We start from the raw sequence: 72089 nt of genomic DNA, 5'->3' as shown, positions 1-72089 counted from the left end.
GAGAGTGGCAGACACAGAATCAGAAGCAGGCTCCAGGCTCTGAGCTGTCAGCACAGAGCCCAATGGGGGGCCTGAACTCACGAACCTCGAGATCATGACCTGAGCCGAAGTCGGATGCTCAACCTGCTGAGCCACCCAGGCGCCCCTAGAGCCTTTGGTCTTGAACACACTTCTCCTTCAGACTTTCATACAATTCCAGCCTCCAAAACTAGCTTGTGATCTCAAAGGCAGAGCGGTCTCTGTCTGCAGGACCTACTCCCTCTCCAGGTGGTTGATGATGATGGTGGTGATCATGGCCAAGGGGGTAAGGGAGGCTGGTCCAGCCAGTGTGACTCATCACAGTGCAACCACAGGAGAGAGATAAACAGAGAAAGCCCAGGAGACTCTCAGTGTGTTTCCTGTCCAGTGTCTGAAGGCAAGGGGAGTGTAGAACAAACACTAAGCAAGTTCTCAATTCAATGGCAGCATCTTTAACTTGATGAATTCCAAATGACCAGTGTTAGCATCTGTTTGAGTACTATCCTCTTCCCTTTTGGTGTCTCTCCTAGACAGGTTACTATTATTTCGGTGAGACAAGACATCAACGACTGCCCTGAGAACTATAGGCGTGGGGCATCCCGGATTGCTGACACCAAATGTTGCTTGTTCCCCCACCCCTCTACCTTCTCCACCACCCTTCCCCATTTCCCACCCTCCCTTTCCTGTTGCTGTGGCAACCAAAAATACCCTCACACTTTTCTAAATGTCCCCTAAGAAGAACCTTCCCTGGGTCAAGAACCAACGTAGCTAAGAGGTGGTTTTACTCTAGATGGAGTATAATTTCCCTGAATCAGGCATTCACAATGTTTCTGGAATTTTGATATTCTAACACCCTTGCTTGTCAGTTACCTGTCATGGTAAGCTCCTTTCAGCCTGGCACCATGTTCCATCTGTTTTCCTTTATGAAATTAAAAAACAACAACAACAAAATTCGCTTAATTTTGCACTACCTTCTGGGACTTTCAGTAGCACAGTTGATACGATGTGTATGTATTTGTATACATATATTATATGTATACATATATATGTATATATGTAATATAAACAAACATATACAACACAAAAACAATTCAATGACTCTTTTAAAAATTGAGAACTTAGAGGCACCTGGGTGTCTCAGTCAGTTAAGCATCCAACTTCGGCTCAGGTCATAATCTCACAGTTTATGGGTTCAAGCCCCACGTGGGGTTCTGTGCTGACAGCTCAGAGCCTGGAGCCCACTTCAGATTCTGTGTCTCTCTCTGCCCCTCTCCTGCTTGTTCTCTCTCTCTCTCAAAAATAAACATAAAAAATTTTTGAGAGCTTCATAACACCTTTTTTTTAATGTTTATTCATTTTTGAGAGAGAAAGAGCATGATTGGGGGGGGGGAGGGGCAGAGAGAGAGGGAGACACAGATTTCGACCTCCAGGAAACCTCTCAGATGGTAGTGAACTGAAACTACCCAGCAATAGTATTGTCACCATGGGTCTGCCCAGGATAGGGATGGAGGGTGAGGTGAGGAGGAGGAACCCAGAGAAAAGAAAATGTTACTTACATGGCCAGGGCAAGCATGAGATAGTATCCTTCTTTTTTTACTAGACCTACTCTGTGAAGACAATAAAAACCTCTTTCTGCTTTTCCATTATCCATGGTTAACATCAAATATACAAGCAGTAGACATCAGGTCGGTGTCAGAGCAAATGGCCAGCCTGAAGAGGAAAGCCTTATGTGCTTTGAAGATGGTGCTGGGATTTAGGAGACTTAAAAGTTGTGTTGAATATTCAACATTGCTCATACCCAGTTGGATTGAAAAAGCAAAAATCCTTAAGCGATTAGTGGCCTCAGTTTCCTCCTCTGCAAATGAGGATTTTGTGGGGGGGAATGCCTCTCACTAACTGGATAGAGCATGGAGGAACCTCAAAAAGTTTCCTTAATGAATGGGCCATTCATCTTTCTATTTTGAAGGATAATCATGGCTTAACTCAGGACTTGTGTTTTAGAAATCAGTGTCAGCACATGAAAGAGTTATGTAAAAGGCTTGTAAAACTCTACTATTGTTTATTTTATACTTATAGGCCCTGATCATTTTAATCAGCTATAAGACACCTTGTTGAAAACAATTAGCTTTGGCAATACATGGATATACAGAACGTTACATTCTAAACGTGTTCATTTTCTTCTTCCCTGCCACAAGTGGTAGATAATCCAGATAAGAAAAGCAGGTGGAAGATGATGCTAAGTAATCTGAGGGCATTATTACAGACTGAGGCTGGGGAGATTTTTGTCCTTCTGACAAATTGAAAGAAGCCAACAGAACAAATCTTGTTTCCGGAGTGCATTTTCACTTAGCTGTCCTCTAAGTGGAAATGCATTACCCCTAGAAAGAAAAATCAAAGCTCTGCAACGGACGAAGATAAAATGGCCAATTTGGCTCCCAGCAATACATGCTTGATAGCTACTAGAGTTCCAGGAAAAGAAAACAAAAAAATTAAATTTGACAGAAATGAAGAGGAGGAAAAAAGAAAGAATTTTTTTCCAGTTAGTGTCTCAATGCCTTTGAAGAGACTTTAGGGCAATTCAGTAAGAGGTCACTCAGACATCTCCCCCATTTTATCCTATAGACAAGAGCGTTAGTTTCATGGAGCTGCCACCCTACATACCACAGGTGGTGTCTACACGTGTAGACCATGGATTGATTGCATGATAACTTACTTGAGACAACCTAAGAACAAGCGTGAGCAATGACTTGCCTGGAAATGAATTGTACAGTTTTCCATCGGCTCTCATTTCTCTACTCAAGAATGCACTTCTGGGGCGCCTGGGTAGCTCAGTCACTTAGTGTCCGACTTCAGTTCAGGTCATGATCTCACGGTTCGTGCGTTCGAGCCCCGCGTCAGGCCCTGTGCTGGCAGCTCAGAGCCTGGAGCCTGCTTCCGATTCTGTGTCTCCCTCTCTCGGTGCCCTTCCCCCACTCACTGTCTGTCTGTCTCTCTCTCTCAAAAATAAATAAACATTAAAAAAGTTAAAGTAACTGGGAAGGATATATCAAAAGCCTCAAAAATGCCCATAGCCATTGACTCAGTAATTCCTCTGCTAGAAATCTTTTTCAGGGAAATCATCAGTAAATGGTCAAAGATGAGAAGCATAAAGTGGTGGTTATAGAACATGGAGTCTAGGTTCAAATGCTGGCCACTCTACTTACCAGTAATATAGCCTTGTGCAAACTCCTGAACGTCACTTGCCACATTTGAAGATAGGGATAATAGTATTATCCATAAGATTCCTGTGAGGCTTAAATGAACTAATATGTGAAACACTTGACACTTGGTAAACACAAAAATGTTAAGGAGTTATCATTAAAGCAAAAGAAAATGCAAAAACCTCTAGCAACAGCATTGTGGTGTCTAGAAGCAGTATGTGGCCACACGAAGGGTGGCAGAAACTGCTAGTCGACCCTCAGTGTCAGTCTTTTCCTTCTACAGAAGGAGAACCTAAAGAAGTAGAAACACTGGTTTTTAGCAGGGCAGAGAATCACCTAGAATAAATACATTTCCCGTCCTACCTTGCAGCTAGTTAGAGCCAAATGACCAGTCCCGTCAATGGGATGTGAGCAGGAGTGATAGGCCTACATTCTGGGTTGTGTCCTTAAAGATTAGGGGTGTGTCTTCCCTATGTGCTGTCCCTTCCTTCTTGTGTTCACATAAACGGGGTGGTGAGACAGCTTGGATCATGCAGATGAGGGCCACCCCAGGGGATGGCAGAGCTATACAATAAAGGAGCTGAGCCTCGGAGCCACTGGCTTGGAGGGCCACCACAGAGACACAAATTTCTACCCTGGTGAGCCCACTCTTATTCTGTGTCTCTTTCACAAGAGCCAAACCTGTTTGCTATTAGCACACAGAAATATTATGCAACTATTTTAAATGATGCTTTGAGGAGCGATCTGAATGTCACAAAAGAATGTTTATGATACAGTAAATGGGAAAACACTGGATACTAAATTGTATATATAATATGATCTCAGCAATTCTTTAACAAATTCATGGTTAAACACACCAGAAAGAACTATGCCAAAATAGATTTATGTTTGAATATTTTCCTTCTACTTGTCTATACTTTTTCAAATTTTCTGCGGTATGCATCCAATATGGTGATAATCAAGAGAAGATAAGGTATAAAAATTCTAGCCACCTGTATTTCAAGACAAAGCTGCCCCAGTTGCCAGAAATACCCCCTCCTCTTCCGCACTCATGGGTCATTTCATTCCTGGCCCTGTTATACTGTAAGCAAGCACCCTGTCTTTTGTAACTTTGTGCTGCTCGGAATGTCACCTCTGATAGACAACAGGTATTTGATGGATGAATCACAATTAGAAGAGCTGCGATGTTTATAAATACAGCCAACTTAAAGCAATAACTTGGCTGCTTTATTTGTACTTTACTTGTCTTACCAGCAAATTAGTCACAATCCACTGTATCTAGTTTATCTTCCAATATTAAACTTAAGAACAACACAAAATTAATGTAGCTGCATTCAAGTTTTGCACATTTTTTTTCTTAACATTTACCACCACCCTATTAAGCACGTATTATTATCCCCATTTTATAGATTTTGAAACTGAAGCTCAGAGAGCTTATTTGCCCCAGATCATGGAACTACCAAGTGATAGGGCTGAGATTGTAATATCGACCTTTCTGACTTTACCACATTATCCTACATAACATCTTTTTCTCCAAACACTTATTTGAGTGTATGCTTTTAACGTTTTACCTCATAAAATAGCAGTTCCGGTAATACATAATACCCATGCAGTATAGACTAAATGCTAAATAATGTCCTAAACAATATTTGTATCTGCATACACATATGTACTCTTTTAATACTGACAATAATCTACACAAGTATTTTTATTGTACTAATAATATATTCCCTTTTCTATTAACTAGTTTTTAATTGAAAAAGGAAAACATGCCACAATCTAATCATGAGAAAAACATCATAAATCCCAATTCAGAGATATTATACTGACTAGTAGCCACTACTGACTAGTACTTACTGAAACTGTCAAGGTCATCAAAAACAAGGAAAGTCTGAGAAACTATCACAGCAAAGAGGAGCCTAAGGAGGCAGGACAACTAAATGTAATGTGAAATCTTAGATGGGATCTTGGAACAGAAAAAGTACATTAGGTAAAAATGAAGGAAATTCAAATAAAGTATGTAAATACTGTATCAATATTGGTTCATTGTGACAAATTGTGAAAAATGTATCATATTAATAATATAAGATGCTAGTAATAGGAGGATGTGGATGTAGGTATATGGAACCTCTGAGCCATATTTGTAATTTTTCTGTAAATCTAAAACTATCCTAAATTTAAAAGGTTTTTTTTAATATTTTATTTAGTTATTTACTTATTTATTTATAATTCCAGTATAGTTAACATACAGTGTTATATTAGTTTCAGGTTTGCAATATAGTGATTCAACAGTTCTGTACATCACTCAGTGCTCATCATAAGTTTACTCTTCATCCCCTTCACCTATACGCCCGTCCCCCACCCACCACCCCCCTGGTAACCATCTGTTTGTTCTCTGTGGCTAAGAGACTGGGTTTTGGTTTGTCTCTTTTTTTCCAGTTGTTTGTTTTGTTTCTTAAATTTCACATGTGAGTGAAATCATATTGGTGTTTGTCTTTCTCTGACTGACTTATTTCACCTACCATTATATTCCCTAGATCCAACCACGCTGTTGCAAATGGCAAGATTTCATTCATTTTTATGGCTGAGTAATATTTCATTGTGTATATATACCACATCTTTATCCATTCATCTACTGATGGACACTCAGGCTGCTTCCATAATTTGGCTATCATAAATAATGCTGCAATAAATATAGGGGTGCATATATCCTTTTGAATTACTGTTTTCATATTCTCTGGGTAAATACCGAGTAGTGCCGTTTCCTAGATCATACGGTAATTCTATTTTTAACTTTTTGAGGAAGCTCCATACTGTTTTACACAGTGGCTGCACTGGTTTGCATTCCCACCAACAGAGCAATAGGGTTCCTTTTTCTCCACTTCCTCACCAACACTTGTTGTTTCTTGTGTTTTTGGTTTTAGCCATTCTGACAGGTGTGAGGTGATATCTCATTGTGGTTTTGATTTGCATTTCCCTGATGAGTGATGTTGAGCATTTTTTCACGTATCTGTTGGCCATCTGGATGTCTTCTTTAGAGAAGTGCCTATTCATGTCTTCTGCCTGGTTTTTCTAGTTGGATTATTTGTTTTTCTGGTGTTGAGTTGTAGAAGTTATTTGTGTATTTTGGATACTAACCCTTTATTGGATATGTCATTTACAGACATATTTAGTAGGTTATCTTTTAGTTTTATTGATTGTTTCCTTTGCTGTGCAGAAGCTTTTTGTTTTGATGTAGTCGTCCCAATAGTTTTGTTTTGGGGGTTATTTATTTGTTTTTGGCTGTTTGTTTTTGTTTTTGTTTTGCTTTTGTTTGCCTAATCTCAGGAAGCATATCTAGAAAAATGCTGCTGTAGCCAATGTTAGAGCAATTATTGCCTGGGCTCTCTTCTAGGATTTTTATGGTTTCGGCCTCACATTTGGGTCCTTAATCCATCTTGAGTTTACTTTTCTGTGTGATGTAAGAAAGTGGTCCGGTTTCATCATTTTGCGTGTAGCTGTACAGTTGACTCAACACCATTTGTTGAAAAGACTGTCTTTTTCCCATTGCATATTCCTGCCTCCTTTGTGGAAGATTAATTGACCATAAGACCATGGGTTTATTTCTGGGCTCTCTGTTCTGTTCCATTGATCTATATGTCTATAAAAAGTTGATGTTTTAAAAAAAGGAATACATGCATTTGAAAAAAGTCTCAAACAGAACCAGAATATATAAAATGTAACAGTAAGTCTGCCTCTTATTTTAGATTCTATTCTCTTGGTTCTCCTTCTCAGAAGCAACCATGGCTGCCAATTTCTCGTATCTCCTTCTCTACAAGCACATGCAGGTTCTGACATATTTTTCAGTAGAGAGAACTATATTTATGACTTACGACTCTAACTCACGAGGTTCAAGGTAGGTAAGTGTATTAGGTTCCTATGACTGCTATAATAAATGACCACAAACTTGGTGGCTTAAAACAACAAAACTTATTCCCTCACAGTTCTGGAGGCAAGAGATCTGAAACCACTGTCATCACTGGGTCACGTCAATGTGTCAACAGGGCTGAGCTCCCTCCATAGGCTCAAGGGTAGACTCTGCTCCTCACCTCTTCCAGCTTCTGGTGGCCACCAGCAATCCATGGCTTGTGGCCACATCCCTCCAATCTCTGCCTTCATAGTTACCTCACTTTCTCCTCTTCTGTGTATGTCAAACCTCCCCTTGTGTCCTTCTTGAAAGGATTACAGTATGATTATGCAAGACTATCTTTCCTTCTCCGGATCCCTAACTGAATCACACTTGTGAAGACAATCTTCCAAAAATAAAGAAACAGTCTCAGGTTCCAAGTATTAGGACCAATCATCTTTGGGGGCTTTTGTTCAGACCGCTCCAGTAAGTTGTGGATCGGTTAACATTAAAGCTTCCTTTCACAAATTAATGACGATATCTAGAACCCAACTGTTGCCCAGAACTTATTCATGTTAACAAAACGAAGACAGGCTGATTTTCTGATGAATCTCTAACATCCCTATCACTTGCCCTGTGAGGGACTTAACTGTACCCCATTTAAGCTCATCTTAAAAGATGTGGGATGGTCACAGGTCGTATGCAGCCAGTAATTTAAGTTCAGTGCCTCAAGACATTGTTTTCAATTTCCCTTCCCACCTTCCCCCCTGCAAGGGCCACCTAACTCCCCATGCTACCAGCCCCTTCCGTCCTGTTGCATCAGTTTCCAGCTGTGGTTGTTCCAGCCTCATTGTCATTGTCAGAACAGCATGATGAAAGACCTACAGCGTCTGATGCAAGACAGTGCTCCCTCGGTGCCCTCTCACCCAACAAGCTGGCTCTGTCCCCTGTGTGAGAACCCGGCTGCCTGGCTGGGGAACATCTGCCAGTCCCCAGAGCTCCAGATTCTGACTTTGAAAGCAACCTTAGGTCTTTACATGCGAAGCAGAAGAACTCTGGAGAACTCTGCACACAGGTGGGTTCGCTATGACAGTCAGGAAGGTAAGAAGGTGATGTACACGCCAAGAAAAGGGAAAACAAACAAACACCCCAGCCTGGGGATCCACAGCATGGACCTGCCACACTTTCCTGATTCACTGCCTCCAACCTTCCAGAGACAGCTTGGAACACCTTGCCTATGAAATACCTAGCACAAAGACTTGGTACTTTTATTTTCTCTTAGGGTTAAGTACGGAAAATGTTGGTTACTATTGAGCCTACTAGGAAAGTCTAATTTAAAACTTAACACTTTCAGGGTGCCTGGGTGGCTCAGTCAGTTAAGCATCCGACTTGGGCTCAAGTCATGATCTCACAGTTTGTGGGTTCGAGCCCTGCATCGGGCTCTGTGCTGCCAGCTCAGAACCTGGAGCCTGCTTTGGATTCTGTGTCTCCCTCTCTCTCTGCCCCTCCCCAACTTGTACCCTGTCTCTCTCTCTCTCTCTCAAAAATAAACATTAAAAAAAAAAATTGTACAAAACTTAACACTTTCCTACCTTGTGGGCTCTGACACATTCCTACCAGTGTTAAAACCACTCCAGGGAAAGAAGCAATGCCATTTCAACATAAAACAACAGCTCCCAGGACTTTCATTTACCACCAGTGATTACTGCTCAGGGAAAGGATTAAAAGTATATACAAAGCATAACTCCAATTCCCCACAGTCCACCTGCTAGTTCCTTTCTCTAGCCAGCATCATATTTACCAATAAATTTTAAGCCAAGCATGAAAAAGTCAAGAATACCAATAACTGTTATTTGGAGTGCTGACGACGGGCATAATGCAGCTATTAACCAGCACGTCTGACTGGGCTCATTACACAAATATGCCCATCCTTCTGGAGGGCTGTGGGGAGGAGCGAGTGAGGTAATGTATCCGGGGTGCTTCGCACGACGCCTGCCAAGTGGTAAAGGCTTGATAAATAGCAGCTACCGCTATTATTAAGCACAGCAGTGGGGCCCGTGTGGAAACTCCATACGGTATTAGGCAAAGGGAGGAGGAAAAATGAGGAGAAATGCACAGTAAGAGGTGGGGCGGGGGAGAAAGAGGAGAGAAAAAGAGAGACCAAGAATCGGACAGATAAGTTTTGCGAGTTTTCCCCAGGATAACTTCTACCCTAGACGCACAGTCCAAAATGACATTTTTTAAAATCTGATTGTTAGATGCTGCCAATTGAGCTAAAATTGTATATTTTAAATTTATGCCAGATTGGAAATTCAGTTAGCTATATTTAGTTTCCTTCCTTTTTTTTTTTTTTTTTTTTTTTTTTAACAAAAATGAAAGACCCAGGTGATTTTTTTCTACCTACTCAGTCCTAAGACTAAATCCTGGTATGTGATCATTTCATGGGCCATTTGCCTATCTGGAATACTTAGAAAATGTGCCTGATAAGGTAAAGCTCCCCTCTCCTGACCCAGGCAACCAAGACCTCCCTTGATCAACACAGTGAAATGGGTGATATTTCATCATCCCCAAGGCTCTTTTGATGTACAGGAATAAAATACATAGATGACGTTCATCACCAGTCTCTCAATGGGGAGAGGGACATCAGTGTCACTGTTCTGAATATTTATTTGTGTCCTGTATTAGTCCTTGGGAAACTTGAAGAGCTTTTCAGCAAGAACCTGTACAATAATATTATGACATAATATAAATTAGAATAAGGAATCAACAGCAGGGATAAAATAAACAAAAATAGAAAATCAAGCCTAAGGAAAGCCCAAGGCAGCTAATAGAGAGGCTAGAGTGTGCCTCAAATTCAGCTACAGAGAGTAGTTTCCAGGAAACCAGAGAAGCAACCCAGGAGCCAGGGCCCATGAGGCCAACCTCAAGCCTTGAGAGGAGGAAACAGCAGGAGCCACTGGAATCAAAAATGGGATTGCAGGGCGAGGCTGAAGATCTTGCAAGTCTGGACTGGGGACAGCCAGTGGGCCAGAAATATCCAACTTTATTTCCATTATTTCAACCCAACCCCACCCACCTCTCCATCTAGTATGGCCCCAGGGAAACACAGATCACTAGTTTCCAAAGACCCAGTGTGTAAATAGTCCGACATGCTGGTTAAGGGTGCTTCCAGATGCTTTTAAGATCAGATGAATAAGTGGTAAAGTAAGCATCTGTTGAATACCTGCCACAAAGGCAGGAATTTTCTCAAGAGACATGGTCTACTCTAGCATGGCAACAAGTAAATGCTAAGGTTGTGGCATTCTATACCATGGATCTTGGCTCTGATGCTCTTGGCATGGACTCTAGTTAAAACAGGTGTTACCAATCATTCAGCAAGGTCAAAAAAAAAAAAAAATCTCAGAAATGCTGTCATGCGCAAAAGCTTCCCAGTGAACCTGCCTGGATAAATTAGCTGCACAACGTGCCCCTAGAGGAACTACACGAATTAGCCTGCAGCAGTCGTTACTAGATACAGAGCAATAAATTTTGGAGGACATCTGCCAAAAGAATAATTATCATTTTAGAATAGTTAATGTCAAATGGCTCTTAAAAAGAGAAAAACAATTAGCTAGCAGGACCACCTGTTTGTGGCAGACCCCCTCCTGGTTCCTTACAAGAGGGCACAGATCAGTAAACTGGAAGGTTTGCATGTTTGTATTATCCTATTATCTATAGCCAGGTATCCAGGTGATTGCACAAAAGTTTCAAATCATTGAAATATAATTTTGCACATAGGTGAAAAGTGACAAACTAAACAATCCCAAATTATTATCTAATTTCTTAACAATCCATTCTGGCTAACCCTGCTTCTTCCAGAAGTATGAATATACAGTGTACCAGGCTTCCCATCACATCCAAATTAATATTGTAATAGGTTTTTTTAAGATGGATAGCTCCCATATTGAGTTGCAATAAGTTTTGTGTTTTTTTTATCTTTTCTTTTCCTAAATTTTATTTAAATCCAAGTTCGTTAACATACAGTGTAATAATGGTTTCAGGAGTAGAATTTAGTGATTCATCACTTACCTATAACACCCAGTGCTCATCGCAACAAGTGCCCTCCTAGCGCCCATCACCCATGTAGCCCAACACCCCACCCACCTTCCCTCTAGCAACCCTCAGTTTGTTCTCTGTTTTTAAACTTTTTAAAAATGTTTTATTTAGTTTTTGAGAGAGAGAGAGAGAGAAAGAGAGAGTGCACATGGGGGAGAGACAGAGAGAGAGTGGAACAGAGGATCCAAAGGGGGTGGGGAGGCTCGGCACTGACAGGCTGATAGCAGCCTGATGCAGGGCTCAAACTCACAAACCATGAGAGCATGACCTAAACCAAAGTCGGACACTCAACCAACTGAGCTACCCAGGCGCCCCTGTTCTCCCTATTTAAGATCTCTTAAGGTTTGCCTCCCTCTCTGTTTTTGTCTTATTTTATTGTAATAGTTTTTGAGTGACTTGGCCCCTCCAATTACCTTTTCTGATTCAAAAGTATGAGGAAGGAATCCCATGGGTGTCTATTCTCCAGCGTCCTTGTCCATTATTTCCTATGATAAGCAGAATGGCTCCCCCAAAGACATCCACATCCTAACCTGCAGAACCTGTGAATATGTTAGGTTACACAGTAAGGAGGAATTAAGGTTGGAGTTGGAATTAAGTTGCTAATTAACTGACCTTGAGAGGGGAGGATGACCCTAGATTATTGTAGTGAGCCCAATGGAATCACAGGGTCTGTAAAAGTGGAAGAGGGAGACAGTCAGAACTAGGAAAATGGCATCATGAGAAAGATTCAACCAGCCTTTGCATGCTTTGAAGATAGAAGGGGGGCAAGAACCAAGGAATGCAGACAGTATCTAGAATCTGGAAAAAGCAAGAAAGCAGAGTCTCCCTTAGTGTCTTCAGGAAGGAACCCAGCCCTACAGTCACCTTAATTTTAGCCCAGTGAGACCCATTTTGGGTTTTTGACTGTGAGATGGTAAATTTGCTACTTTACTAGTATTTTATTTCTCCCCAGCTGCAACTCCTACACAACCCCAAAATTCACCTCTCTCTTTCTTCCCAGACTTAACTGATTCTTCAACCTTGAAAACACCAATTGGAATCATCTGGGGAGCTTTCAAAATACTGAATCCTGGGACTCACACCAGAAATTCTGATTTAATTGATCTGGGGACAGCCCAGGTCAGGAATTTTTTAAACTCCCCACATGATTCTAATGTGCAGGTGAGTTTGAGAACCATTGTCATAAAGGGTGTGACATATGTTCTCATTAACCTCTCTGTGTCTCTGCAGTTTTTGGTCTCATATTCTTCAGACCACACTGCTTCTTATTAGAATCAAAAGCAGATAAAAAACAATAAAAGATATAAACTAACATGTCATTTTTGACAGACTTCTCTCCAGAATAAGTAGGGAACATAACCAGCAGTAGTGGAGAAGCCACACCTGAACTTTGCTTGCTCCTCATGTAAAGTATGGGCATAGGAATAGTGGTCTCCTAAACCCGTATATATAGAGATCAGATTGTACGTGCAAAGAACAGAATCCATCGTAGCTGTGCTAAGTAGGAAAAATACTTATTACAGGCCACTGTAAAGGCTTACTGAATCATTGGGAAAGCTGAAGATATAGCCTCCAACTCAAGCTTTCAGGAACAAAAAGCCACAATGCAGAAACGAATCACCAGAGGAGTTTCTGCCTCTGCTGCAGGAAGCAGCTGGCTCCAGAGCCACGCTGCACTGCTGTGATCAGGAAGCTGCTACAATGGGAAGGCTGCCACATCAGAAAGTTGTATCATGCCTACATACATACCAGCATAAGGGAGGAGCCAACGCTCTGCCTCTTAGTACTCAAACCAGCTAGGTTACTAGACACTGGTACCTATCTTGAAGCTGCCACAGAAAAAAATAAATCCCCCCCGCTCCCCGCCCCATGACTCTGCTTTTCAGAAAAAAGCAAGAACAGCAGAGTATAGCCTCCACTCCACTTCCACCTTCCAAATCTTACCCAAGTGTGTTTGATTGGCCCAGCCTAAATGACACCCAAAATGTTAGCTGCAAGAGAGTCAACAAGTATTTTACTTTCTAACTTATGCAGATCATGAAAGTTCACAGAACAAATCCTGAACGGATACTGAGCACCGATCCACCATAAATGCCATAGACTGTTCCTCCGGCTCGTCAACATCCATCCATACTTACATTCTCTCCATATTTAAACTTCCAAACAATAATAACATAACTGTCCCTGTACTTAAAAAAACATGTACTCACCTCCCCTCAAAAGAAACTCAAAGTTCCATGAGTCTGCATCTATCTTTGAGTGATATTCATTCCTTCTCTAGTTCAGTTTCAATTCTACCAGGGTATTTATTATATATAAACTCACTTATAAAATTAACCACTATCAGTAGACCATATGTAAAGTTGTGATGAAAGGGATAAGGGAGGAAGAGAAATGGTTGATTATATAAAATATACATGTCAGAGCAAGGAAGAAATCGTTGGTGGTTATGATAGTTCCAGTTTCAGGTGCAAGTCTATAGTTGGTATTTTCAACTCTTGTCCTCCACAGCCCATTGTAGGTTACTTTTGTCCTCAGTCAGCATCACGGCTGGGCCAACTTATTTAGCTGATGGAGTCACCCGGATCTTTATTCCTAGTGAATCTGAACACTAGGGGATCCTGATTATATTCAATTTCTGTAGTCTTCCATTAAAGGTATATATTTAAGATACACATTAAAAATATAATTTAATATAACTTTTACCACTGGGCACAGCACTACTATGAAATGCCCCAGAGCATCCCCTCCATTCCAAAAATACTTCTCCCTGCTCCCACTGTATAATGGCAATCCTATTTCCTCTTGACAACGGGGCTCAATCACCCAGCTGACCTAATGATGACCCCTCTTCTGTCTGTTGGTTCATTTGCATGAGGTGCCCAAATGGTGACTGGCAATCTCAAATTTCAGTTTAATGGTATGAACTGATATCATGTGCCTCCTGGTATTTTCACTGAGGACCCGATATTAGTTACATGATATTCCTGCCAAAAAATGCATAACCTGAATCTAATTATGAGGAAACACTGTCAGATCGTGGAAAGAGGCTTACAGATATCCACAAAATAGGTCAATGTGTCCAAATTATTTCTTAGCAACTAATCCTCAAAACACACCCTATCCTGAACATGAAGATATGTGTGACCATCCTAACAGTTCCATTCACATACCTCTTCTTCAGTCCTTGACATCAGTCCCCCTTTGTTTTTCCCTCTGTATGTCTAACCATCTAGCTATTCCAGTGCCCATTAACCATCACCAGTGATTCAGCCTGGACCTCTGAACATCTTTACTTTCAGGTAATATTGACAAGTTCTTCCCACTAAGAGATTGTTCTTTCCCTACTGTCCTTCAAAATTACCACCGAGTGGGGCTATCATGCTACAGAAGCTGACTTCCAGCTGATACAAGTGTGTCATGTGTAACACATCTATAAACCAGGCTTGATTTTTTTTTTTTTTTACCCAGTTAACACATTCATTGGGCCCACACCCAAGGATCTATAGGTAATGATTAAGGGAGAGGACAATGCAACAATAGGCGATACCCTGGGAGTGTGAGCCCTTTGTTCAGGCAATGTACCTGTGCCTTCAAGACCACTTAATGATGAAGTGTTGAAGAATGAAGAATGAGAAGACCCATTCTTATAGCTTGATTAATCAGATAACACCAAGCCCATGGACAGCTCAGGTCACATGGTCACTTGGTATTCCATGAAAAACAAGCCAGGCCTATTTCCCAAAGGGAGTATTTTTGATTAGGTATGTCAAGTGGGATCCTGACAGACCAGTCATCTATTCCATTCCTGGAAACATCATGATCCTTAACTACTCATGATCAATCAACTACCCAATTAACTATTCCAGCTCTCTTACCAGAAGCAGCTTCCACCTTGAATCGTGCATTTAACTATTGCTACTTGTCTTCTGCCACTCCAGGATCTCAACAAGCCCACTGCAATCAAAATTCCCATTTCAATAGCAGCATCTCTCACCTTTACCCCTGCCCTGACCTAGAGAGGATTACACTGCAATATTTGCCAAGGATATATTTCTCACAATTTTGTTTCTCAGTGCATTGGTGAAAAGAGCATCCTCTGGACCTCTTTAGTTAGTTACTGGGTCATACGTCATATGTGAAATACCTACTTCAATAGTTCTTTCTCTCAGGATTCCTCCCCCTACATTATACCATGGATTTTTGACGCCTGAATTTCCTTCCATGTAGGCCACCTTTGAGTCCCATTTCCAGTCATTCAGCCAGGCCAAGAGTTACAACCATTACCGGTTGCACCAACTAGAACAATGAGTCCAGAATCTTTGGGAAATGCACCCACACCAACAAATTAAGCCAGATTTAAAATTAAGTTTCTTCCTCTCTGGCCTAGATTCTCATAATGCATTCCCACACCTGTTCCCTAGGTTTTTGCCTATATAAATGAGCAAAATCTTGCAATTCCTCAGTTGTGTAAACCTTTGCTTCATAAGATAGACATTGTACTTGTCTTTCTGGGGACATGCTGGTTTCTGACTCTGCTTACAGATCTGGAACAACGAGTGGTGGGAAATAGGGGCAGGAAGAAAACTGAAATCCCCTAGCAAGGAACTTATCTCAGTAAGGTCATTACAGAGTCCCTAAGCAAGCCCTGACCAGCCTTATCAAACAGAGAAGGAAAAGATGCTTTTATGGCAATGAGGTTCAATGGAGTTTTGGGGAACTTGGTACTCAGGTTCAACTGAACCCACTTCTCAGGGTCCCACTCTTTCCCAATCAATACCTAAAGTTTTACATAAAAGAACTAGTGGTTCTATGAGTTTAGATTATCTTTTAATCATCAGCCCACAGGATAAAATGGCATTTGATGTTAGAATGCATCAGCTCTGCAGCTACATGAAATAAATGGTTTTTCTAGAAAGTTGTGGAAGCTCCTTAGTCCTCTGATATGTCTCATGACAATAACCTTAAAATCCTGATCATATCATTTTCTTTCTTGAAGTTCTCCGATGTAATTATAAACAGCCACCCAACTCCACAGATCTTGTATTCCTTATTCTCACCATGGTGGTCAGCCGGCATTCTACCAAAGTCTTTGCTTTCACCGGGCGCTTCATTCTAAGTGACCAATATTTGAAGAAACTACTTCACCTCTACGTGTCACATACTGCTAGTATTCCATATTCTTTTTTTTTTTTTTTTTAATAAGGACTGCTATTTAAATTTTTTTTTTTTTTAACGTTTATTTATTTTTGAGACAGAGAGAGACAGAGCATGAACGGGGGAGGGTCAGAGAGAGGGAGGCACAGAATCTGAAACAGGCTCCAGGCTCTGAGCTGTCAGCACAGAGCCCGACGCGGGGCTTGAACTCACGGACCGCGAGATCATGACCTGAGCCGAAGTCGGACGCTTAACCGACTGAGCCACCCAGGCGCCCCACTAGTATTCCATATTCTAATGCTAACATAATCATTGCTACTTTCAAATCAAACCCAATCAAATGAAAAAAAATCCAAATTTCCAATTTTTTAAGAGTCTGTTGCCTATAACCCTCCTGGTACCAATCACAGTCATGGACAGGGTTCAATTCCAGGGAACATAAGCAATTCTAGCAAGAAAATGAAGAATGAAAAAACTTATTATAGGGCATTAGAAAGCTTACTGAATCAGGGCGCCTGGGTGGCTCAGTTGGTTAAGTGTCCAACTCTTGATTTTGGCTTAGGTCATGATCTTGGGATTTGTGAATTTGAGCCCTGCATTGGGCTCTGCATTGATAGTGAGGAGCCTGCTTGGGATTCTCTCTCTCCCTCTCTCTCTGCCCCTCCCCCACTCATATTCTCTCTCTCTCTCTCTCTCTCTCTCTCTCTCTCTCTCTCTCTCTCAGAATAAATACATAAGCTTTAAAAAGAAATAATTTTAAAAAAATTTTTAAAGCTTACTGCATCATTAGGAGAGTCAAGGATTTAGGTTGACATTTCAGAAATGGCTCCCCAAACTACATGGTAGATCTGGGTCACCAGGGGAGCTCTTGGTTCTCCCAAGATTAGGAAACTGCCACCTCTTAAACGTTACGACTACCAAAGTCTGGAAGCCATCACAGTGGAGCAGCCCTCATGGACAGGAAGCTGACACCACACCAAACCAGACATGCTTTAATCCTCACTTGCAAATGAGCTTTCTGTGACTGTCTCCTGAAATTCACACACTTCTGCTAATGCTGCTGCAGAAAATTCAAGTGCCTTAGGGCATCTGGTGGCTCAGTCTGTTAAGTGTCCGACTTCGGTTCAGGTCATGATCTCACGGTTCTTGAGTTCAAGCCCCACATTGGGCTCTGTGCTGACAACTCAGAGCCTGGAGCCTGCTTTGGATTCTGTGTCTCCCTCTCCCTCTGCCCCTCACCCACTCTCACTCTCTCTCTCCCTCTCAAAAACAAATAAACATTAAAAAAAAGAGAGAGGGAGAGAGAGGCGCCTGGGTGGTTCAGTCGGTTAAGTTTCCGACTTTGGCTCAGGTCATGATCTTACAACTGGAGGGTTCAAGCCCCACATCGGGCTCTGTGCTGACAGCTCAGAACCTGGAGCCTGCTTTGGATTCTGTGTCTCCCTCTCCCTCTGCCCCTCACCCACTCTCACTCTCTCTCTCCCTCTCAAAAACAAATAAACATTAAAAAAAAGAGAGAGGGAGAGAGAGGCGCCTGGGTGGTTCGGTCAGTTAAGTTTCCGACTTTGGCTCAGGTCATGATCTTACAACTGGAGGGTTCAAGCCCCACATCGGGCTCTGTGCTGACAGCTCAGAACCTGGAGCCTGCTTTGGATTCTGTGTCTCCCTCTCTCTCTGCCGCTCCCCTGCTCACACTCTCTCTCTCAAAAATAAATAAACAACTAAAAAATTTTTTTAAAAAAAGAAAATTCTAATGCCTTTATGACGAAACTTTTTTAAAGAAAACACAGAAGCAGTGAAAGCATGGCCTCTGCCTCATTTCTACCTTCTAAACATCCAGAGCCCTGAGGGTAGGGTAGTCTGGAAAATGTGGTGTTTGGCTCTTCAGCCACTACAGTACAAGAAGGCATATTAGAAGGCAGGTGGCGTAGACAGTAGGAGCAGATCTAGCAAACCCATCACAAACCCCAAATACTAAGTTCTAGTCTTAAGATCTGACAAAGAACTTTTGTAGCTGTAACTCTGTTTGCAACCAGTGGGTCCACTACTTACATTTCTTTATATTCCCCACATACCTATTTTTTAATTCCTCAACAGTTATAAATAAGTTGTAAGTTCCAATTGATTGAATGACTGGTTTAGAATATGTTATAACAGAGAAAAGCATTTATTTTTATTTTTCTGACTCATTTCTAGAAATCACTGGGCAATGTCTCCTCCACACAGCTGCAGCACAAAATATTTGCTGTTTACCTTGATGAGATACCAAAAGGTCTTCTGAATCATCTGAGTAACAATAAATTATATTTGGTAGCATTGTAGATGAAGTACGTTGTACAGTATACTCATTTCTGGAAACCGACATGGCAAACCAATACACCCCTTTTTTTCCATTCACTTCAGAAAACAGAGAGTTTACTGTCTCAAGGAAAGACACACTTTCATGGCCTCTTGAAGTCAGTAATGTGACTTACAGAAGAATCCCAGCAGAGATGAGCAGTCTGTCTTCTCCAAGATATCCCCTTTCTTATCGTGCATTCAGTTGTCTTGAAACTCCCAAAGTCTCTAGAGTAATTGTTTTGCCTGAAACAGAGAACATCTTTGTGAGTGTTTCTCAGAGGAACAACTGACCCAGAGAACTATAGGCCCTTCCTTCAAATTCTATTCTCAGCAGAGTACTGGTTTTGGGTATATAAATACCCAATTCATTCATTGTGCCTAGTATTGGCCAGAACCCAAACCTTGCACAGCCCCTTGGCCTGCTCAGATTTTGGGAGGGCAAAGGTCATCCTGTCCATCATCCTGTTTTCAGTCAGGACTATGCAAAATTAATCCCAACCTACAAGAAACTGACTGTAACCTGGGAATGACATAAAATAGCCATTTTCTTCTCTGGTCTCCTGTGTTACTTCCTAAGGCATTGATTGAAAGAAAACAAGTAGCTAATGAAAGGTGAAAAGATTCCACTTCAGAAGCACCAAGAAGACCTTGACAAAACCCGTATGGGCCCTCAAAATGATTTTTCAATGATTACTGTGTTTTACTCAAAAAGTTAAGGATTTGGGAGACAGCCCACAGCAAGCAATGTAGAACACATTGACTTGAGCAGACCAGATCTCTCTCTCTGCAAACAAAGAGGGAAAGAAAGAAAATGAAGATAATTATCGTAGTAATTCAATAGCCCCCTTTCCTCCTGAAATGCTAACATCCTTGCCTCAAACTTTGGTGGAGACTGATTACAGCTTAGTAGCTGCTCTGGTCATGGACCTTAAGAGCATTCTTCAGAGTGGAATGGTCTTCCATTCCACGTCCCCGCTGCAAACTTCGTGCTCCTCAGCAATACAGGATAATACCCTTCACTTTCTTTTGACAGTCAGACCCAAACTTTCCTGTCTAACCCTAAATTCTCAAGGCTTTTCTATCAAGGAATGCTAGGTGCCCCCTGGAGGAACTAGCCAGGATGGAGGATAATGGCCCCAAAAGAAGGTGTTTACTATGCCTTTATTATTATTTTTTTAATGTTTATTTATTTTTGAGAGAGACAGAGACAGAATGTGAGTGGGTCAGGGGCAGAGAGAGAGGGAGACACAGAAGCAGAGGCAGGCTCCAGGCTCTGAGCTGTCAGCACAGAGCCTGACGTGGGGCTTGAACTCACAAGCCGCAAGATCATGACCTGAGCTGAAGTCAGACGCTCAACCGACTGAGCCACCCAGGCGCTACTACTATGTCTTTATTTTTAAAAGGAACCATGGGCAATTAAATGTCATTTATACTCCTTTTTAAGAAATCAAGGAAGGAGTAAGAACAACCTCTCAGGATATCTTTTTAGAATCCTGTCTGGCCCTCAAGGCAAGTCCAGCTGTGTCTTGTCCCTTTGTGGCATCTGCCTGTCATTGTCTTACAACTCCTTCCCCCAACATGCACCAATGGAGGCTTCTGCCTATGCTTTGCCTACCAGACCTAATTTGTGCATTTCATTCTCCCTAATTGTCTTACCCCCGCCACACACACACACATGATCCTCTATCACAACCCCAACATAGTCATAAAAGGCAATGACTTCAGAGCTAAATAGTGTGAGCTCTAATTGTGGCTCCACCATATACAAACTGTTGGGCAAGTTCTATTCCTTAATGTTCTAATCTGTAAAATGAAGTTAATAATAGCATCTACCACAAAAAGTTGCTTTTGAAGGTTAAGTTATGAATGCTATTCAAGTGATCAGAAAAAATGTCTGGCATAAGGTGGTACTCAATATATATATCAGCTCTTATTGTTACAGGATATGGCATCTAGATGGCATATTGAGTAATTACATTTCCTTCCTGTTCTAACAAACAGTAAAGTACTAGATGTTGGCTATGCCCACATCTCCATTCAGAGGAAAGTGGTCATGGATATTCTTTATTCTTTATTAAGATACTATCGCTGATGGTCACTGAACCAAAAATGAGTGACCAGGACTGAGGCAACCACATGTCCATAAGATAAACATGAGCAAGACATTGCCAAGGAGACAACTTGACCTAAGAAGCTACCTAATCGAAGCACTCCACATTGAGTGGTGACAACCCAGCCCGATGAGAATTTCTCTCTTGGAAAGTTGGAATATAAAAGCACACAAGGAAGAAAACAATAGAGGCCTGTTTGAAAGACATCGAAAAAATGGCCAGATCACTAGTAGGGCAGCCATATTCTGAACGGCAATTATTCACTGAGTTATTCATGAAGCCAGAAGAACTTTAAGCCTGGGAAGCAGAGGATCCAGTGATGGCACAGGTGGTGAGATAACTTCCCACATTCTTTTTTCACTTCATTCACACACTTAGCATATGCAACTTTCATCAACCAAAAGAAAAAGTCCCAAATGTACAAGTGAAAAATATCCAAACTGTTAACACAGGATTAACTAATACCAGCTACTTTTAAGTACAGCTGTATAAATTCAAAAAAGCTATCCTGTATGTATATACAAAATTGTTTATACACAAGTCTATACATAGGGTCTATACGTTTATTTCCTCAGAACCCTTAGGTGCCACCTCTTGGTGAAGACACCAACACTTCATTCACATATTTTACGAAAAAAGAAAGACTATTTCCAGGACTGACAACACTGTGCATATTGTATTCAGATCATGTAGGCTCCATTCAATTGATTAGGATCTTTCTGGTGCATCTTTGTGTTAAAACCTATCTCTTAAGTGGTGATTTTCAACCTTCAGTGTTAATAGAAACCTGTAAAGTTTGTTAAAATGTAGACTCATGGGCCCCTTCCCTAGAGATTCTGATTCAGTAGAACTGGAGTGGAGCCTCAGACAGGGAGGGTCACTATTTGTGACCTCACAGGTTATTCACCGCACTCCTCCAGGAACACATTCATACTGACGACAATGCGAATGCTTCCTGAGAGTTGTGCAGTGCACAACCTGCCCACCTAAATGTGGTGGCTATGAATAGTCCTCATGTAAGTGGCTCTAAGTTCACACTAAGAAATACGGAGAGTGACTTAGATATGTGCCTTTTTTGCCATCTCAAAGAATCCAACAAATACGAGTTCCCTGCTGATCCACCGAGTTCCTAGTTACTATTCATGCTTACAAGGTGTCTACAGTTGGGCAGGACTAAAGCAGAGAGGGAAAAGGATAGGCAGAAAAAGGACCAGTGCATTTGTGTTTCATTATAAGCTTCAACAAGAGGCTTGAAGTCTAGTCTAAATACATGTCCCTTCTGAGTGCTACTGCTGTGAAGCAATTGGAATGAAAGCAAATACAAAGAGCACAGAATGAATTGCTGGTGAAAACCCTACAACACCCTGAGGCACTGGCATTGCGCTCCCACCTCCCTGCCCCTCATTATAGATGTTGCTTTCGAAGCCCCATTAATTGGTGAGGGTCCCAATATACTTAAGGAGTAGAAAGATGCACAAGCCCCTGAAAAAAATCATTGTGCTTCTAGAGAAGGGATTTTTTAAATTTTTTCAAGTTCCAATTAGTTAACATACGGCGTAATATTAGTTTCAGGTGTACAATATAGTGATTCAACACTTCCATACATCACCTGTGCACTCCTTCATCCCCATCACGCAGTTAATCCATTCCCCCCCTCCCCTCTGGTAACCATCAGTTTGTTCTCTATAGTTAAGAATCTGTTTCTTGGTTTGCCTCTCTTTTTCCCCCTTTGCTCATTTGTATTGTTTCTTAAATCCCATACAAAAGTGAAACCATGTGGCATTTTTTTTGACGAACTTATTTTGCGCAGCATAATATTCTCTAGCTCCACCCATCTCGTTGTAAATGGCAAGAGTTCATTATTTTGTATGGGTAAATAATATCCCATTGTGTATATATACCACCTCTTCTTTTTTTTAATTTTTTTTAAGTTTATTTATTTTCAAGAGACACCGGGAGTGTGGGGGAGGGGCAGAGAGAGAGGGGGGGAAAAAGGATCTGAAGCGGGCTCTGTGCTGACAGCAGACAGCCCAATGCAGGGCCTGAACTCACAAACCATGAGATCATGACCTGAGCTGAAGTTGGATGCTTAACGGACCAAGCCACCCAGTTGCTTTTCTTTCTCCATTCATCCATCTATGGGCACTTGGGCTGTTTCCATAATTTGGCTATTGTAAGTAATGGTGCTATAAACATCAGAGTCATGTATCCCTTTGAATTAGTATTTTTGTATTCTTTGGATAAACACCTAGTAGTGTGATTGTTGGATTGTAGAGGAGTTCTGTTTTTAACTTTTTGAGGAAACTCCATACTGTTTTACACAGTGGCTGCACCAGTTTGCATTCCCACCAACCATGCAAGAGGCTTCCTTTTCCTCCATATTCTCACCAACACCTGTTGTTTCTTGTGTTGCTGATTTTACCCATTCTGACAGGTGTGAGGTGATATCTCATTGTAGTTTTGATGATAAGTGATGTGGAGCATCTTTTCATGTGTCTGTCTTCTTTGGAGAAATGTCTATTCATGTCTTCTGCCCATTTTTTTAATTGGATTATTTGTTTTTTGGGTGTTGAGTTTTATAAATTCTTTGTCTATTTTGAACACTAACCCTTTATCAGATATGTCATTTGACAATAACTTCTCCCATTCCATAGGTTGCCTTTTAGTTTTGTTGATTGTTTCCTTTGCTGTGCAGAAGCTTTTTATTTTAATGTAGTCCCAATAGTTTATTTTTGCTTTTGTTCCCTTGCCTCAGGAGAAATATCTAAAAAGAAGTTGCTACAGCTGCTGTCAAAGAAGTTACTGCCTGTGTTCACTAGAGAAAGGATTTATCATCTTGTATCAAGTGAGTTCAAGTCAACAGGTTTTTGCTGAGCACAGTTAGGTGCTGATGGAATTAAAAAAAAAAAAAATTAGAAGACTCCATCCGAAGCCACCCAAGGAGAGAAGTGTCTCTTGTGAAGAAGAGGGACACAACTAAAACATGTAAAGAAACTGGAGGACAAGGAAGAAAATATGTCATCAAGTACAAAGTTAATGAGGCGGTACCTGAATTAGAGCTCAGGAAACCAAGAGACAAGCGAGGCTGTGCAGTGCCACATGGAGGCACTTGAAGAATATTCTAGCAGCTACTTTTGTAAACAGTAGAGGTGTCTGAGGTTTGAAAGGAGAAACACACTTGGTCATTTTTCTGTCAGTCGGCATTTCCTTTGATCCCAGTATTGGACTTGGTCACATTCACATGCTCTGGACCCTAACATTTTACTCTGATTTTCCCGAGTGCACCTCACTTCTGCCACACGCATGCCTAGACTTCTCAGACACTGGGCTAGGACACTAACGGGAACCACCCAGCACTTGTGCGAAACTGGTGAAGCGAGGGAGATGACACCTGGGGCAATCCTTGACATGTCAGGGCTGAGAACTTGCGGGTGCCTGTCCCACTTGTGTCCCTTGAGTGGACAGTTCTGAGAGGCATTTTTCATGGCTCTCAGTCCCAGAAGGAACAGGCCCCAGTTTCTCACAGCAGTGACCAAACTTGATAACAAACTCTTTACCAACTGGCTTTGCCGCTTGTCTTGTTTTCCTTCTTCCCCATCCCCCACTCCCATTCGCTGACCTCATTTCCCAAACCACCTGCATACAAACCCTTGTCTTATGCCCTATTTCTGATAGGAACCCTGGTATAAACAATCTCCTAGAGAGATAACGGTTTCTGGTTCCTGATATTTTATGCTCAATTGGCAGGGAACTCTGACACAGGCCTTCTCCCTCAAGCACACTCATCTCAGGAAGGTTCAAACCAAAATGTACTGTGTGCTTCATCTGAGGTTTTGCCAAAGGCAAGATTATAATTCCCAAAGGCCCAGGATATGAGGACGAGGAGCAGAAGGGAGTATTTTATATTTCCCAAGTCCCCGTTATGTGCCACTACTGTGCTATATGTTTGTATCTTATCAACTGTTACATAAACCTGATGAGGTGGGTAGAATCCCTTTTTTTTTTTTTTTTTGTAAGAAATGAGGAAACTGCTCAGCAAGCAAGAAGTGACAGAATCAGGATTTGAATTCAAGTCTGACTGTCAAGTCCATATTTTGCCCACTTACCTGATGTTTTCTCCCACGTACTAATTCATGCCTGGGGTTAGGTGCCTGTTTCTCAACAGCGTCAGGGGTCTTCATCTTTCAGTTTTGTCAGTTTGGGAACTCGAAATCAGTGATCTGCAGCAATTAGGTGGCATTTTAATCTCTCCAGGTTGTGGCATAGAGTTGTCCCTTTAAGCAAGAGAGAAAGTTCAGAACATAGAAAGCTGCTTATGTCTGTATGCTACACCCAGGAATTTAAAGCCGGCTTCAGTTTGGCTCTGAGAAATGCAAGGCACCTGTCTGGCCAGTAATGAACACAGAACGTGAGTCAGACCTATCATGGCTCGGGGCTCAATGCTGAGCACACAGTAGGTACACAAGAAACATTTGCCAAACTACCCGTGAGCTCTGAGAGCCAAGGCTCCGCTTCCCTCCAAGTGCCTGCCAAAAGTAAATTGTTGGGGGCCACGTAATACACCTCTATGCTCTCTACACCGAGCCCTACTTGTACCTTTTACATGCCAGACCCCAGAATAACAGAGGTCTAAACACATTTACGGAAGTCACACAGTAGCATTTTGAGACTGAGAACCGCCGGCCTCCTTTGTGATCACATAGCTTCTTAACCCACAGCTCTTTGAGCTGCCACTGTTTATACTGCTCATACAGGATTAACTAGATCCCCACTGCTTTGTGTCATCCTCTGTGCTCTTCCTGTTTTTGTGTTTATTTACTAATTGGCTGGCTCTAGTTGTTTCCTATTGATTTACAATTCAACTCAGAAAAAGTGATTCAAGTGTAGAGTATTGAAGGCTTGGATCTATATTCTTACACAGCTTCTTTGGTCAGAGACCATGTCGTCTCTGGGAATATCCACTCACCTAGCATTTCCCAACCTTGGTGAAGAAGAGATCAGAATCATTAAACCTCCCAGAGTAGACAATGCCACATTCATTCATTCACTTATTGAGACAGAATACATTATTTGTACACAAAGAAAAGTAGGGGGCATGTGGCTGGCTCAGTTGGTAGAGCACACAACTCCGTCTCTGGGTCATGAGTTCAAGCCTCACGCTGAGTGTGGAGTCTACTTAAAATACAATAAAAAAAATTTTTTTAAGTCTAAAAATAAAGACAAGTAGGGACTTTAATCCATTTTCTTGAGCACCAGGATGCCACAGAGTTAGGACTCTATGCAGTGTTTCTCAAACTGCAGTCCCTTCGACCAACTGCATCAGAATTCCCTGCCATGATTATAAATATAGATTCCTGGACTCTTTCTCAGACTTAATGTAACAGAATTTGGTTTTGGTTTTTTACCAGGTTATTATTAACCAGGAGATTCTCATCACACTAAAGTTTAAGACCCCCCCCCCCCCCAAGATCTATGAGGACTTACATGCCCTACATGGCCAAACAAAGATTTCATTAGTGGACATCACCTATGCCTTGTCCAGTTCAGAGCCCTCAGGCAAGTTCTGGCACTGTATCACTTAATCTTCCTTCATTACATGAATTTAAGTCAATGAATTGGTAGGGGTGAAAAGAAACTGAGAAGAGAAGAAAAATCAAGGTACTACAATCCAAGAAATTCACTGATGAACTCAGGAGGAAATTGTCCCAAGAATAAACCATGACAGTTAAGTCACAGAAAACACATATTTCCAACTATTTCCCACATCTGTGTATGGCCTTCAATAACTTCCTGCAGGTATCCCCTTTTGGCTCCAAAACTGTAGTTATCCAACTTATACTCTGGAAGCAGGGAGGAGTTAACCCAATTGTCTAATTTCCATTGGGAATGCAGGAGAAATTTGGCTTTATCTCAAAGCTATGTGTTATAATAACACCATTTTACAATTTACAATTGCAAAGTAATTTATGGTTTCTGACATCTTTTAAGGATAATACCCCACTTAAACTTTGCATTGTTAGAAATACCCAAATTATAATGTATACACTAATAAGGTTAACAGCAAGCCAGGATTTGGTTGTCTCCTCAAGTAGTTTTTTATTTTTTTTATTTTTTTAAATGTTTATTTTTGAGAGAGAGAGAGAGAGAGAGAGAGGGAAAAGGGGAAGAGAGAGAGGGAGACAGAATCTGAAGCAAGCTCCAGCCTCAGAGCTGTCAGCACAGAGCCCACCTTGGGGCTCAAGCTTGTGAACCACGAGATCATGACCTGAGTTAAAGTCAGATGCTTAGCTGACTGAGCCACCCAGGTGACCCTCAAATAATTTCTTTTCAACACAATGAGGTCTTGAAAACAAGATGAGAAGACATTCTTCAGCAAGGATGGAGAAACATGCAAACTCTGACTCATAGACTGAGTTTCCCAAGACAACATCAATGTCCAGACATGTACTCAATGACAGAAAAAAAACAAAAAAACAAAAACCTGATGATTTGTCAGAATGAAAATTAGCTCCTCTGATTCAGTGGGTTTGAGTGTATAAATTTTGTAAAATCACCTGCTATAGATCAGATTCCAGGAGACCTATCATGTCTTAAATCATTTCCTGAATGTATTCAAATCTGCCTGTTGAAGAAAGGTTCACTCTCATGCATAATGTCTTTGACCACAAATAAAGTCTCTGCCATCTGTTTTCACACTAGGAAAACACTATTTGGATTCAGTGATGAAATAAAAAAAAATCCTAGTCACATAAATCCAAGTTTTGTTCTCTTACCCTGGGATCCCTCCTGCTGAAATTACAAGAAAAAGAACTTTGTTAATTAAAAAGATGAAGTGTGAACATGTGTTATTCAAGAATATTGATACCTCCACCTACATCTCCAAATTATTAACATTCACATGGCCCTTGGTTTTTGTTTATCGGCAACAAGAGCTTGTTTAAATCAGGGCTTCAGATACGTCATTTTATCAGGCACCAGCAATGTTTCAGAGGGTACATGGAGATGTCTTTCTTTTTGGAGCTCTTTATAGCTCTTTTAAACAAATATTCCAAGGATATTTATTGCCACTGAGTATCTTATTGAAATAGGAAAACATAGGTGGATTCGGTCACTAAAGAACTCCAGAGAATTTAAAACTGGTTAGACAAAGGAAATGTCATTATCATGGTTGATACAGATGGATACTGAATCCTTAAACTCCCCCTGTTGATGACTTTTGCTCTGGATTATGGAGGACATTGATCAAGGGTAGACATATAGTCTTCAATACAGCCTGGAGTTTCAGTATCACACTTCCAGTTCTACCCTGGGGAGCTAGTTTTGAGGACTTTTTTTTTTTCCTCCTTTAATACCAGACCTAGAATTAGAGCAGGCTCAATAGCCTGTTACTTGTCTATTTTCTCTCCAGCCCTCACTATGTTCCTGACTCTCACATCTTACCATTGTCCCTCCAGAGAAGGAAGTAGGGGAATGTGTAAAATGTGAGGGAGCCCTTCCTCTGAACTATCCCCTAGGCTTCTTTTCCCTGGCCCCATCCACAGGAGGACCTCAGGCCTGGAGGTGCCTGGAACCTGACTTTCTATCATCCTAGAAAAGAGGGGATGAAGGGTGGTTCTGTTTATAATCTTTACACTTCTCTCAGCAAGAGCCCCACCTTCTAGCATGCTGGCCTCCTTTCCTTGAGTATAACTAATCCACATCCGCATCCTTCCTTTCAGGGATAGAATACGGGGCAGTGGGAGGATGCTTCATCTCTGCAGCTTGGAAACATTATCAACCCACTATCTCAGGGCCACACAAGTCAGAGGTCCTTTCTGCCACCTCTTACTTCTGCCCATGACCCCATCATTCTCCCAGGGCAGAACATCCAGGCCATGCTCTTCCCTTTGTGTCCCAAATTAGTTCAGATGAATCCTTCACACCATCTCTTACATCTGTAGCTTTCCATATTCACTGCTTTGACTCTAATCCAGACTTTACTATTTGCATACCAGGATATATTAGAAGAGGCTCTTATCTTGTGTTCCTTGACTCATCCACCAATCACTCTCTGTTGTTTCAAAGGACTCTTCCTGAGAGTCATTGTTTTCATGTCATGATGGTGGTATAGGAAAATATTAAGGGGCATGGATACTGAGGTCAGTCTGTCTGGGCTCCAATCCTGAATCTGCTACTTATTAACTGTTACTTTGGGCAAGTTACTTAATCACTCTGTGCCACAACATCCTCCACCTGAAATAGGGATAATATATACATATCTCATAGGATTAATCTGAAGATGAAATGAATTAATATAGAAAAGGGTCTGGTATTTAATAAGCATCCAATAAGTGGTAGCTATTATTACTATTATTATGGAATATGGCTCATACTTCTTGGCCCAGCATCCGTTGGCCTACACAATCTCTACTCTGGAACTGTACTCTTAAAATGGTAGCTGCTATCTTGGAGCTCCCCATAGCTTCTAAAAGAAATTAGAAACCCACTTAAGGTGATAAGCATGGTGGCCAATGAGCAAATATTTAATTCGAGCCAAGAGCCTAGAAGAAGTACAAAAAGCCGGGGAGGAGATGTGGTTTTCTTCCCTCTGCTGCTCCTGGGGACACATGCTATGCTCTGTGAAGCCAGAAGGAAAATTTGAGCTGATTATAATCTAATGAGGCTGCCAAATCAGTTTTACTTTCCAATACAGCATAATGACTGGTGAGTCCCCTGGGCCCTAAGTCAGGGTTATTTTAACTGGTGGCATTATCTGGGTCAGACCAGTCAGCCTCCACGGGGAACACTCTGGGAAATGTCATCTTCCAAGGCAAAGTGGGAGCAGCCCTTACCACTCAATAGATGGTGATACCCATGGCATTTCCAGGGCAATTTCTGAGTTCATGAGATATAACAAGGGAACACAGGATAGGAAAAACAAAAGGGAAAGGAGAGAGAAGAGGGACAAGGACACAGCATAGCAGGGGGAAAGAAACAATACAAGTGGAATAGCAGTTAAGGGGCAGAGGAAAAGTGATTTAAAAAGAAGAAGAAGAAGAAGAAGAAGAAGAAGAAGAAGAAGAAGAAGGGGAGGAGGAGGAGGAGGAAGAAAAAGAAGGAGGAGAAGGAGAAAATAAAAAGCAAAAAGAGTAGAAATTAAAGGAACTGAGTACTGGGGGACAAAGCATGTCTGGAAAAAGAACTAGAAGCTCCAAGGGGCTTGTGTGACTGATGGATTCCGAAGACCTAAAATACACAAGACCAAAAAAAAAAAAAAAGAGGAAGGAAATACACAACACGGACACACCTTTGGAGTCTAAGCAGTGTCATCTAGAAATATTTGTTAATAAGCTCAGTAAAGTGCGAAATCGAAGACTGGTCTGGCAAATTCGAATCAACCAGTTAGATTCTTAAAGCCTCAGACCTCTCTTCTCCAGCCCTAGCAGGTGGCGTGGGCAAGTTACTTGGGAGTTCCCCCATATACTGCTTGGAAACAAGGCTGGTTCAACAGGCTTTGAATCCCCAGGCAAACCCATGCCGTTGCTGACAGGAAGTGGGATCCACCGGGTTTGCCCCAAGGTTAGCAGCACGGGGGCGGGGCCTCTGCCTCCCTCCCCATTAACGGTCTATAGGGGAAGGAGGCCTGGGCAGCATCAACTACGCTTTGGGGTAATAATTTAGCCACCCCAAATTACAGGGTTTTCACAAAATGGTCACTATCTTTTCACACTACATTGTGGAGAGACGGTGAAAGAGCTTATATTTCTGAGCTCTTTGTCTCGTATGTCAAAAACATCATGAAAAATACACTTGAAAACCACTGCTATCACCTACAGAATCAGGAATGGAGATGAGATTTACAGACCAGTTTATCCTTTATACCGCCCTCCACCCCTCCCCCGAAGTAATAAAAATGGGAATATGGGGAAATGCCAAGGTGCAATTCAACTAAGCAATATTTTTCAGAAGTTGAGAAACCTTTCTCTATTAAAAGTTCCAGGGGCACCTGGGTGGCTCAGTAGGTTGAGAGTCTGACCCTGGATTTCAGCTCAGGTCATGATCTCCCAGTTTGTATGTTCAAGCCCCAGGTCAGGCTCTGCACTGACACTGTGGAGCCTGCTTGGGATTCTCTCTCTCTCCTCTACCCCTCCCCTGTGTGCGCTCTCTCTTTCTAAAAAATAAATGAACTAAAAGACTAAGTAAATAAACGAAAAAAAAAAAAATTCCCACACAGGAGATGGATGCATTGAAACTAAGGAAGGGGGTGGGAATTAAATAAGATAAACCTTTAGACTAGAGGGCACTACTTGGTTTTCTTTTGCTTCTCCTAAAGTTTCCCAACGTTAGCCGATTGCAATGTGTTTTTTCTTGGTTTTGCTTAGTTTAGGTTTTCCGTTTACCCTAGGGCTATGACGGGGACTTGGTAATGATGAGGTCATGTTCCATGGCAATCGGTTAGGTTCTTAGAAGGTTTTTGAGTTTTTTCCGCCTTTCTCCAACTCGAGGGCCACCCCTGTAATGGAGCCACCACCACCTCTCACCGGCTTTCCTGCCGTGGCTTCCACACTTACCGTCTTTACTACCCGCTGTCCAAGCGGCAGCCGGCCAGCTCTGCACTGCCTCTACCACGCCCCCTGCCACTTCCTGCACCCTGTGCTTCTCCTTCTTGGCACTGTCCACAGTTTGTATACGTGCAGAGGTGCAATTATTTGACTACCGACTCTCTCCCGCTGGACTATAAGCACAGGAAGGCAGGGGCAGCGCAGAGCAGAGAATCCTCAGGGCCTGTTACACCGCCTGTTACCCGCTGGAGCGGTGCCGGCGGGCTGGCGGGATCAGGTCACGTGGGTGTGGGGGAGGCAGGGCAGGGAGGGTAGGCTGCCAATCAAAGGCCACGGGCATGTGACCTTGGCTGGCCAATCAAAATTCTTTGCTGAGTTGTTAAAAAAGCGAAGCTGTGCGAGGCCTTCTGTGTTGGGTTGGGGTTTTCTAGAAGCGTACCTGGAGTCGAAAACTCAGGCGCAAGTGAGTTTTTGAGGCAAGGCTCCAGAAGCCTCCCAGGAGAAACTAACAAGGAGAAGGGGAAGCAGGATAGGGAAGAGGCCAAGCAATGGAGGAGGCGTCAGGAAAAAGACTTTGGCGGCTACCCTGGAGCGCTCTTATGGGCTGTTGAGGAGGTAAGGTTGGTTCAGACAGGAAGGTTGGTCCAGGTAGCTCTTTTTTTCTCCCATCTCCTTGTCTCTTCCCGGAGTCCTGGGCTCTAGATAAAAAGTTGCCACAGCCACCTGCGCGGGCTTTGGTTCTGGCTCACTTTTCATCCGTTTTATCAAACTCTTTCTGCCTTGGCATCCCTCACCTGAACCACAGATTTTGCATTTTGCTTTTTATCATCTGCACCGGTAACCTGGCTCCCGATGTTGGAACCACGCATATTCTCTGCTTGCTTCCATGCGCTGGATCCCAGGCACGAGGTGCCTCCGCGGTTTCTATGCGCCTTATGGGAGAGCCGAGACTCAAAGACCTAACCCAACTCCAAGACGCTGTGCTTACATGAGCTTTTTTTTTTCTTTTTTTAATGTTTATTTTTATTTGAGACAGAGACAGAGTGCGAGGGGGAGAGGAGCCGAGAGAGAGGGAGACACAGAATCTGAAACGGCTCCAGGCTCTGAGCTGTCAGCACAGAGCCCATCCTGGGGCTTGAACTCACAAACCGTGAGAACATGACCTGAGCCGAAGTTGGACACTTAACCAATTTTGCCACCCAGGCATCCCTACGTGAGCTTTAAAAAAAAAAAAATAGTTCATATTATTGAAGGAAAACCCCGGAATCTATTAAAATCTCTTGATATGTTTAAATTAAATAGAAATGTGGTGAGTTTCCCCCAATATTTTCATCTAAGGCAGCTTAAATGACTATGATGGGGGAAACTGCCCTTTTAAAATTCAGTGCTCCATTTCTTTCATGTATCTCCATCATTGATAATGTAAAGTACCACATTTAACGGCACATTTAATGCCAGGGTTTGTGTATTCACATACAAATTTCATTCTCAGGCTTGGGGAAGATAATTGCCCCAGAGTCACACAGCTGGTAGGTGGAAAGGCTTAGGTGCAAATTTGGGTCTCCTTGACTCCAAATCCATGCTCTTAACTGTTTCACTCAACTTTTGCCAGTAATTATATCTCCTGGGCTGAAAGCCAAGACTTAAATCCATAGGGATTTGGGAGTAGAATGAGGAGAAAGAAAGTAGGTCTTTGGAAGTGCTTCGGAAATGGTTTCTACATATCTGGGCAGCATTCCATGACCAAAGGATCCCAAGTCCTTTACCACTTGTACTACAGTGTATTCATTCATTCAACAAATACAGAACACTTCTTGTGTTAGGTACTCTTCTAGGCACTGGGTGTTTGTTAATGAACAAAACAGACCCCCCCCCCCAAAAAAAACCCTAAAACAAACAACAACAAAAAATACCTCTATGCTTGCTCACAGAGTTTACATTCTGGGATCCAGGAAGGAGGCTGAGAATGGTGGTAGGCAATAAAATACTAAAAACTAAGTAAATTTTGTAGTGCTCACTATGGGGGAGGTGGGAAGCAAAGGAAAGGAAATTTGGAGTGCAATTTAAAATAGGATGGTCAGGGGCACCGGGATGGCTCAGTTGGTTAAGCGTCGGACTTCAGCGCAGGTCATGATCTCATGGGTTGTGAGTTCAAGCCCCTTGTCGGGATCTGTGCAGAAGGCTCAGAGCCTGGAGCCTACTTTGGATTCTGTGTCTCCTTCTCTCTGCCCCTCCCCGACTCATGCTCTGTCTCTCTCTATCAAAAATAAATAAACTTGGGGCGCCTGGGTGGCTCAGTCGGTTGAGCGTCCGACTTCGACTCAGGTCACGATCTCGTGGTTCGTGAGTTCGAGCCCCGCATCAGGCTCTGGGCTGATGGCTCGGAGCCTGGAGCCTGCTTCCGATTCTGTGTCTCCCTCTCTCTCTGACCCTCCCCCATTCATGCTCTGTCTCTCTCTGCCTCAAAAATAAATAAATGTTAAAAAAATTTTTTTAAATAATAAATAAATAAATAAATAAATAAATAAACTTAAAAAAAATTTTTTTAAATAGGATGGTCAGGTTAGGCCTCTCTGAGAAAGTGACTTTTGAGCAGCCTTGGAGGAGGTGAGGAAGTTAGGCATGTAGCTATCTTGGGAAAGAGTGGAATAGGCATAGAAAAAGAACCAGTGCAAAGGCCCTGAGGCATGTCCGAGGAACAGTGACATGGCCAGTGTGGCTGGAAGTGAGGGTGATTAGAGATGATGACAGAGAAAAAACATTCACCAGAAAGGCCAGAAGTTTAGGGCACTATTTCATGTTCTGGTCTCTTGAAAAATCAGTAATGTATAAAGTCCTTGAGGTCTTTATGTACTTACCATTTTCAGGATTCCAAATGAAAAGAATAATGTAGTCCTGATGGTAATATATGGCAGCTTCTGTTGCTCATTAAGCCAGTCCCCTCCTATCCATCCAACCCCGACACCCACACTCGGTTTTTTCAAGAAAACTTTTTCAAGAAGCTGGAGTAATTGGAAACCAGAAGAGACAAAATTCCCCACCTCTCAGGCTATCTGCAGCCGCCACTTCTGCACGCCTTCTCTCCCTACAGAGCCGGAGCCTTCCCTTTCCCTGTGTTCTCAGGGCTAGCCCCAAACCCATGCTGACCTTCTACAAGAAGACTCTTAGAGAACTTCCACTTTGTGTGTGAGACCCTTCCCCACCCTGGGCCCATTCTGTGTAACTTTCTTCCTTATACCTGATTTTTAGCTGTTGACCTGGTACCCCACCTCCTCTAGGACTCGGGGCATGCCTATTGTCAGCCCCCAGCCTGGCACATGTTCAACATGCCAGCCTGTTCGGAAGTCACAGTGACCTGTCAACCTATGGGGACTAGCCTTTCTCTGGGGACTGGGGCTCCCACCTGAGGTCTGGGGAACCGGTTTGCGGAACTGGTCTTCCATGATGCCTTTTAACTTATTGCTGCCATGTCACCTTCCTTCTTCACTGTGAATTCCTATCCATGATGATATACCCGAAAGGCCTACAGCAGAGTTGAGGGGAGGCGTGCAAAGTGTAGCAGAGAGCGGCTACTTGCCACTACCGACCTCTGTCCAGCCGTCACACCCTTGGGTGCTCAGATCCTCCTAAGGCAAGCTCGAGGGGAGGGGCGAGGGGCATTGGCCAAGGGAAATCTGAAACCTGTGAGCGGAATAGGGAGTCCTGGGAGTACTAAATCAGATGGGCTTCAAGTCCTACCTGTCGTCTACATTTGTGGCAGAATTGTTTCAATTATTGCTACAATTAATATATAGAAAGCATTAGCTTTTTAATTCCAAAACTCACACATGCTTATATATTTTTTTTGAAGTTTATTTATTTTGAGAGAGAGAGAGCACGCAAGCAGGGGAGGGGCAGAGAGGAAGAGAGAGAGAATCCAAGCAGGCTCCACACTATCAGTACAGAGCCCAGTGCGGGGCTTGAACTCACGAACCGTGAGACTGTGACCTGAGCCCAGATCAAGAGAGTCAGGCGCTTAACTGACTGGGCCACCCAGGCGTCCCTCACACATGCTTATTTTTAAGAATTCACATAATCCTGAATCTTATAGGCACTCCCTGCACCCTATTCTGATCCTTCCTCAATCCCAGCCCCACTCCCAGTCCCAGACTATTGTTAAGAGTTTGGTATATATCATTCCATATATTTTTCCTATGCAGATGCCAAGTCATAAAGTTTATCTGTTATATACACTGTTCTGCAACTTGTCTTGTTTTTTAAACTGAACTGTATACTGTAGAGCCATTTGTAGCCGTACATCTGGGAAATATTAACACATACAACCATGTCATGTTTTTAACAGCTGCTTGATTCTATAGTATAAACATATCATGGAATCAAGTAGACTTTATTTGCTTAATTAGTATCCTATTGATGGATATCAGAGGGGTTTTCCTTTTATTTATTTATTTGCTAGTACAAACAATACTGCAGTGCACATTCTTTTAAATGTAACTTTGAACAGACGCATGAGTAGTTATATAGAATAAATTCCTAGAAGTGAAATTACGGGACAGCAACTGCCAAATTGCCTTCCAAAGAGTCTATTTACCCTCCTGCCAACAGTGTATCAGTAAGTGAGAAGATTAGGATTGTAAATATTTTTTACAAAGTACTTTTTCCAAGAAAGGGAGGCAGAATTGCAGTTGGGAGCTAACGTCATTAAGCAGGAAAGCACCAAAGTGTATCAAATCTCAGAGACAGGATGAGCCCATGATGAGCAAATGAGTAACAAAATCAGGGACCAAGAGAGATACCAGGTAAGATGCAAGTTTGGGTTTGGTCTAGTTTCTTGAGGGGAATGGAGAATTCCAACTTGTGCCATAGAGGTGGTTATGTGTTTAAAGGAGTCCTGCCAGGCTGGACAGGTGTGACTGCAAATCTCACCGTCCTGAGTTCAGGTCATCCATTTTATTTAACTTATTGGTAGGGGGCAAAGCAGAGCTTTCTGCTTCCTGTGGCTCCATAGAGGTGACACTGGCACGTGTCAGCCTAGATTGTTTACAAAACACATTAGCCCCACTGCTACTCTCCCCGGAGGGAACGTGACACACAACCAAGCTCATGGTTTCAGTCTGGAGTTTGAGCTGCCTATGAACACCACCCAGCATTTGGAGTCCTACACAGGAAGAAGGCAAAACCATAAGACGAGAGAGGTCAGAGACTTGAGGTTGAATCCCAGATCTGCCACTTAACAGCTGAGTGGCAAGTCACTTAGGTTCTCTGAGTCCTTTTCTTTAGAAAACCAGACCTCAAAGGATTGTGAAGATGAAGCAAGATGTAAAACACCTGACACAATGGCGGGCCAGTAGCACCTGCTCATATCACCTGTTTTGGAGGAACACCATCCAGGATATCCTTTGGACCACAGAATTAGATGCCACATTTGAGAACCTAGGAGAAAATACGGAAATCTGAATGATACCCTCCACAATTTACTCTCCACGATAGTGAATCCGACCTTAGATTCCTGAGCATCGGAGGAAAAGTAGAATTTTCAGCGTTTAACCAAGGGCTTTGCAACAATGACTCCAAACAAGCACAAGAAAAATCCAACTTGGATATCTTGTTTGTTTGTTTGTTTTTAGTGGATTTTATGGAGGAAAAGATTTAAATAAATGAAAAGCTTATTCCAGTACAACACTCTCTAAAATGATTCTAAGGAAAAGGCAGCAAGTAGAGATCTCTTGGCAGTATTTACTTCCCTTGACATTGATTTACATAACATGAAATTGATTTCAAAATATTTTCCCAAATATTTACCCAAAATCATTAAAGGCAAACACAGCTAATGTTTGTGTAAAAAGTCACCTCTTTCTTACAAGTTTTGGACCTTCATAAAGATATTTTTATACAAAAAATAAAGAAGCTGGCATTAACTGGCCAGTATTTTAGCAAGAGAGTCAGAAAGATCGTGGGTAAATTCAGGAGTTTTTTTCCCCCATTTAGTTGGTACACACTGTAAGAGGTAAATGATTTCTAAGATTTACCACCAGAGGGCACTGATGCAAAAGTGAGTCACAAAGAGTGTGTTTGGTTTTTTATCACCAAAATGCTGCCCTTTAAACAAAATGCCCCCTTTATTTGAGCAAAACTTTGAATACAAATATCTCACACTAGCATTTACTGAAAGTAGAATGTCTAAGTACATGCAAATACACAAACACAAATTATTCCAGTATAGTATTCTTAAGTGTTGTTCATGTCTTGTTAAAATTAGAAGGTGCAGGAGCGCCTGGGTGGCTCAGTCAGTTAGGTTTCCAGTTCTTGATTTCTACTCAGGTCATGATCTCGCAGTTCGTGGGATGGAGCCCTGCATCTGGCTCCGTGCTAAGCTCATGGACCCTGCTTGGGATTCTCTCTTTCCCTCTCTTGGCCCTTACCTGCTCACACTTGCTCTCTCTCACTCCCTCTCAAAATAAATGAATAAACTTAAAAAAAAAGTAGAAGTCCATAACATTAAAAATAGGGTGGAAACAAAAACATGTTCAGAATGACCAGGCACTTATCTCTCGAGCTCATTTCTGCATTCCTCCACTTCTCACCGCTTATACCACTCCTTTGGGCTTAGTGCCTAATAAACTCCAGTGTAGTATGCGTTTGAATCCCAGCTTTACCACATAAGAACATCTCCAAGCCTCAGTTTTCTCACCTGTAAAATGGGAATAGTAATGCTTACCTTGCAGAGCTTTGGTAAGGTATAAGAGATTATGCTTACAATAAAGTCCCTAGCACGTTCTGGGTGCCTAATTCTTTTACTAGGATTATATATGAGATTTACACACACAAAGAAGTACTATTATTAGTCCTATATTATGGACATGAAAACTAAGGTTAAATAACGTGACAGATGTCACAGAGCTAGTAAGTAGCAAAGAGGTTGACAAAGCTCATATTATCTTTACTTTCCACACTGCTTCCCCTTGGAGGATAGAGGGTGAGTGGGTGGGTATTGTGTATTATGCTTCTTTGTACCTCCAAGGCTGACAAACATTGTTGGTACTCACATGCCTGATGGTGATGAATATGCAACTTCTTTAAAAAATGAGACAGGGGCACTTGGGTGGCTCAGTCGGTTAAGCGTCCACAGCTCAGGTCATGATCCCACGGTTCATGGGTTCGAGCCCCACATCGGGTTCCATGCTGACAGCTCAGAGCCTGGAGCCTGCTTCAGATTCTGTGTCTCCCTCTCTCTCTGCCCCTCCCCTGCTCATACTCTGCCACTCTCTCTCTCTCCCTCTCTCTCTCAAAAATAAACATTAAAAATTTTTTTTAAAATACAATTTGCTCTGACAAATCAAAATAACTTTACCAAAGCGATGTATTGTTATTATTATCATCATTATCATTATGATTAAATGCATCACTGATTTGCCAGATTGTAGGGTAATGATATACAGAGACTATAATTCAGTCTAAAACATGCTAACTTTCCAGGAAAGAGAAAGAAGGGAGGCCAAGCTGGTGCCCAGGTAGTTCAGGGTTTTTGAGGAGAGAGAGAAGCTAGGCCTGTGCAGGTAGAGAAACCAAGGGGAGCACTGAGACACAGGTAAGCTGGTCTGGGGCCCAGCAGGTAGCCACACCTGGATCAACGACGTCCCCCCAGCAAGACCAAAAGAGTGGTGTGAACCCAAAGTGGCTTCATCCCTGAAGCCAGCGAGAAAGATGTAATCACCTTTTGCCCCTGGTCTCTGTGTGTTTATCCCTGCCTCTGCCCCCATCATGATTCCTTGCAATCAAAGACCATGTCTAGCCCATCAGTATATTCCCAATGCTAGGCCTAATAGCTTGCTCAGGAACTCTCTGTAGCCTGAAAAATTAAAGGCCCAGCACTCACCACCACCACCACAGGAAGAGGCTTTTGCCAGCATCTGTCCTGCAGCATCAACATCAAGGGCTTTTAGCTACAGCACCCTCAGAGCTCTCCTCAGAGCTCTGGGACCAGTGTTGTCTTGCAGTAAGAAGCACGGGCCTGCTGCTGCTACAGCAAGCCAGACAGAAGCTAATTACGGCAACTTGAACCCGCCATGACTAACATGCTTATTTAATTTCAGATGTTTCTTTGTTGACCCACAGAAATCAAATGCAGCAGCCTCACAGGCCAGGGCCCCACCACGGCCTGAGGAGCCATGTCTGTGTGCACATCAATTACATAGGCCCCACCTGGGCAGGGATTGGCTCTCGTGGTGATACCTGGAACAGAACCCACTCTGGAAAGATGTCAGCTCTTTAGGGAATGGGGCTCAACTTTGGCAGCAAATGAAAGGCACGAAGTTGGTCACGGAAGGCGCTTGGCCAGTGAGGGCTCTCCAGCATGAAGGCTAATTTGCAGAAGTAATAAAATGGCTAATTCATTTATCAGGAATCTACTATGCATCATGTCCTTTATGTACATTATCACATCTATTCCCCAATCCTTATGAGACTGATAGAAGTCTTCCAATCTCACAAGTGAAACAATTGAGTCTCTGAGAGGTTAAATAGCTTCCCATGGCCATATGTGAAAATATTACTGGTAACAAATATTTATTGGGTACCCACTATAATTCTGAGCTGAGCGCTTAATGTAGTACCATTTAGTCCTCGTACTAATCCTATGAAGTAAAGATTATTTTAACCCCATTTTTCAGATGAGGAAGCGGAGGCTCAGGGAGATTACGTAGTTTATCTAGGGAATAAGGATTTCAACATACACAGTCTTACTCTGCAACTCAAGCCTGAAATCACTGGGCTCTGCCGGCTCCCTGGGCTAGGCTTCCTCAGATCATAAGATGTGAAACTAAGATTCAAATTCAATGTGTCTGGCTTCAAAGCCCATTCTACCTTCTGGCTCAAGATTACACAATTCTCCAAATGAGGCTCTAGTCTAAGAAGCAGCATTGCCCCAATTAAATACTGACATATTGACACAGGCTACTCTGACCCAAGGGTAGTCAAAGAGAATTGAAAGTGGAAGCATCTAGGGGCGCCGGGTGGCTCGGTCGGTTAAGTGTCCGATTTCAGCTCAGGTCATGATCTCACCTTTTGTGAATTCAAGCCCCGTGTCAGGCCCAGTGCTGACAGCTCAGAGCCTGGAGCCTGCTTCGGATTCTGGGTCTCCCTCTCTCTCCGCCCCTCCTCTGATCTCTCTCTCTCTTGCAAAAATAAACGTTAAAAAAAACTTAAAATGGAGGCATCTAGAAGGAGAAAGGAATCATAAGGGACAGACTGAAGCTGGACGTTAAGGCCCATTGCCCAAATCAGCAGCCAAGTATCCCCATTACAGTCAGAAGTAGGTGCAGTCAACATCGGCATGCGAGGCCATCTGTACATGGGAATTTGGATCAGGCTTGGAATGATGCTCACGACCACTAATATTTACCGAGCTCCAGCCAGATACCAGACATGGTTCTAGGCCCCTACATGCATTCTCTCACCTCTTATATCCCCATTTTACATACAAGATAACTGAGGCTCAGAGGCCTAGAAGACCTGCCCAAGGTGAATCATGTAGGAAGGAAGAGGCAAAGCCAGTACTCCGATCCCAGTCACCCTAGAGCCCCCAAGCTGAGCTCTTCATGCCACTAACATCACTAGGGGGTGCGCTAACTCAATGCCTCGTTTAACTAGGTTTCACCATCTACAAAATGAGCTCATAAGTTCCTCTCCTCTTTTAATAGGGAGTGAATGTTTTAAGCCAGTTTAAAAAAAAAAAAATCTTCCAAATGCTTTAAAATTTTCCAAGCTGTCATTAAATGAATCTACCTATCACAGAAAGGATGCAAGACCCTTAAAAAAGACAGTGACAGGGGCGCCTGGGTGGCTCAGTCGGTTGAGCGTCCGACTTCGGCTCAGGTCATGATCTCACAGTTTGTGGGTTTGAGCCCCGTGTCAGGCTCTGTGCTGACAGCTCGGAGCCTGGAGGCTGCTTCGAATTCTGTGTCTCCCTCTCTCTGCCCCTCTCCTGCTCACACTCTGTCTCTCTCTCTCTCTCTCTCTCTCTCTCTCTCTCTCAAAAATAAGTAAGCATGAAAAAAAAGTGACAACATCAAAACAAGGTACATTTCCAGTGTTTAATCAAATAAGCCCATAAAACCAGAAATGGAACTGTATCACATCTCATTAAAATGCTCGTTACACGCGCACACACACACACACACACACCTTCACTAGCCTATAATTTATGGCAAGTCCTTTCTGCAAGGAGGTGGGCAGGTCTATATGAACTGAGCAATGTCAAGTTAAATTCCAACATCATAGCTCCCCTACCTCCATAAGCTGTTTCTGCCCAGTGTATTAGAGAGTTTCTAAAGAAATCCCTAAAAGATTCAACAGGACTAGGAACAGATCTCACAGCTTCATTGATACTCCAACACAGTCATTAGTCATGAGTCACACAGAACAATGTAGAAGTTATCCTAGAAGTTCCCCGTCATGAGGCAGAAAGGACTCTTTCTCCTCCGCAGCTTTTCCCCCATTGTAAGAAAAACCACAAAAGGTTCATGTTGGTTTGATACTTTCACTTGAACTCAGGCAACTCATTTTAATTCATGTTTGCCTCAGAGTCACAATATCAAGACCAAAAAAAAAAAAAAATGCTAGCAAGTATTTCTTCAAAAATATTCATTTCTGCATGTTTTCATATAGCACTAGAATCTTACTACGATTGTCACAAATTGGTACTAAAGACCACATATTTAGCAGTTCTGTGTGATGGGTTTATTACTCTATACGCTGCTAAGTCCCTAGAGAGTGTCACTTAATTAAATGCAAAGAAGTCTTCCTGGATAGATTTCTAATTTACCGTTTCTATGCCAAGTCTCAGAGGTCTCATTTCCTTTCAGAAAATTCTACTGCCACAAAAAGAGAGAATAATGAAATCAAATGACTACTACGTGTTGTAAGACTGAGACCTGCTTGTATCTGAACTATGGATTTAGGGCATAGGTCAAAAGAACACTCTTTCAAAAGGGAAAACCTCTTTCTTCCATCGACTTGAGGACCTCTCACATGCCAGCAAATGCCCAACGGTAGCATTCTTTGCTTCTAAAAATCCATATAGATTTTGCAAGATTATTGGAACTGAAGTATTTAAAATCCTTACGAACATGTTTCTCCACTCTAGCCACCATCTTGGCAGAAATCCTTATAAAATGAATGAAAATAGTCAGTGTTGAGACCTTATAAAAACATTCAAGGCTTGTCATGGAAGAATGCATGTGGCATTGTTAAGTCGTAGGGACAGTTCCAGCTTCTGGTCCTCCTGTCAGGTTTCCTCATCTCTGAACAAGCTAACAAGAATGTCTCTGCGGTGCAGTGTTAGACAGCTTAAAACAGAACATGAACCCTATTCCCTGTCTCACCCACATCTATCCTGCCCCAGGCATAGTTTACCTTAGTCTGAGGGAATGAAAGATTTGGTATTTCTTTTTTTTTTTAATTTTTTAAAAAGTTTTTTGCTTATTTTTGAGAGACAGAGAGAGACAGAATGCAAGCAGGAGAGAGGCACGGAGAGAGGGAGAAAGAATCCAAGCAGGCTCCAGGCTCTGTGCTGTCAGCACAGACCCCAACCACAGGGCTCAAACCCACGAACCATGAGATCATGACCTGAGCCAAAGTAGGTCGCTTAACTGACTGAACCACCCAGGGGCCCCAGATTTAGCATTTCAAAAGACATCTTTAATAGAACAAAAGTTTGTCTGTTGGGCATTCAGTCAACCAGAGTGCTTTATGAAAACTAGCCTGTCTATGAATGTATAATGATTATCATTGTTTAAAGTGACAATTTTGGTTATCATTGTTTAAAGTGACAATTTTGAGGTCCTATGATCCTGCTGCATCAGCCAGCAGTCACTCAGTGTCTGTGTCCTGTGGATTCTGTTTTCACAGTAATTCTAACTTCTCATCCCCTCTGTTTTCACCCCCTTCCTCAAATGAGGACTCTATCCCCCCTCACCCAGTCTGCCATCATCATCTCCTAACTGATGTCCTCACCGATCTGTCCCATGCATCACATACTGTCATGTTATTCATCCTAGAGAACAGTTCCAGTCATCATTCCTCTGTTCAAAAACCCTCAGCATCCCCCTGCTGCCCACCACGCTGTGATCTGCCATTGCATCGTCTCCACAAGATGATCCCCCACATCCACCTTTCCAAATTTATCCTCCGTTGGCCACCATTACATAGTTTCCTGTGTTTCCTTCCACCCTTTACTCCTGAGATTGCAAATCACCTTCCTGCTCCCACGTCTGCCTCTCAGAACCCTACCCCTCCCCACAAATACACACCACATATGATCTCCTCCTCCTCTGAATCCCCTTGCCCTTTGCACTTTTCTGAAGATGACACACCCTGCCCAGCATGTGAGCTACTTGTGAACTTGCCCTAATCACAAATACCTTACCACGTCCCATGCAAATTTGTGTTCTTACAATGCTTAGTACGGGGGGCTAAGCACACACCAAATATTTGGGAGATATCAGTGGGCGCTGTGGATCAACAATGCGTCCCCCCAAATCCATCTGTTGAAGTCTTAATCACCAGTATGATGGTACTTGGAGGTAGGACCTTTGGGAGGTGATTAGGTCATAAGGGTAGAGCCCTTATGAATGGGATTACTGCTCTTATAAGAAGAGACACCACACGAGAGATGATAGCTCTCTGTCCACTGTGTGAAGACATAGCAAGAAGGCAGATCTGGAAGCGGGTTCTCACCATACACCAGAGCAGGTAGTGTCTTGATCTCAGACTTCTAGGCTCTAGAACTGTGAGAAATAAATTTCTGTTGTTTAAGCCACTCAATCTATGGCATTTTGTTATAGCAGCCCAAACTGACTAAGACAGTGGGTACATCCGTGCAAGCAAACAATATACATTCATTTTGCTTACAAATATACTTAGAATTTTAAAAATTTCATACTTGTTAATAAAGAATTTTAAAACAAAGCGCTGTGCTAAAAGGCTTAAAAGTATATGATACTATGCAAAATAAATAAGATGTTTTGATCAACTGAGCCACCTTGCCATAAGTGAGCGAGAGCCTGTGGGTTTGACAGTTCTAATGTATAATATTGTGAATGCTGATATTTAATATATCCCAATGATCTGAAGCCAGCCTTATGTTTCCATCTCCACTCCTTGTCCTTTTCCTCTGTGTAGTTTCTTTATAGGCTTTTTTTTTTTTTTTTTAACGCAAGTTGGTACTGAATTTTTGGCACTTAAAAACCTATCACTTTAAAAAGGGAGCTCAAAAAGTAATAAGCAGACCCAGATTTGGGTTCAGTGCCCAAAATAAAATGCAATTTCTCCACTTTAATCAGATCCAACCAAATGGCCAGTCCAATATGCAACATATGTCCAGCCAACTGGTTGGAGTCCATGCATTTGGTTCCTTCTGCAGATTAATGAGATTATGGCATTGTTTAAAAGAGGCAGAAAATGCTAATTTGACATCTACCATGATATACTTTACAGTTTAGGGGGTTTCTGCATTTTAAGACATTTTTAATTACTTTGGTATGCTGTGCCAATGAGGACCATATGCCCGTTCTTGTGCCTCCACGGCTGTCTCCATAGTCACCTGCGCATTCCCAGGCAGTGCAGACTGTCAAGAACTTGTTTATCACAGCCTCTATCTAGAAGAATCAAAGGGCAGCCTTCTCCCTCCACTTAGGCATGCGCTTTCTGGTTAAAGCTGTTTCCGAAGAAAATAAAAGTCACCTCATATGCAGAGCTAAAGAATTAACTGACCTGTAACAAAAACTTTGTTCAAAAGTTACCTTTTTCAAAAGGTACATTCCTCTGTGGCTTGGAAAAGCTTTGGAATTTTATTCATACAATGAACATTATCTACATTTTTTTAAAAAAATCATCTGTGGTTCTGCAATTTGTTACTGGGCTTCGTGCTGTAAGCTAACCCAGAAGTTTGCTGGGGATGATTGATGTGACATGTGTTAACATATAGGATATTATTTCATCCTTTGAAAAGGCTTCTGAATATTCTCAGAAGCTTTAGCAAAGCAAAACTGTACCTCCCTCTTTCGATCCTCAGGGAAGCCTCATCCGATAATCATCGCCTTGTACACTGATGGACTTCACACGGACAGGGTGCTCAGGATGAAGTTCTGTACTACTTATCTCTCCAAAGCTTTCCTAAAAGCATATTTGGAGCTGAGGATTAGAATCCGCCCCCCCCCCCCGGCAAAAAAAACTATGCAAAGTAATTAATGAATAATAATGGTAGCTTGACACTATGAAATACCTACTGTGTGCCACATACTTTAATTAACTCATTCAACCTCATAATCATACTGTGAGACAGATACTATTATTACTTCTTTCTTACAGATAAGGAAGGGGGGGCACAGAAATGTTACATAATTTGCCCAAGGTCACCTACCTAGAAAGTGTGAGATTCAGGATTTGAACTCTGGAAGAGACTGCACCCTCACCCACTACACTATACTGAGAGAAAAAAAAAAAAAGAAGAAGAAGAAGAACAAAGACAAGCATCCTGCTGAAAATATAAAGACGGAGAGAACAAGCTGACTTTTCCAAATTCTCCTGAGCAATTATTGAAAACATTTTGTTTACCATGAAAGCGATTTAACATTTGGGGTTCCAAAATACGAAATAATGGCATGCGGATTTAGTTAAACATTGGCAAAATGGGAGCCGTCTACTGAGGAGGTACACGGAAAAAACAGTGCGCAAGCATACGCACCTCGAATCCACCCAAGAACACGAATGGCAGCGAAGAGAACATGAGCATCTCGTCCTCTTCCCCCCCCCCCCCCAAAGAAAACCTCTTCCAAGGTGGGAATCTGGTGCTTCTTCTCATGTTTTAGGAAGGCAGCGAAAGATGCCCAGATGTAGCTTCCCCACCACCTGCAGGCAGTCAGGTGGTTTCTTGTACTGATGTGTAATGGACAGAAATGTCAGCCCCAGGAAAAGGGGTGGAAAGCAGTCAATAAGCTGTCATAGAACTGTTCCTTGGTGCCAGCAACTGTTGCTTGGTCCCCAGGCTAAGACACACCCTCTTCTGGGCCATCGCAGATCCTGGGGAAATATAAAAAAAAAAAAAAAAAAAAAGGGAAAGCCTGTGAGGGGCTGGGAGTAGGGAGAGGATATTGGTAGAAAACCACAAATGAGTCACCACCTTTTCTTCTCCAGTTTGTGGAAGTGTTTTCTGACAACATGGGATGAGTTTCTGAATTAGATGGAATCTCATTTCCAACCCCAAGTTACCACTTTCTAGTCATGCAACATTGGATAAGTCCCTTAACCTGTTCCTACTTTATTTAAGCCACCACTACCTTCCTCCTCTGTCGGGTTGCCTTAAAAGCAAGTCCAAGCTTATTATTTATTTATTTTTAAATGTTTATTTATTTATTTTGAGAACCAGAGAGGGCCAAAGAGAGACGGAGAGAGGATCCCAAGCAGAATCCATGCTGTCAGCACAGAGCCCGATCCGGGGCTCGAACTCACAAACTGTGAGATCATGACCTAAGCCAAATCAAGAGTCAGACACTTAACCAACTGAGCCATCCAGGCACCCCAAGTCTAAGGTTTTCATGATAATACTTAATATCTGGTCACTGCTTAACTCTCCAGCCTTATTTCTCCTCAAAATCTGTATTCCAGCCAGAATTAACTCTCAAGGATCATGGTAGTTCTCACCTCTGGCCTTTGCATATCCTGTTCCCTGGAAACACTTTCCTTCCCCTTTGTTGTATCCCTAGAGCCCAGGCACAGTGTTTAGCACATAGCAAGAAAGTGATAAATATGGTTGACTGAATGAATAAACAAACCTCTCTGAATCTCCATTTCTCCATCTGTAAAATTGGGGGAAACAATATTCATCTAAATAAGCATGTGAAAAGTCAATGAAATAGCATGTACAAAGCACTTGACACATGGTAGGAGTCAATAAATGATAGCTATGTATATCCAGTACACAGCTTCATGGTTGCAATCACCCTTTAGGTCTAGAAGAAAAAAGAATGTGCATTCAGCAGGTTGCTCACACCCCAGCTCAGAAATATCACTATCATTTTGCTTAAAAATCTCTAGAGGGGTGCCTGCGTGGCTCAGTTGCTTAAGCGTCTGACTTCGGCTCAGGTTATGATCTCACAGTTCATGGATTGAAGCCTGGCATCGGGCTTTCTGCTGTCAGCATAGAGCCCACTTCAGATCCTCTGTCTTCCTCTCTCTCTGCCCCTCCCCTGCTCTTTCTCTCTCTCAAAAATAAATAAATATTTTTAAAAATCTCTACAGAGGAAACCACACCTCTCCCTTTAGCAAATACCTGTTTCACAGGCCCTGTTCAGTCAACCAGTCAATAAGTATGTATCAATTATCAACATATGCTAGATATTCAGCTACACTATCCATGTGCTTATTTGATATCCAGAGTAACAAAACATTTCCAAAAGCAGTTATTCGTGGCCTTTCTCACCTATTCTCTCTCTTGCTCTTTTGCGCTCTCTCTGTCTCTCTCTCTCTGTCACACACACTCACACACACACACACACACACACACACACACACAGTCTCCAGAACACAAAAAGTTTTCAAAGGACAGAGCCAGTCACCATCCACTGAGGCCTCACCTAGTGCCAGCTAGAAATATTCAGCTGAGGCAGAGGGACAAAGAGAGATGGACAGTAGCAATGCCCTTTGGGAGTTCGCAGGCTCCAGGTAGGAACAAACATAAACAAATAACCACAGTGTAGTAGTAAAGAGACTGTGGAAAATGCAGGGTAATACTGCGGGAGCCCAGAGGAGGGAGCTAGAGCACAACCACAACCTAGGCAGACCTTAAAATGGACTTAGAAGCAGGATTTCTATTTCTGACAGGATGACTCTATTGGCTACACCTTCAGCCCAGTTGCTCTCATTCTGTCCTCTGTGAAGATGGAGAACACTTCATCAGCATCTTCCTCAGAATAAGGGCCTTAATCCATCATAAAGGCCAGCTCTCACGAACACAGAAGTCAGCAAGGACACGGTCCTGGTCTGAATATTTCTCTGTCACAGGTCTACAAGACGGGACTTGGAATCTGTCCAGGTGAATTAACAGGAGCTTTCTGGACACTTGTTATTCTATCCTTTCATAGATAAGCTCTTTGTAGGTGGTTGTGCGAATATATCACTGTTTGTTTCCTCTGAGGGCTACTTTAAGTGCTAACTTGGTCTTCAACCCCCATGTACTTTATTTTGTGTTTTGAAAAATAGGGCCCCACCAAGATTTAGAATCATTATTAAACGAAAAGAAAAAAAGTAGGAGTTACAAGTGCAGTAAAACTCATTTTTCTGTCTTACTAACGAGAAGGGACACATTTCTTTCTGTTCTGAGCATGCTTTCGGAGGAAGGCACATGGAGAATCTATTGCCAGAGACAGCCTTAGGAACAGGTGGCAGAACAGTCCTCGAACAGCTGTGAGCTGGGTACTCAGAAAGGCGTCTTTGACCAACTCTCTCTTCCACAAGCTCTGCTCTGGACACCAGAGTCCCCACCAAGGGGAGCCTCCCAAGATATCACTGTTATCAAGGAAGGATAACCTTGTTTTTAGTTCACAGGGGACAACATTTCTGATAGCTACTAAATACCACCCACACCATATCCAGATAATCAGGGGCTAGGAAACAGGCTGTTAAAATGTAAGCAGAGGGATATGTTGGCAGCATGGAGCGCCCTCAGCTCAGATGGGCTGGAGGTACAAGGACGCTGGTCCCTGGGGGAGAGCATTCGTTTGCTAGGGCTGCCATAACAGGATGCCACAGACTGGATGGCTTAAACAACAGAGATTTATTTTTTCACGATTCTGGAGACTAGAAGTTGGAGAACAAGGTGCCTGCAGGGTTGGTTTCTTTCCTTGGCTTGTAGATGGCAATCTTCTCCCTATGTCTTCACGTGGCCTTTCCCCTGTGTGTGTCTTTGTCCTAATCTCCTCTTCCTCTAAAGGCACTGGTCGACGACTTCATTTGATCTTAATTACCTTTTTAAAGACACTATCTCCAAATACAGTCACCTGCTGGGGGACTGCGGGGTAGGATTCAATATATGCATTTAGGGGAGACACAATTTAGCCCATAAAGGGGGAGGAAAAGAGGAATGAGGCTAGGAATCCACCCATGTGGGCACTAACACGGGTTTGACCATGAAAGCCTAGGGGGCCGGAGTGAAGTATTTCAGCCACCACCTCTCTGCTAATGATGGCCAAACCTCATTGTCTAGCTCTGACCTCTCTCTTCCAGTTCCACATTTCCAATGGCCTCCTGGACATGTGCCACCTGATGACCTGCCAGCATCTTCAACAAACACAGCAACGCTCAAAATGAACTCATTTCTCATTTCTATTATTTCCATTACCAGACTTCCAGGAATTTTGTATCCGTTCCCTCTGTGTCACTAAGGCCCTCTTTTCTTTGTTCTTGCTTTGTCATGTCTCTTTCGTCCGTCCCCTTTTCTGAAGCTGATTGCTATCACATCTCCTCCAGTCACTACTCTCTGGACCACTGAAGACATCTCCCAACAGCTCTTCCCTACCTTCAGGTTCTCCTCCCACCAATCCTACATTTACTACTCTTGGATCAACCTTCCTAAACACAGCTTCCACCAGGAATCTACCTCTGCTCTAAAACTTCCCAAGGTTTTCTGCTACCACCAGGAAAAAAATCTTAACTGTATAGCCTAGTATTCAAACCCCTCCAGTCTGGCCCCTTCAAGTCCAATAGTACACTCCTTCCCTAAACACTCCGGAAGAAAAGTGGAAATGAATGAACACCCCTACACAAACCCTCCATTCCATAAGATGACAAGTAAATCATCTTATTTACTGTCACCTTGTAATCTGTCATGTATATGCTCATGTGCCCGACATTTCCCCCTCTACCTGTCTATATTTAACCTTTCTTTTAGTCCCAACACCAATCCTGCCTCCTTCATTCCTACCTTTCCTGCTTACTGAAAATATCTTACTTCACTCAATAGCACTTACTGTCTATAGTACCCCATTTAGCACTTTAGTAGGATACTGTTCTGCATCTTTATCTGTTCCTGTGTGTTATCTAACTTCACAGTTACATGTGGAGTACGCTGTATTCCCCAAACTCCACAAGGCCAGACACCATGCATTATGTATCTTTGCAATCCTCATGACAGATTAGTAATAATAAACAAAACATTCATTGAGTGTTTACCATGTGCCAGGCTCTGTGCTAAATGTTTTCTAGCATTATCTCATTTAATTCAAACAACAAAACAAGGTGGGTACTATTACTATCCCCATTTCAGAGATGAAGAGATTGAGGGTTAGAAAGGTTGTGTAACTGGCCCAAAATCACGTAACTAGTAAGTGGCAGAGCTAGCACTCAAATACAGGATTATGAGACTCAGGAGTCCCTGCTAAAGTACCTTTCACAGAATAAGTGCTGAGCATGTTTCTGAATTAATTAAGGCTATGCCTCCCACCAAAGCAATTGGGGTGTGTGGCAGGCAGAATAGTGGCCCCCAGAGATGTCCACGTGTTGATCCTCAGAGCCCATGAATAAGGCTTCCCCTTTCCCACCCTGACTGCACTATTTTAAAAACCGTCTTACCAAGAGGGACATGAAACTCTGAGGGAAAGCCACATGTTATTGACAGAATTCTCTCAGGAAGATTATTACAATCTAAACATGTATGGTATCCTTTTAAAATATCATTACCTAGTGCTTTTATTCCAAAGCACTTCCCATATATTGTCTCAGACATCTGTGCCAGCCCTTCAGTGTACATAAATGACAGTTACAAGTGCATACCATGGCTTTTGGATTGCATTTTTTGAGTCATTTCCAAGAATTTTATTCGTAAAAGGCCCAAATAGCACTGTAGAAAAATGTATTTTTCAAAATAGCAGGAAAACCAACAGTTTAGTATTTTTTGTACTGTTTTGAGCTGGTAGGTGGCTTTAGTATAGACTCACAGACTCAGGCCCCTTTTCACTGGACTTTTCTGACCCTATGGCTTCTAATTGTTTTTCTAGGGTCTTTAGCTGTGTCTGGGCTGTGGACACATTTGGCAAGGTGGTGGGGATGAGGGTGACACATTGATGGGGTTGGAGCTGGGATCCATATTCCTATTCCCCAATCCCTGTTCAGCTGCCTCTGATGGATTTCCCATAACCACGTGGGCCCTCACCCCCCTCGGTCACTTCCCTTGTAAATCAATACTGGGTCCATTACATCTTAGCTAGGATCAGTTTGATGAGTATGTGCCTATAGCCACCCCCTCCCTGCTATTTTCCAGGTACTTTACATACATACGCATTATCGCTTAACGTGCAGTTTAGCACAGTGGTTAGAGCGTAGACTTTTCCTTTCCAATCCCAGCCCTACCACTCATCCGCTGTGCGGTTAACATCTCTAGGACTCAGTTTTCCCATTTGTGGAACGGCAATTTTAAAAAGTGCTTCTTTATAAGGTTGTTGTGAGGACTGACTGCTTAGAAGAGTCCTGCAACAGAGTCGATACCGCATAAGGGGAGAATTCGCGCGGCACAGGAAAATATCAACTTGCCCAAGGTCACATAAATTTAATGAGGGGCAGAGGCAGGATTTGGAGCCCGGTCATTTTGTCTGCACCTACTTCCCACCCTGCGGCACTATCTGACTTTTGTCCCTGATTCCTTCAGAATCAGCCGCGCCCACCCTGCCGGGGTCCATCCAAAGATGAAACGGGCAGTCTCTCGTGCCAGACCTCCACTCCGGGAGCTCCCCCGGAACGCTTAGAGAAAACCAGGAATTGAGAAGTGCGCCCTCTCGCCGGCCCCAGGCGTGCGCTCAGGAGACGCCAGCCGACCTGCTACTCTTCTGCCTCGGCCGGCCGGGCAGCCGGACGCGGTGGAAGCGCGCGAGGCTCCGTCTGAGAGCGCACCCGGAAGCCCGCGGTCGGAGCCTCGCCGGCGATGCGGGCGCACAGCGCGCACCGTGGGCTGCCTGCTGGGAATCCCTCCCCAGCTGGGGAGAAAGGCAGTTGTTTTCCCCCTGGCGGAACGCTCCACTTGAAACCGTTCCACCAGGGCTGTTCTCGCCTCCGACTCGGGGAAGAACTGTAATTAACACAGCAACAAACGCCCACGACGCTAACTGGCAAAGGGAGTGTAACACGAGCCGCTTCTCCAACCGAACTGGGCCAATTGCTTTCCCTTCTTGCCTCCCCATTTGGTCTGTTTTGGTTCCGCAGTCATCCAACTGTGGCGTTTCTTAAAACATGTCAGTGGCTGGTGTTTGTGTTTGGGGTTGAACAGTTTCACACACGTCGCTGGAGACGGTGCTCGGCCAGCTGCTGTGCTGGGTCTTCGCTTTCTGCGGCTCCGGGAGTGTCAGGTAGAAAAATGAAGAAGTGACTGGGGAAGGCGGGGGGCGGGTGGAGGTGAGGAAGGACGCCGGCCTCCTCCGGTTGCCTGCAGTTGGATCGGTAGCCACTTCTGGACGAGGACGGGTAAAACCGGTCTGCCGGGTTTCCAGGAGGAGCAGTTGGAGATGTCCCACGTGAGTCGCGTTGTCTGCCCGCGCGGCGGCGCTCACCGGGCGGCCGCGCTCCGACTCCGACTCGGAGAGTAGGGAGAGGCAAGCCTTTCAGGTCCTTGCAAACAGCTGTCATAGGCCAGCCAGGCGCGACTACAGGCGGGCGAACTTGGGGTGCTGACCCGGCGGGGCGGGGGTGGCCTGGAGAGCGGCCATGACTAGGGGAAGCGCTCTAGCTTCTTTATCTAGGGTTGTAAGAGTCTGGTCCCTAATGCGGCCATTACATATAACCTTGCATCAGCCAAGTCTGATCCACACGGAAGCCCCGGCATCACGTGGGAGCTTGTTACCAGCACAATTTCAGGCCCTGCCCCAGGCCTATTGATTCACAATCTACTCTTTAACAAGATCCCTAGGTGATTGCTACGCACACGAAAGTTTGTGTAATGTGTATACTTTCCTCCAACGTCTTTTCATCTGCGTTCTGTACTGTCAACACGTTGCCTTCAAAATGTGCGGGAAAGGCACGGCTTTTGGAGAAATGTAACCCTACCCTCTGCTAAATGTCTGCACCTGTTTGATGCTTAGCAGCAATCTATCCACTAATTACCGCTAAGGAGTAATGAGTGGAGGGAGGGCAGAGCCTGCTCTACAGTCCAGCCCTGTTAAAGCTCAGAGATTCGGTGGGGAGCCAAAACCCAAATAAGAAGAACGAAGTAATTATATGAGATAATAATTCAAGGGGTCACACAAGGCAGAGTGACTCTCATATGAGCAGCTTAAACAGTATGTGCTACCTGTTTAGTAAATTCCCTGTGCTAAATAGCTACCACCAATTTTGTACATGTACGTTTTCTCTATATACAGATTCATATACAAACGTGTGTGTGTGTATTAGAGAGAGACAGTATGTATTCTAACGTGGTGCCTCACACATAGCAGGTGATCAATATTTATTGCATCAATAGACGGATCCTGTTACAACATATTCTCCTTGGAAGAGAAGAATTTTGTGTTTTAAACCAAACCAACGTGGATCTGTTCCAAAATAAAATATATTACCAATAACCAACAGTCCATTTAATATGTCTTTTATTTATTTATTTTTAAGTTTATTTACTTTGAGAGAGAGAGAGAGAGAGAGGCAGAGTCAGAGAGAGAGAATCCCAAGGAGGATCCACACTCAGTGCAGAGCCATATGTGGGGCTTGAACTCACGAACGGTGACATCATGCGTGACCTGAGTCAAAATCAAGAGTCAGGCACTTAACGGACTGAGTCACCCAGGCACCCCTAATATGCCTTTTAAAACATTAATTATACATGATACAGAGATATGTGGCTCCTATTTGGTAGGAGCCCAGAAGGGCCCAACATAGCTTCTTCAAGAATCCTACAAAGTCTTTTATGTCAGAATAACCCAACATGCCTCTCCATATCCATTCAAGCCTCCCAGACCACAGTACCCTCATAGATCAGAGTCCAACTTTTTTCAGAGCCATTTCAGTCTTATGAGTTATTGATCTGTAAGCCAAACGTTTTCAAACTGAGACCTCGCTGAATAGCCTGTAATAGCTCTAGTTTATTTTGTCAGATACTCAAAGTTTCCTAACCAGGCACTTAATCATGTGCATTGTGCCTAGTGAGCACTGGTGAGAAGCAGGGGTGGGACACCCTTCATTTCTTGGTGGTTAGAAGCATCTTTACAATTTTTAAAAGTCATTTTTTTTCCCCTCTGCAATGTTCTGTTGGCATTAGGCCACCAGGAGATGAGGGATGCTCCTTGGTACTCGCTAGGCACAACTCACATGACTGGGTGCCTAATTAGGGAATTTTGAGTACTTGACGGAATAAATGGGAGCTCTCACAGACCGTTCAGTGGGATCTCAGAGTATAGGTAAAGAGGGGAAAGGGTGCTTCTGTCTAGTACAGTTAGGGCAGCGATTGGAAAAAAAAAAAATCTTTAAAATTTGCACCCCAACCAGATTAAGGTTTTCAATTTTACCAGTTACACTTTGATTCATGATGAGAGTTCAACAGAGCCCGTCTGGATATACTATCGAATACTGTTGAGTAAAGATGAATTGTCAAATGCTAATGAATGAACGAACATTCATTATGAAGCAGTTGACATCTACAGCGTCTCCATTCTGAAAGCTTTCTCTGCCTCCACCATTACATTAAAACAAAACCAAAAATTCTTTGCAAAACTTTCAGGAGAGCTGAGCAACAAATATCTGAAATAAACAAGAGTAGTCCATTTTTTGTGGCAAGCCACATGGGTACCTGTCCAGTACCAGTACAATTTACTTTAGAATATTGGGAATCTTGGGGTGCCTGCGTGGCTCATTTGGTTGAGCATCGAATCTTGGTTTCGACTCAGGTCATGATATTCTCGTTTCATGAGTTCAAGCCCCGTGTCGGGCTCTGCCCTGGCAGCATGAAGTCTGCTTGGAATTCTCTTCCTCTCTCTGTCCCTCCCCTTCTCATGCTGTCTCTGTTTCTCTCAAAATAAATAAACTTAAAATAATAATAATAATAATAATAAAATATTGGGAATCTTGATACTGAAAGAATTCAAAATGTGTTTCAAATGAGAACTCTGAAAACTGAGATTTGAAGAGATTGCCACAGGGAATATTGTTGATAAATTTTACAAACAGCATTATTGGTTTGCAAAAGTCACCAACATACTGTCATAGTTCTGGTGGAGCTAGGCACTGTATTCAGGAAAAAAGAAAAGTAAAAAAAAAAAAAAAAAAAAAAGCTTTCACCATCAGCAATGTTGAGAACCATAAAATCAGTAATTAGATTTAGAGAAAAGCCAGTGGGTGTTAAAACCATAGTAATGCAATCAACTAATCCGGAGCTGGTTAGAATTCTGGCATTGCATGGGCACCAGTTGCTATCTTTTGCTGACACAAACCAAAGGAATGAAAAAACAAACAGAAATGACTACTGATAATAATAAAGAAGTCCACTGTTCCTCCTTACTGACTTTTATGATAATTATTTTTCAAATATGCCATCAAGAGGATTTTTAATGCCATATTAACAGGAAATATTCTGTAGAAAATCTGTATACAAATTATGTGTGAGATGTTCATTAAAGACCATGAGATTAATAACAGAAGTTTTTTTTTTTTTGTTTTTTTTTTTTTTAATCCCAAGCAGAATTTAGCCTTTGTAAACAGAAAAAGTAAAAAGATATCTTTAAAATTAAAAACATCTTTGGGGCATCTGGGTGGCTCAGTCAGTTAAGTGTCCGGCTCTTGATTTCAGCTCAGGTCATGATCTCATGGTTGGTGGGTTCGAGCCCCACATTGGGCTCTGCAGTGATGGCACTTTGGAGACTGTTTGGGATTCTCTCCTTCTCTCTCTGCCCCTCCCCTGCTCATGTCCTGTCTGTCTGTCTCTCTCTCTCTCTCTCTCAAAATAAATAAACATGAAAAAATTTAAATTAGGGGCACCTGGGTGGCTCAGTCGGTTAGGTGTCTGACTCTTGGTCTCTGCTGGGATCATGATCTTGCGGTTCGTGGGTTCAAGCCCCCACGTTGCACTCTGTGCTGACCGTGAGGAGCCTGCTTGGGATTCTCTGTCTGTCTCTCTCTCTCTCTGCCCCTCTCCTGTTCACTCGCTCTCTCAAATAAACTTTAAAAATTTTTAATTAAAAACATCTAAATATTTCTTCCAGGGGTAAATATAAGGAATCAAATGCACATATTTACAGACTACAGTCCTATTAGATTATTGGACATTTGTCATTCCTCTTGGCCACCCAGTGTCTGAACTTCTTCCCAGTGTCTAAAGGACACCCCTCCCCAGGCCCATCTGCACTCCTCAGAGAGAGCCCCTTTTCTACCATAGAAGTTGGAAATGCCAGGCCCTGGATTTCTCAGGCTTCCTATGGCTCCATTCATTCCCCTCAGAGTTTAATTAAAAGAGGAAGGGCTGCCCACATTTACCGTGGAGATGGGTGTTGGTGGTGGCAATGGCAGCATCTGATTTTCAGAGGCAGCAATGACGGTTATGGTGGCAGAAGCTGGTGGTACCAGTGTCAGGAATATAAATGGTACGAGCCATAGGATTTGGTTTCCAGAGGAAGCACTTCTCCAACATGATTTGGCCATCGTTCATGGCCTGTAGCTTCCCCACAGAGTCTGTGAGCTGCCCGATATCCTTTTCTCCAGCTTCTGAAATCACGTGGGTTCTTTGACACAATTATCATTCACAATATATTGGAACACTGCAAAATGGCTTGGAGCAATTGTATCCATTAGAAAGAAGGGAAAATGAAATTTCATCAACTACCCTTCGGGGTGAGGATAGTCTAAAGGCAGTCCCTTTTGCCACCAAGAGAATTAAGAGAATAAAACAGGAGAATAAGCCTGTATGCCTACAAATTTAAGTATGGAAAAGAGAAGGGACAACCTTTTATTCTCATGCAAATCCTAATTCTCAGTAAGTTTTTTAAAGAGCAATTTTTTTCAATATCTTCTTAATTTTTTCTTGTAATTGGTAAAAAAAAAAAAATGTTCAGAGAGATAGAGGGTTAGAGTATTAAAAATCCATCACTAAGTACAATATTTCAAGCAGAACATGAAAGAGAGGCTTGGATGAGAACATCTAGGAAGCCGTAAGTGACAGCCCAAAATAAGCAAAGGTCAGTCTAGTTGAATGACCTTGGACAAGACACTTTACAATGTGAAATGCATTTGATCTCTCAAAGAAAAATTTCAAAATTCCGTCTGGAGACAGTTAAAACCCAGCCAGACATGACACTTACTATCTAACAAATTGTGGCACAAAATAATAGTTAACACAAAAATAGCAACAGGAGAAACACCTTTCATTAGGGGATCAAGGTTCAAGCAAACATTCCCTAATTAATCCTTTCAACTGCATCAGGAAGTCTGTATTTAGCATTTTCATAGATAGCACTCAATGTTTTCAAAGTGTTTTACCAACAGTAATTAGTTGTTCTCATCAACCTTTTGAAGTAGGTCAATATCATCATCTCCATTTTAAAGAAAAACAAGGCACTGAATAAATATGTGCAGAGCATAGAGACCACTAGCATAATCCTTATGTTGATCAGTTCCCATTTTTCTATCACTCCTTTAACATAACATAAAGGCCTTTAAAAAAATTGCTTCATTTTAAAGCCCTTCAAAAACCCAGTGAAGTAGGCAGAATTGCCTCCATTCTGCAGATGAAAAAACTGAGGTTCAAACACCTATATACACACTCCTCACACCAGAGAGCTGGTTGCCTATTTATGTCTACACATAAGTCCTAACTCAACGATGGTCCCAGAGTCCAAGAGGACTGAAGTTGCCCAGACAGACAACCTTCAACTTCTAGGACAATTTTCATTCAAAGAGAAAGAAGTTCCCAAGCATCAGTGTAATACAGGATAATGGGTTTTACCAGATTTCTTCTTACCATGAACAATTTTGAGCTTCTTTTATTAATAGCAAATCAATAGAATACCAATCCCCTCAGACAACTACACGCACCATTTTGAACAGAAAAAATGACACTTGTTATATATGAAAAACAAAACTACTAGATTCTCTAACAGCTTTTGGAAAAGCAGTCTTGTTGAGAATAATATGAACTGATTGGTTGGTTGTTTTGTTTTGTTTTTTTTTTTAAGTTTATTTATTTTTGAGAGAGAGAGAGAGGGAGAGAGAGAGAGGTAGGGCCAGAGAGAGAGAAAGAGAGAATCCCAAGGAGGCTGTTCACTGTCAGAGAGGAGCCTGACGCAGGACTCAAACTCACAAACCGTGAGATCATAACCTGAGACGAAATCAAGAGCCGGGCACTCAACAGACTAAGCCACCCAGGTGTCCCTGAACTGATTGTCTTTAAGAAGATTAATCCAAAACTGGGCAATCAGATTTAAGAAACTAGTTTTGACCAAAACAGAATCAACTTAAAACCTATTTACAAAGGTTTTCATCATGTATGGTATTTCTTCACAGAAAATACAAAAATTAACCATACCAGTATGCCTTTTTTTCATTCTCTGTAATTATACTGGGCTTAACATTTTCCTTTTATGAGAAGAAATGTCAGCTGTGTATTTTATTTGTAATTTAGTTGGACTGTTTGCTAAATGTTAGCAATTATAGCAAAATATGAATAATAAAAAAGAAAAAGTTGTCAGATCAGAATCTGACCTCCTTTTTTTCCCCACAGCATGAATTTTGACTATATCAAAGCAAAATAAATTGGAATTAGTAACATGCTATTTTCCATTCATCTAACTGACAATTAAGCTAAGTGAAGCAAATTTGGCCTTGAAGTATATAGAATTATTCCACATTAAACAAAAAAGAGCTAGAGCCACTCGGTGTATCTTCGGTCACTACCCAGCAAATGATGTTTTGTTATTTTGGAAAAGCTACTTTAGGAAACTTAAGTTTTAATATACACTATTTTTTAAACCTGTCCTTTCATTATAAGCACATTATAGTAATTCTAGTTAAATGTTTATTTTCTTTAGCTCCATCTTACTGAATGCTTCATCTAAGGAAAGCACCAGTTGGAGAAGCCAAACCTGAGCTATGACAGAATTCTACAAATAGAAAATGACTTAGAAGTTTTCATTGGAGAAGTTCCAAAAGAAAGGACATGCCAAAACCCAACAAATCAACACTAGGAATTTCCCTTTAATACCTTCCATGAGTTCTTGTTATTTAGCTTCACTTAGGAGTTGAAACCAAAGGCCTTCCATGATCCCCTGTTTAATGATTTCTTCTCCTAATTCAAGTACTCCAACTTTGAGCGGAGTTATAACTGGAAATTCCTCCCTTTGAGGGAGTTCTGAGAGCAATGCCACTCTGTCCTCATCAGAGTACCTTCTGTGGATAGTTCAGTATATTGAGCACCATTTTGGAACACTGGGAAAGAGCTTGGGAAGGGGCACACACCCCAGGAATGGTGAACAGTAGAAAGCAACAAGAGTGAGGGGCCATGACAGAGCCAAAGGTAGCTGGATCTGTCCCTTTCCACTGTATGCGTAGCCAGTTAATCATACCCTTAACCTTGCTTTTCTTCTCATTGGAGTGTCTACACTCCATAGACCATCTTCATATGGCAGTCTCCTTGTGTCCCTGTGTCTTCACCTTCTAAGGACACCAGTCATACTGGATTAAGGGCCCACCCAACTCCAATATGACCTCATCTTAACTAATTACATCTGCAACGACCCTGTCTCCAAATAAGTTCACATTCTGAGCTACATCTCTTTTTTGGGAGGACACATTAAACTCATAATACCTCTTAAGGGAATGAGAGTGCAGAACAGGGTGGGGAACACGTTTGGCCAAGATATAGGTTCAGTTCGATTCCAGCCTCAGCCTGATCCCTCAAGGATTTCTGCAGGCTGAATGGCATCATGAAGTTGTCCCCTATTGAAGAAAGGGACTAACAGCCTTTTGTTCTTCCTGAATCATTCAGCCATTGGCTGCAGATAACCCCTGAAAGGAAGATGTATCATCCTGGGCATTTCTGCTCTGGGTTTCCATTCACTCTAAGGCAGTAATTGACCAACTTTAATGTGCATGAGAAACACAGGTGGTTGGACCCCAATCCCAAGTTTCTTACTCAATAGCCCAGGGGTGGGACCTCAGAATTTGCATTTTTAGCAAATGATCAGATGATGCTGATGCTGCTGGCCCAGGGACCACACTTTGAGACCCACTGATGTAGGGCAGTTCTCAAAAAGAAACAGCTTTTTTTTTTAATTTCAGTATAATGTACAGTGTTATATTAGTTTCAGTTGTATAATATGGTGATTCAGCAATTCTATACATTACTCAGTGCTCATCAAAACAAGTGTATGCTATTTTTAAAGATTTTTTTTTTAAGTAATCTCTACACACAACATGAGCTCAAACTCACAACCCCGAGATCAAGAGTTACATGCTCCACCCACTGAGCCAGCCAGGTGCCCAAGACAAGTGTACTCTTAATCCCCTTCACTTATTTCACCCATCCCCCCTCCCCTCTGGTAACCATCAGTTTGTTAAGAGTGTGGGGGTTTTTTCAAAAGTTTTTTTTCTATTTTTTCTTTGTTTGCTATGTTTCTTAAATTCCACATATGAGTGAAATCATATGGTATTTGCCTTTCTCTGACTTATTGCACTTAGCATTATACCCTCTAAATCCATTCACGTTGTTGGAAATAGCAAGATTTCATTCTTTTTGTGGCTGAGTAATATTTTACTTTATATGTGTATACCACATCTTCTTCATTCATTCATCTATTGATGGACACTTGGGCTACTTCCATAATTTGGCTATTGTAAATAATGCTGCAATAAACGTAGGATGCATATATCTTTTTGAATTAGTATTTTTGTATTCTTTGGATAAATACCCAGTAGTGGAATTACTTGGTCCCATGGTAATTCTATTTCTAATTTTTTGAGGAACCTCCATACTGTTTCCACAGTGGCTGTGCCAGTTTACACTCCCACCAACGGTGCATGAGGGTCCCTTTTTCTCCACATCCTCGCCAACACTTGTTGTTTCTTGTGTTTTTTATTTTAGTCATTCTGACAGGAGTGAGGTGTTATCTTATTGTGGTTTGGGTTTGCATTTCCCTGGTGATGCGTGATGTTGAGCAACTTTTCCTGTGTCTGTCACCCATCTATATGTCTTCTTTGGAGAAATGTCCGTTTGTGTCTTCTTCCCATTTTTAATTGGATACTTTGGGTTTTTTTGTTTGTTTGTTTTGAGTTATATAAGTTCTTTATGTATTTTGTATCCTAACCCTTTATCAGATAAGTCAAATATCTTCTCCCATTCAGTAGGTTGCCAATTTGGGTTGTTGATTGTTTTCTTTGCTGTGCAGATGCTTTGTATTTTGGTGTAGTCCCAATAGGTTCTTTTTGCTTTTGTTTCCCTTGCCTTAGGAGACATGTCTAGAAAGATGTTGTGACAGAGAAGGAAGCAGCTCTGAGTGGTCAGTAGCCCCCACTTAGAGTAGCCAGCAAATGGGATGAGGGCACTGAGAGGAAGGGGAATCTGGGCAGGGCAGCAACAGTATGAGAACTGCACTCTTCACAAGCCTAAAGTATATGGAGAAAGGAAAATAAACCCAAAAGGGATGCAGGAGAATCGGTGTCCTTAGGAGACAGTCAGAGTTTTGCTGTAGCAAAGAAAAGGAGAAACATCTCAGAAAGACAGACGATACCACCATAGACTGCCAAGTTGTCTAGATAACAAGCCAGAAAAAGAATTTCTCTATTTTTTAAACAATCAGTGAGACAAGTGGGGTGCACAGTAATGATGCGGGTGATCTTAAAGCTACAGAATCATTCGTTCTTGGATCTCCCCTGCGTGCTCTGGACCAAATTGGCTGCCACCACCAATTCACTCTTTTTTGCAATCTCTCTGAATCATTGGGTGGCCATCAACTATGCAGCAACACCACTCAGTCATTAAGGACACCTGAAGAATCCCATCAAGCGTGCTACAGTCTGGTTATTTAACCGTAGAGTCAAAGCTTTATGGCAGCTTTGAGCCGTGGCTGAAGCATACATATGGCTCTTCTAGTAAGAGAGTTACCAAAGATTGTATAAAATTGCATCAATTTTACTGAACCCAAGAAAATGTTCTGTGGTTAGGAAGGGAAAAGAAATTATTTCAAATGCATCATATGAAAGACAAATTAAAATAGACATTTTTTTAATGGACTAAAAATAAGTAAAGGGAGCACAGAATGTATCAGCTTTGATATCCACAGAGGTTTCTGGAAAAAGGATTTGGGAATAAAGTGTGTATTAATTTAGCAGCATCAGACTGAATTATGAAAATAGAGGCTTGGAAAATAGCAGCATATCTTCAAGTTAATAGCAAAGAAAGGAAAAGTTTTCTAAGGATATCTTTTTATTTCAAGCTGAATGGAAAGTAGTTGGGAAAGTCTGCATGAAACAAGAGAGGAGCTTCCTTGTGGAGTAGCATATTCATAAAGGATCCACAGTTTCTGAAATCGAGGCCAACTTTATTAGGCACCTCCCCAAAGAAATCTTATGGGACAAAAAGTTGGGATATTCAAATGTCTTTGATTTTGTATTGGAAGGTTATTTAAATATGCATATAAATATATGAAAAATCCATTTTATTTTATTATTTTTATTTTAGTTTGAGAGAGAGGAGGGGCAGAGGAAGAGAGAGAGAGAGAGAGAGAGAGAGAGAGAGAATCCTAAGGAGGCTACACTCCCAGCACAGAGCCCGATGCAGGGCTCAGTCCCATGACCCTGGGATCTTGACCTGAGCCCAAATCAAGAGATAGACACTCAACTGACTGAGCCACCAGGCACCCCCGAAAAATTCATTTTAGTGAAATTATTAGCCTCTGTACACCTCGGCTTGTGGCTTTAAATGAGTTAATATAAGCAATTAGAAAAGCATCTTGCATGTGCTGAGTTACCAGTTAGCTATTATTATTTATCTTAAACAAATCAAACTTGGGGGGGAAGAAAGGACAATTTAAATCACATGAGCAATTTTGTCCATTGTTCCATTCGAAGAGCATGTGCCTTGACTGAGAGTGAGATGGGAGATACAAATCTGCCATCTTGGTTGCCAGGTACTTTTGTGAGGAGTCTAATATTTAAAGATAAATCTTCTTGCCAGAACATAGCCCCTAAACACAAGCCAACTCCTTCATCTGCCATCTCATGTGAAGAAACGACACTCCACTCCAGCGCTTGCTGGGGACAAGACTTGCTATATTGTTCTCCAACGTGGTGTGTTCTTAAGTGATTTTCAGGGGTCAATGATTTATCTGTATATGACTTTTGCCTTAAATTCTGATATCTAAGATGTCACTCCACTATATGTCCTTTGCTGCTGGAACAAATTGCCACAAAGTTAGTGGCTTAAAACAACAGAAATTCATTCTCTCACAGTTCTTGGAGCCAGAAGTCCAAAACCAGTCTCCCTGGCCAAGATGTCAGCAGGTCCACACTCCCCCCCAGTGGCTCTAAGGGAGAATCCAGTACTTTCCTCCCAGTTTCTGGCAGCTGCCCACATTCCTTGGCTTGTAACTGCATCAGTACAATCTCTGCTTCCGTGGCCACATGGCCTTCTCCTCTTCTGTTGTATCAAAGCTCCCCCACCTCCCTTTTATAAGAATATTTGCGGTTGCATTTAAGCCCTCCCCCTTGATGATCCAGGTTATTCTCTCCCATCTCAAGACCTTTAAGTTAATTTCATCTGCAAATCTCTTTTGCCATATAAAGTAACACTCAAGGATTTCCGGAATTAGAATATGAACATACTTGGGGACCATCACTCAACCTACCAAAATACTCATTCCCACTAAAACTTTCTGTGTCTCTGCGTGTGTCTGTGAGAGACAGACAGAGACAGAGAGAGAAAGAATGAGCGAAATGAGAGAGAGATATCATGAGTGAAACCAAAACCGTGGTTTGATTTGATTGGACTACCACAGGGCCAACCCAGCTACGTTCACAGGTACAAACTGATCTCCAGAGAAATTGGTTGCTGCTCAACAGGCTTTATAATCTGCTTTGAACACACCAGGTGGATCTTCAATTACAATATTTCCCAAGCTTTAGCTTAACAAAGCAAGTTCTAGCTCCCCATCCTCTCCATGTGTTGTTTTCAGTAAATACACATTTGGTCTTGTGTGAATAAAGAAGATTTCTCAAGCCCTGTTTCAGGATCCATATATCCTATCCCGTTTGTCTGATTCCACCACCCTCACACCGCCCTTGCTGGTTTTTCAAATGCTTTAAAGAACAATCAGTTTTGCTGACACATAAAATCCAATTTTCTAAATTCTCTAATGAGATTTAACCCAGCCAGTAGAAGCCAGAAACTGCCTTTCATCAGAAGGCAAGCATTGCATGCCTTTATGCATATTGTCAAAGTTTTTTGAAAAAGAAAATGGAAAGATGGAAAAGTGACTCTCATGCATATAATAATCAACCCATTTTCTTTTACTCTTCTCTAAATTAAAAGGAACTGATGTTTAAGAATTGGTGCTAAATAAATAAAATAATAATAATAATAGCACTATTGGAGAATTATATCCAGAATTTATGCATGGAAAAGACCAGAAGATGCTAACGTTTCCCTATTAATAAAAGTAATTATACCAGTTGAAGAAAGTTCAAGAGAATACAGGTTATGTGCCCCAATTTCTTTTACTGGGATGAACAATAATGTGAGAGACTGCAGATCTTGTGAAACTTCTGATTAGTATTCATTTAAATTCAGAATTTGTTGTTTTGGAAGCAGCTAGATCAAGGTCAAGATTGCATGAAGAAACTGAGTGGAAGAAAAGAAATGGTTGAATCTGGGTAGCTCCAGTTATTCCTAAGGAACACACCACAATAACCATAATAGTCAATATAAACAGAAAACAAAGCTTCAAAAATATAAATTAATCATGAATTTATCTAAACTGCTTATACACTTGGGAATTTAACTATACTCCCTCCACCAACAGCCCTAACCTCCCTACCTTGAGATATATTAATATTAAACACCTCTCACCCAGAAAGGCTCACTCCTTTTTTTGTCTCCGTTGGCCAAAACCTACTTATAATTCTAACCCTGCTTCTTGTTTAAAATCTTCCTAAGTCATCAGCTTATTTTGATTCATACATGCACGCGCGCACACACACACACACCATTGTACTTGATAGAATTCTATCAGTTGTTTTTGTATGTGGCACACACTCCTTTGTATTATTTAATTACAAGGATCACTAATTAGGTGATGAAAAAAAGGACATAACTTTTTGCCACCATCTCAGAGTTGAGATTCCATTCCTAGGCCAGTTGCTTGAGAGCAACTTTTTTCAGAAACTGCTGTAAGGAGGGCTTGGATAGAGTAAGTGCTCGATCCCTGGCTGAAACTTGAATCTATTGAAACCTTGACAGGACGTATGGGAGCTGGAAAACTGCCATTTCAAAGCATCTAGCAGTTTGGTGTTATGCAAGAAGCAAAGAGTTGCACACACTTTTCTTTCTTCTGGAAAAAAACTACCTCTATGGTATATTTACGAATGTAAAGACCACAGTCTGGAAAAAAAAAAAAAAAAAAAAAAAAAAAAAAAAAAAAAGATGTTTGAGACTGGCTCCAAGCGGTTAGGGGCTAAAGCTACAGTGGATGATAATATCTGTGTGGTCAGCAGTTACAGTTCAGTAGAATGATGTTCCATTGAGAGAATGTTTCCTTTCCAAGTGTGCATTTGAAACAGATCTGTTGCTGGAAAACTGTGGTTCCCTGTCATGGGAGTGTGAGTGTGTGTCCGGAAGATGCTGTCAAGGGCTCAGAAACTGAGTGTTAGAAGCGAAAGCAGCTCTTTGCATGAGAGAAGTTCTGAGACTTGATCTGGATCAAGCTGCTTTGAAGCCTAGGTCTCTTTACTATCATTAGCACTGATCTAGTCCTCCAAAGAAAGATGGCTTTGGGGAGACAGTATCCCTGGAAAATGCTGCTGGGTAACTACACAACAGAAACCCACACCGCCCCCCACCCCCCCATTCTTCTCTGCCAACAGAACCTTGATCTAATTTGGGGTATCCATGAGTGGAGCCCAAGGAAATGAATCCTAATTGACTATGCCAGTGATATTTATCCTGTTCCCCTTCATCAGGTGATTGCCTTCTCAGACTGCCTTGAAGGTAGGGCATTTCCTGAGACCTAGTTCTGACCAATGAGATGTAACAGGAAATCTGGGTGTGTGTGGTTGGAGATGGGGGGATGACACCTGCTGCTTCTGGAAAAGGTTTTCTGGTTTGAATAAAAGAAAAGAAAGCTCCTGCTGGACACCGTGACATCTAAAATTGTGAAGGTCCCCTTGTAGCCACTAGGTGACTTGTACAAGGACAGAACCAACATGCTGAGGACGGCACAGAGAGATGCAAAGAGCCTGAGCTACAAACAACCGTTGAGCCAGTTTCAAACCTAGACCTGCTTTCCTCCAGGCTTTCTGTTATGTGAGAAAATTAAATGTCTGTATTACTAAAGATATGGTGGGTTAAGATAAAGGAGAGTATTCTGTTACTTGCAGCCAAAAGTATCTTAAATAATAGAACACTTCAGTTTTGTCACTGAAAATAGCAGCAGAGACCATGCTGGAACGATTTGGCTAGCAGACCAAAGTGAAAGAATTTGAGTGAATTTTTCCTGAACAAATATGAGACAGTTTTCTAGGGACTCTCAGAGCATGGCCAAGTTCTTATGCAGATAGTTGGGGCTCAAAGTCATCATCACAGTCTGGACCTAATAGAAATATGATTTTAATTGGACTCCCATCCCGGTGAGTTACAGAGGGCGGACACACACATCTTTATCTTCCACCATGATTAGCTGATCAGACCCGAGTTATACTGTGCTGCGCACGGTACAAACCTACAATGAGATATGGAGCTGGCACCAGACTGTAAACCAGCTTATTGCTTCCTCCATCGAGAAGTCTTGCCACCAAAAAAATAAAGTAAGTAAACTGAACTAAACAGTCTGTTCAAATGATGTAGTTCCTTTACATTTGGTGACAGCCTCCTTATCTCCTTATCTCTTGCTAATTGGTAACAGTTTGCAGACCCATAGCTGGTTCACACACTACACAGGCTAATAAGCTAGAGGTCAGACACCTGGGTAGCCCACATATGACAATTTACAAGGAAATTGACAAGGAATCCCATGATGCTACTCTGAAACCTACTCCAATGATCACAGTGGACAACTTCTCTACATCTAAGTGCATTGGCTACCAAATTATAGTTCCTTTGAAATCCTCTTGGATACTCAATAAATGCATTTGTAGGCATCATTGCCCACTTTAAGTAAAAAGTCAGTATCTCTCTGTTTAATTATCTCATTTGAAATTTGCTCACAAATGAGAAGGTGGCAACTGTGTAGCTAAGCAGATGGTTGGAAGTAAATAAATTCATGTTCCCTGTGATTTCCAATTAGATCTTTCACCTATATAGCACAATTCTCTTTTCCATATATATATCTATATACACTAAATTCTGGAATATATACAGTATTTATTTAGTATATATAAATATTTAGTGTATATAGATATATACATACTAAATACATGGAATTATACACACACGCACACACACACACACACACATGCACATACACACCAAATATCTATGTTATCATTTAGGAATTGCATTCAGCTATGGGAGATAGAAACTTGAAGGGGAAAAAGTGGCTAAATAAATTAAATGTTTTGTTTTTCTCACCTACAAGAACCTGGAGTTAGGTGGCACTGGGTTGGTACAATGGCCTTATGATACCATCAGGTCTCTTTTCTTTCCACTTGGCCATCCTTGGCTGTTGCTTCATGGTCCCAGGTTGGCTACTACACTATCAGATTTATATTCCCATTCCAGGCAGGAAGAAAGGAAAGGGCAAAGAGCAAAAGACACATGGGAGCTAATTCTGACCTATTCTAGAAAGTTCTAGCAAATGGTCAACCAAGGAATTTCTGCTTGTATGTCTCCTTGGCTAGAATGCTGAGTCATGGCCACCCATGTTTGCAAAAAAACTGAAAAACAAAACAAAAAAAGGTTTTTGTTTACCTTTTATATTAGTTTGCTAGGGGTGCCATAACAAAGCACCCACAGAGTAGTTATTATTTTCTCATAATTCTGGAGACTAGATATCCAAGAACAACCTGTCAGTAGGATTGGTTTCTTGTGAGGTTTCTCTCCTTGGTTTGTAGATGGCTGCCTTCTCTGTGTTTTCACATTGTCTTTTCTCTGTGTGTAATCTGTATCTTTCTATTTATGTATTCGTGTACTTATTAAATTTTTTTAAATGTTTATTTTTGAGAGACAGAGACAGAGACAGAGCACAAGCGGGGGAGGGCAGAGAGAGAGGGAGACACAGAATCCCAAGCAGGCTCCAGGCTCTGAGCTGTCAGCACAGAGCCCAACGTGGGGTTCAAACCCACAAACCATGAGATCATGATATGAGCCAAAGTCGGACACTTAACCAACTGAGCCACCCTCACACCCCATGTGTTATCTATATTTAAGTTTAGGGGCACCTGGGTGGCTCAGTCCATTGAGCATCTGACTTTTGGTTCATTGTTCATGAGTTCAAGCCCACATCAGGTTCTGTGCTGCCAATGCAGAGCCTGTTTGGGATTCTCTCTCTCTCCATCTATGTCTGTGCTTCACTCTCTCTTTCTCTCTCAAAATAAATAAACTTAAAAAATAAAATGTATAATTCCTCTTCTTATTAGGATGCCAGTCTCTATTGGATTAGGGCTCATACTAGTAACCTCATCTAACCTAATTACTTTTTTAATTATCCTATCTCCAAATACTTTTACACTGTGAGGTACTGGGGGTTATGACTTCAATATATGAATCTTAAAAAGACACAGTTCAGTTCACAACACCCTTCCAAACATAATCAGGGTTCTATTTGTAAGAAGGGGGAAACTGATATGGGATAGACACTGCAACGCCCTCCAATCCTACTATATTGATTGATTTTCTTTTTTTTTTTTAAGTTTATTTATTTATTTTGAGAAAGAGAGAGAGAGAGAGAGACGAGGGAGGGGCAGATACAGAGGGAGAAAGAATTCCAAGCAGGCTCCATGCTTAGTGAAGAGCCTAATGTGGGCCTTGATGCCATGCACGGTGAGATCATGACCTAAGCCGAAATCGAGTCAGGCCTAACTGACCTGAGCCACCCAGGCACCCCTGCTTGATTTTCTTTAAACAAACAAACAAGCAAAAATGCTTGAAAATTGCCCCAAATTCCTTTTAGATAGTTATAAATATGATGCATGGTGAGGTGTACCTACCTGTAACAAAACACCTGTTTGTTTATTTAAGACATTTTATTTGTCTTATAAGAAAAGACTTTCCCCAATTGCCATGAGCTAGCATTCAGAATGCTCTGGAAGGCACCAACAGGTGTCCATTATGTTGAATAGCAATTACCACAAATAAAGGAGAATTTGCTTCCTTGAGGATCACTATTCGTATGTTTGCTGAGGCCTTTATAATTCACTTTATGATTAAGTTGGGCAATTTATGATTAGCTGTTTCTTCCTAACCTTTTAGTATCAGAAGACTTTTATCTCTCCTGATCATTAAGTGGAATAAGTAAAAATCCTTGATTTTGTTGGTGATATTTTCCTTTCATTTTTGTTAGATTGTCCATCATATTAGTTAAATGACCATGAAAAGAAACTACCTGAAATGTTGCTACATAGGTCTGTCCTTCAAAGTCTTAGGGAAATGCTACATCTGATAGGAAGTTTGAGAAATTATTTGTTAGGCAAAATTCTTTGATGTCTTACTCTGATATTTTTCATAAATTTAACAGTTGTGTTGAAATACAATTCTACCTATCAAAAGATTCATGCTTTTAAGTTATAAACTCAGTGATTTTTAGTATAATCAGACAGTTGTGCAACCATCACCACTATCTAATTCCAGAAAATTTTTATCACCCGAAAGGAAGCTCCATTCCCATTAGTAACCCCCCACCCAACCCCCACCCATTGCCCTTCTTCAGCCTTGGCAACCACTAATCTACTTTCTGTCTGTATAGATGTGCCTATTCTGGATATTTCATATAAATGAAATCATACAATATGTGGTCTTTTGTGTCTGGGTTCTTTCACTTAACATAATGTTTTCAAGTTTCACCCATATTATCATATATATCAGTATTGTGTTCCGGTTTTGGTTGTTGTTGTTTTGCTTTTGTTTGTTTGTGTGTGTGTGTGTGTGTGTGTGTGTGTGTGTGTGTGTGGTTTTTGTGTGTGTTTGTTTTTAATGGCAATAGCTTTTATCTAATCTCCCTGGCTCTTCCTCCTCCACTCTATTCTCTACAATACAATGGAGGTGGCATTTCTCAAATACATCTCTTTTTTCCTTCTTCTATTTCAGTTTCTATTTTTTTTTTTTCCTTTTTAGTTCTCCTGGAAATTATCCACTGAAGGATAAATACATCATCTAGTTGTGCCTGTCAAATGAAGAAAGAAGATACTCTTTGAGTATTACAATCCTCAGCTTTTAATGAGGGAGGAATTCATTTATGCAAACATGCACACAGTAAATGCGTGCCACTTCTATTTGTGAGCACATCTGGCTCAGAAATAGAAGAATCTAGTAGTCAGAACCACCTGCAAATTCCACAAACACAAAAAAGACAAACCACACCAATTCTCTTTACATCTGGTCTAACTGAACTTGAAAAAGGATGCCTGTTATCATATTGTGTATTCTCATTCCAGAATGTCTCTCTTTCATTCAATTCATAGGGGACTCTGTGGGTGGGAGTTGAGAGCATGGATGTCAGCATTGATTAACCCACCGCTGCATATTTTATAGTGAGAAAAAGATGAAGAGCAGCTTGGGTGAGAAGTAAATACATGTGGAATATCTGTATATATAAATGAAAATAAAGGGGTTTAAAAGAATATATAGCAAGTGATTAATAGGACTGGAATGCCTTAGTAAGGCATACACATGTGGCAGATAAGTTTAGGGACCTGCTCCTTTGGAGAAGTTTCTGGAAGTCCAATAGATGGAACATCTCAGAATATCTTCTCAAAAAAATGAAAGAGGTGCCACACTTTGCACCCCTTCCCACCAAGAAAAAGGCACAGTGTTTGATGGATCTCCTGGGATTTAGAAACAGCATATACCACATTTCAGTGCATGGTTCCTGCCCATTCGCTAAGTGACCCTTAAGGCAACCTGTTCTACATGGAACAGAGAGAAACAAAAAGTTCTTCAACTAGCCTAGGCTAACATGTGTCCCTTACAACAATATATTCAACGAAGTTTGAAATGTCAGTGGCAGATCTGAGAAGCTGCATTCAAAGCATCACTGTCCAGTCTCCTAGGGTTTCCTAAGAAAGCCATGCTCTCCTTAAAAATAACTATTTTCCTTCTGATGGGATGCCTGGATGGCTTAGTCTATTAAGCATCCAACTCTTGATTTCTGCTTAGGTCATGATCTCACAGTTCGTGGGATCAAGCCCTGTGTAGGGCTCTGTGCTAACAGTGCAGAGTCTGCTTGAGATTCTCTCTCTCTCTCTCTCTCTCTCTCTGCCCCTCCCCAACTCTCTCTCTTTCTCTCTCTCTCTGACACACACACACACACACACACTCTCTCTCTCTCTCAAAATAAATGAATAAAAACTGGGGCACCTGGGTGGCTCA

General features: G+C 42.0%; 1 long non-coding RNA gene across 1 annotated transcript; it reads right to left on the bottom strand.

The window, feature by feature from the left end:
• Window positions 1-18575: 18575 nt before the first annotated feature.
• LOC122201938 lies at window positions 18576-31523 on the bottom strand. Its single transcript, XR_006194384.1, has 3 exons — window positions 31358-31523; window positions 24914-25081; window positions 18576-18939 (listed from the first exon to the last, which is right to left on the bottom strand). It is a non-coding gene; the product is annotated as an uncharacterized LOC122201938 (long non-coding RNA).
• Window positions 31524-72089: the final 40566 nt, after the last annotated feature.

Source organism: Panthera leo, chromosome A1, assembly GCF_018350215.1.
Source record: "Panthera leo isolate Ple1 chromosome A1, P.leo_Ple1_pat1.1, whole genome shotgun sequence".
Taxonomy (NCBI): Eukaryota; Metazoa; Chordata; class Mammalia; order Carnivora; family Felidae; genus Panthera; species Panthera leo.
Note: the sequence above shows the minus strand (reverse complement) of the source record. Positions and strands in the feature narration are given on the sequence as shown.